The sequence below is a fragment of the Salmo salar genome, chromosome 06 (genome assembly GCF_965601325.2).
Source record: "Salmo salar chromosome 06, fSalSal1, whole genome shotgun sequence".
Classification (NCBI taxonomy): Eukaryota; Metazoa; Chordata; class Actinopteri; order Salmoniformes; family Salmonidae; genus Salmo; species Salmo salar.
In genome coordinates this window covers 37,340,425-37,408,309 of record NC_138296.1, presented here as the reverse complement: position 1 = coordinate 37,408,309, position 67,885 = coordinate 37,340,425, and the positions used below count along the sequence as shown (strand labels likewise).

The window sequence follows — 67,885 nt, the reverse complement described above, 5'->3', positions numbered from 1 at the left end:
TTCAAACACAGACACAGTTCAACTGGGCTTTGTTTGCTAGCTAGGCAACATTTAGCTACTTACAATAAGTATCACACAAAGCAGCAACATCAAATATTGCATCCATGTGTACAGTTTGTCATGTCTAGCCATTTTGCAAATTCAACCTTCTATAATCAAAGGAGAAAAGATATGACAAAATTATACAGAACAGTATAGGCTTATAATAATACTGGCTAATGAGACACATTTTTGGTAAACAGCTGAGAGATGGTGCTGAAGAAATTCATAGATGGAGCTATGGATGCCAGGACTGATCATCCATTAGATCCAAATGTTAACCATGTTTTGAAGCTATACAGAGTTTGTTTAAAATTACATTGTTTACAAACAATGGAATAGATATGCTTATACAATTTGGGGTTAGAATGTGGTAAAGCAGTTTAACTAACGTTAAGCTCATGATACATGTATGAGTTATATTCTTCAAGAGTAAATAGCTAGCTAATAGTATCACTAATTAAAAATATGGATACAAAAATGGATGTACCAATCCCAGATTCTCCCTTTAATAACTAACATTAACGATCAGTTCGAGCTGGCTAGTGTTAGCTAACTAACGTGGCTAGCTAACTATTAGCCTAGCTAGACTAGCTATTGTAGCTAGCTAACGTTAGTGACCTGACTATGGTAGGTAGCTAACTTAGAGGGTTGACTAGCTATGTTTAGACGTTATAGTTAAATTAGCTAGCACCATTTTAGCTAGATAGCTAACGTTAGCATTAGCTAGCATAGGCAAAATTGTCACATAAAAAATAAGGACCATCTGTCCTTACTTTTAATAGGTCCAAACGATTTAGGCCTACTGCTATTAAGGCCTACTTGCTGGCAACTGTCTGTGTCTGCCTGGCCAACAGGTGTCATATTCTCGGTCCAGTCACAACACTGCGGTCAAACCCAGTACAGTATGAAGAAAGGCTAAAACTGCTTCTCCAATAGAAATCCCCGATCACACTCGTAGGCGATGTCATGGCGACGTTGCTAGCTAAACTCAAGCATAGAAAACGTCATCGGGTCTAACGGTCGTCTCGCGCCAAAATGCGCATGTGCAGGCCGTCAAAATCAATTGCACTCTTTAAAGTTTGACGAAAATGAAAACGTGTCAGTTTGTCACTTTCACGAGGTTGGAGTAATAACATGTTCAACTACTTAACACCTCTCTTGGGCATGTGGGACGGTTCACACTATTCAACAGCCAGTGAAAAGTCAGAGCGCCAAATTCAAAACCACAAAATGTCATAATTCAAAGTTCTCAAACAAAGGACTATTTTACACCATTTTAAAGGTACACGTCTCCTTAATGTAACCACATTGTCCGATTTCAAAAAGGCTTTATGGCGAAAGCATAAAGTTAGATTATATTAGGACAGTTCCAACACAAGAAAAAGCACACAGCCATTTTCATAGCAAGGACATGCGTCACAAAAACCAGAAAACCAGCTACAATTATGCACTAACCTTTGACGATCTTCATCAGATGACACTCCTAGGACATCATGTTACACAATACATGCATTTTTTGTTCGATAAAGTTCATATTTATATCCATAAACCCCATTTTACATTGGCGCGTGATGTTCAACATTCGCAGAGTACGACCCTGCCTCACACAGGAAGCGGCGCAGGTCCTAATCCAGGCACTTGTCATCTCCCGTCTGGATTACTGCAACTCGCTGTTGGCTGGGCTCCCTGCCTGTGCCATTAAACCCCTACAACTCATCCAGAACGCCGCAGCCCGTCTGGTGTTCAACCTTCCCAAGTTCTCTCACGTCACCCCGCTCCTCCGCTCTCTCCACTGGCTTCCAGTTGAAGCTCGCATCCGCTACAAGACCATGGTGCTTGCCTACGGAGCCGTGAGGGGAACGGCACCTCCGTACCTTCAGGCTCTGATCAGTCCCTACACCCAAACGAGGGCACTGCGTTCATCCACCTCTGGCCTGCTGGCCCCCCTACCTCTGAGGAAGCACAGTTCCCGCTCAGCCCAGTCAAAACTGTTCGCTGCTCTGGCACCCCTATGGTGGAACAAGCTCCCTCACGACGCCAGGACAGCGGAGTCAATCACCACCTTCCGGAGACACCTGAAACCCCACCTCTTTAAGGAATACCTGGGATAGGATAAAGTAATCCTTCTAACCCCCCCCCCCCCCCCCAAAAGATAAAAGATTTAGATGCACTATTGTAAAGTGGTTGTTCCACTGGATATCATAAGGTGAATGCACCAATTTGTAAGTTGCTCTGGATAAGAGCGTCTGCTAAATGACTTAAATGTTCAGAAAATATTTTGCCTCCAATACTGCCGGTGAATCAGCACAACAATTTACAAAAATACTCACCATAAACGTTGATAAAATATTAAACTGTTATTCAAAGAATTATAGATGAACATCTCCTTTATGCAAACGCTGTGACAGATTTAAAAAAAAGCTTCACGAGGAAAGCACACTTTGCAATAATCTGAGTACTGTGCTCAGAAAAATACACTAGGCAATACAGATACCCGCCATTTTGGAGTCATCTAAAATCATAAATAGCATTAGAAATATTCACTTACCTTTGATGATCTTCATCAGAAGGCACTTCCAGGAATCCCAGTGTAATATTCATATGTGTAAACATACTGAATTATAATTGGATGCATTTTACCGCGTATCATACTGTGCTATGATTGGTTAAGACCACCCAGATGGTTAGGTCATGGTCAGTTGATCATGGTTGGAGATAGGTGAACATGCCAGTTGTAGCTAGCTAATAAAGAGCTACGTTAAGAAATATCCTGTAGTACTACGTTTTATTATTTTGTACAACGCGTACAAAACAAGACATGGTGTCAGAGTAAAAGGTCTTAAAAGATGGATTTTTCTGGAGTTCCTTCACCTCGAATGGACTGGGAGTATACAAACTTACCCGATGCATGGCATAAGTACAAACAGCATGTGGAGCTAATGTTCATGGGTCCTCTGAAGGAAAGAGGAGAAGAGGAAAAGTGCAGCTACCTGCTCCTCTGGATCGGTGAAAAAGGTAGAGATATTTATAACACATGGACACTTACCGAGGCTGAATCAAAGGTACTGAAAACATACTACGAACGTTTTGAAGCATATGTTGTGCCAAAGACTAATGCAATTTTCGCTAGTTACAAATTCCATGAGAAAGTACAGGGAGCTAGCGAGTCTTTTGAACAGTTTGTGACTGAGTTGCGTCTGCTTGTGAAAGACTGTGATTATGCAAACAAGGATGAGATGGTCAGGGACCGTATTATATTTGGAATACACTCACCGCGAGTGAGAGAGAAACTTTTGAATGTTGGGTCTGAGCTAACGCTGGACAAAGCTATCGACATAGCCAGATCCCACGAGCTAGCACAGGCTCGGATGAAAACCATTTCGCGCGGTAGCACAAGCGCATCACGTGAACAAGCAGTGCACGCAGTCAGGCAGACATCAAAGCACACCTCCGGTGCCCAGAGAGCGCGATTTAGAACTGAGAGAGACATAACTCCAAAACAGAGCGACACAGACTCAAAACGCCCCAAAACATGTGGATATTGTGGATACAAAGTGCATGGCGAACAAGGAAATTGCCCAGCTAAAGGCAAAACTGTACTAAATGTGGTAAATGGAATCACTTTGCAAAAGTGTGCAGAGCTTACTGTGGAAAAACAGTACACACAGTGAGCGAAGATGAAATGTCAATCAATGAGTCAAATGATGAACTGTTTATTGATTCAGTGACACAGAAAAGTCACATATCAGAGACAGAATAAGCCTTTGCTGACATTGAGATAGGAACACAAGGCACAAAGCTAAAGTTCAAACTAGACACTGGTGCACAAGTAAACATTATTCCTCTGAATAAGTACCGCAGCTTGACATCTGAGTGCGAGCTACAGCCCACCATGTGCAGACTGACTGGTTATGGTGGTGAACAGCTCCCAGTAAAAGGCACATGCACTTTCAAATGTAAATACAAGGAAAGTGACATGATGTTGGACTTTCACGTTGTTGACACTAGAGCACCTGCAGTGCTAGGTCTTAAAGCATGTTTAGATATGGACCTCATCAAGCTAGTTTTATCAGTGACAGCACCAGTAGAGACAGAAAATGTACTGGAGGAGTTTGCTGATGTTTTTACAGGAATAGGATTATTCCCAGGAGAATGTACCATTCACCTTGACCCAGACGCAACCCCTGTGGTCTCCCCACCGAGAAAGATTCCCCTTGCTCTCCGTGCCCGTCTGAAGAAAGAGTTGGAGAGCATGGAGCAATCTGACATAGTCACCAAGGTTACAGAACCAACTGATTGGGTAAACGCGTTAGTGGTGGTGGAGAAACCACGCACAGGCAAGCTCCGAGTAAGCCTTGTTCAAGTCTCTTGGGTCAAGGCAATCAAACGCCCCCATTATCCTTTACCGACGCTAGATGGTATCACACACAAGCTAGCGGGAGCACACTACTTCAGTGTCATGGACGCTAGATCAGGCTACTGGGCTATCAAGCTCACAGAAGAGTCATCTAAGCTCACAACATTCAACACACGTTTGGACGCTACAGGTTCCGTCGCCTGCCTTTTGGGATTATCTCAGCCAAAGACAAGTTTCAGCGAAAGATCGACGAAGTGTACGAAGGCCTTGACGGAGTTGTGGCAATTGTGGACGACATCCTTGTCTATGGTCGAACCAAAGAGGAGCATGACAGAAACCTCCGCGCGATGCTGCAAAGGTCCCGCGAGAGAGGAGTCCGGCTCAACCCCGAGAAGAGCACAGTCGGCGCTACAGAGGTCAGCTACTTCGGACATCTTCTCACAGCAAATGGAATCAAGCCAGATCCACAGAAGATCTCAGCCATAAAAGAAATGGAGCCACCAAAGAACCGTGCAGAGCTGGAAACAGTGCTTGGCATGGTCAACTACTTATCCAAATTCACACCCAGCCTCTCTAATGCTAATGCACCCCTGCGTGAACTGCTAAAGCAGTTCAGTGAGTTTCTCTGGGACAAGCAACACGACATTGCTTTCCAGAATGTGAAAGACTTGATCACGAGAGAACCAGGACCAATCCTTGCCTACTACGACCCCAACAAAGAGCTCAGACTCCAAGTGGAAGCATCGAAGTATGGACTAGGTGCAGTGCTACTACAAGAAGGAAAGCCCATCGGCTACGCTTCCAAATCTCTCACAGACTGTGAAATCAACTACGCTCAAATCGAAAAGGAGCTCTATGCCATTCTGTTCTGATGTAAACGTTTCCATCAGTACATATATGGACGACAAGTCATTGTGGAATCCGACCACAAGCCCCTCGAGTCAATTATGAGGAAACCACTAGCCGCAGCCCCGCCAAGGCTACAGAGAATGATCCTTCAAATACAAAAATACGACTTCACAATCACTCACCGTCCAGGCAAAGACATCCCTGTCGCAGACACACTCTCCAGGAAGTTTCTTACCTACAAGGACAGCAGCCTCAGTGAAGGCATGGACATGCAAGTACACAGTGTACAGCAACTTACCATGTAGTGACACAAAATTGAAGGAGATCCAAGCAGAAACAGAAAAGGACTCTCAACTCACACAACTGAGGAAAGTCATACAGGATGGATGGCCTGAGGAGAGGAGAAAATGCCCTCAGAGCGTCTCAGAATTCTGGAACCATCGTGATGAACTATCACAGATCAACGGAATCATTTTCAAAGGAGAGAAAATCATTATTCCTACCAGTCTCAGAGAAGAGATTTTGACAAAGATCCATGCTGGACACATGGGCATGGAAAAGTGCAAACAGAGAGCACGGGACATTATGTTTTGGCCTGGAATGTGCAAACAAATAGAGGACATTGTTGGTAGATGCGCCATCTGTCTTGAACGACGCCCCTCAAACACCAAATGTTACCTCACTGTATCCCAGACCGACCCTGGCAGGTCGTGGCAACCGATCTGTTCACCTGGAACAACGAGGACTACATCGTAACAGTGGACTACTACAGCAGATACTTCGAACTCGACAAGCTTCACAGCACCACATCTGCAGCTGTGATACACAAGCTGAAAGCAGCCTTTGCCAGGCATGGCATTGTAGAGACTTAAATATCTGACAATGGGCCCTGTTACAAATCAAATGAGTTTGAATCCTTCACAAAAGCATGGGAGTTTACACATGTCACCACAAGCCCACATTACCCTCAAAGTAATGGCCTTGCTGAAAAATCTGTGCAGATTGCTAAATCACTCATGGACAAAGCAAAAGCAGACAAGAGAGACCCCTACCTCAGTCTCCTTGAATACCGCAACACTCCAGTTGACAACTTCAAATCACCAGCCCAGCTGTTGATGAGCCGCAGACTTCGCTCAATCCTTCCCAGCACCAACCAGCAGCTGCAACCTGAGGTCGTCAGCTACAAGGAAATGCATGAAAAACGTGCACAGAGACAACAACAACAAAAGCGATACTACGACAGGTCAGCTGGACCACTGCCACCACTGATCGACGGAGAGTCAGTTAGAATCCAGGAGCATGGCCTCTGGAAGCCAGCAGTCGTCATCCAGCCAGCTGACACTGAACGCTCATATCATGTCCGCACCGCAGAAGGAGCGGTGTACCGCCGCAATCGTCATCACTTACTGAACACAAAAGAACAACACACTGATGAGATGAACTGTTCCCCTGAAAGAGAACGTGATGGACTAAACACACACACAGCACAACATACACCATACTTACCTGCAACACCACAAGAGCTGTTGACTGACACAGAAGCATGCTCAGCATCATATCACACAAGGTCAGGAAGAGAGGTCAAGCACAGAGCTATCCTAGACCTGTGAAATGTCAAAGGGTGTAGGCGAATCGCTGCCCTGAAAGAGTTCGACTGTAAACTTGTTATTGAAAGTTCACTTGAAATGCTTTGGTATTGTATTTGTTGAAATGTTAAAATGTAATTTCTACTGTGAAAGCTGAGTTGCTGAGAATCCCTTGTTCGGAAAGTAACAGTATGTTGGATCATTGGTTCAGAGTCTGTTGATTCAGTTGGTGTAGTATGCAATATAAATGGTTACTTACCTTGAGTTCAAACTGCAGAGCATGTTTTCAAAAGAAACGCTTAGAATATGTAAACATTTTATTTTGTTTAAAAGAAGGGGGATGTAATATTCATATGTGTAAACATACTGAATTATAATTGGATGCATTTTACCGCGTATCATACTGTGCTATGATTGGTTAAGACCACCCAGATGGTTAGGTCATGGTCAGTTGATCATGGTTGGAGATAGGTGAACATGCCAGTTGTAGCTAGCTAATAAAGAGTTATGTTAAGAAATATCCGGTAGTACTGCGTTTTATTATTTTGTACAAAACAAGACACCCAGGTCCACAATAAATGTTGCTTTGTTCTATAAAGTCCATAATTTATGTCCAAATAGCTCCTTGTTGTTAGCGCGTTCAGTAAACTACTCCAAGTGTAGGAAGCGTGTGGAAAATGTCACGACGAAAAGTAAAAAAAGTTATATTTACCTTCGTTCAAACATGTCAAACGTTGTATAGCATCAATCTTTAGGGCCTTTATCACTTAGAACTTCAATAATATTCCAACCGGACGATTGCAATGTCTTGAAAAACGTTTTGGAACACAGCTAACTCTCACGTGAATGCGCGCCACTGAACGCCAGTACCTTCCTGAGTCATCAACTTCCAACTTCCTCTGTTCGCTCTCTGTTCATCATAGACGCCTCAAACAACTTTCTAAAGACTGTTGACATCTAGTGGAAGCCTTAGGAAGTGCAAAATGAACCCTAAGTCACTGTGTGTTCGATAGGCAATGACTTGAAAGGACTACAAGCACCAGAATTCTCACTTCCTGGTTAGATTCTTCTCAGGTTTTTGCCTGCCATATGAGTTATATTATACTCACAGACATCATTCAAACAGTTTTAGAAACATCAGAGGGTTTTCTATCCAAATCTACTAATAATATGCATATTCTAGTTCCTGGGCCCGAGTAGTAGGCCGTTTAATTTGGGTACGTTTTTCATCTGGCTGTGAAAATACTGCCCCCTACCCTAGAGAGGTTAAGACATTGCCTCGAATCTACGTTGTGCCCTTATATTTCACTTCTCTCATTAACTTTTTAAACCACAAACCCCGGCCTGGTCGGTTGTCTGTTTTGCAAGCAATTCCCGGAAGTCTCGCGATGTTGCGCCTCTGGGTTTAGTAACTCTGTTGTGGTGAATCTCCGTTTTGCATCCTTTCTGAAGACACTAAAGAAAGAATTTTCAACAGCAGATGGACACCACACAGATTGAACTATTTTAGAGAGAACTTGGACTAGGAAAGATGTGTGCCTTTGATACCAAAATGTGAGTTAAACGTATTTTAAAAACATTGCCTTTATACAATAGTTACAATGCAATAAATCAATTAAACTTATTTTCAGAGCGTTGCAAGTTGCAAACTTTTTATTCATTCTCCAGAGCATGTAGCATCTGTAGAAAATCAATTAATAAAATTATAAAAAGTGGCACATATTTCCTGACAGTGAACTGATAATGTTATTTTAATATAAACCCTGATGATACTGTGCAAAGTGGAATGGACATAGGACGCAATGTATTGCTTCAATCTAAATGTAAGACAGCATCATTTTCAGGTGAAACATGTATACAATAAAAGATTTCAATACAAATAGACATTTTCACATATCCAATAATCTCGTACAGGATTTAATTTAAACTGGCTCAGTGGTGGGGCGCCTCTCCTTATCACAAAGCTTCCTTAGATTTCTCTTCAGCCTTGGTGATTTCAGAGATTCTTATGCGTCCATCCCTAGAGTTGTCCTAAGGAGGGTCCAGAGATGCCATCTAGGCAGATGTCTCTATGACCCTCTCTCCATTGGTTTTCAGTCAGTCACTCTTTGAGCCTATTATGCAGTACAAAGTCATGGAGACAACCATCGCCAATATCTAGGGAAACAGGAACAGTAAATAAATGCTTTGGTTATGCTAAACTTTTGAACAAAGCCCACTGTACACAACATCACATTATTTCTGATGAATTTGCATCAAAGCGTCTACATTTACATTTGTGGTATTTCAAAACAAAAGAGAATGTGACCTTGAAATATACAGAGGGAGGGAAGGAGTCAACAGTACCTCAAGGGCAGCGATTCCCAATGCCACTGCCACAATGACAATAGTGTTTTCATCAATCAGTTTCATAAGCTTTGGGAAGCAGCCGGTGATTGTCTGTGGGGACACACAAATGTAATACAGTTATTTAGACAGGTGAAACCACTGGGTGTCCAACTGTAAAGTGTGTTACATTCTCAAATGGGCATTCCATTGATGAGTTTGAGTATGGATGGAGTGTGATTAACTTGTTGAGGTGATGAGTTCAGAGCTCGTACCAAGTTTGGACCCGCACTGACTACAGTGTTAACTCAAAATGACACATGACTAGGTTCCAGTTTAACAACGTTTACTTCACCGTACATCGTCACCATTACACTCAGGCCAGTTCCATCAACAGTTATACTACTGCGCAGGAGTACTAATAACAGTGATATCACCGTAATAAAATAAATATAGGGATCCTTAAAACATGAACTTAACATACAGCACTTGTATCATCACAAGAGCTGAAAACAGCACTGTGGCAGCACTGTTGAGGATAGAGATGGGTGTATTTTTCAAATGGAGAGTCAGTGAAGTCTGTATAATTGTAGAATCCACAGCACTTTAGCTAGAGTGGACACAGAGACGATCTTATTAGAACAATTCTGTTGACAAAACTGAATAAGATTTCTAATACACAAGCGCATATAAATGACAATGTTATTTGAGACATTATTTGTAGGCCTAACATCTTATTTCCAAGGTATTAAAACAGGCCGGCAGGATATTGTAAACTACCGTATCCATAGTAGCATTCCAGAGAGCGGTGACGTCTGAATTTTCTCCATAGTCCTTCTTAATGTTCTGAATCACTTTGGTGCCCAGTTTCTCAATCAACTGACCTACCTGAAAGACATAACACAAATCACACACTCTTAGAAAAAAGGGTTCCAAAAGGGTTCTTCAGCTGTCCCCATAGGAGAACCCTTTTGGGTTCTATGTTGAACCCTCTGTGGAAAGGGTTCTCATGGAACCCAAAAGAGTTCTACCTGGAACTAAAAGGGTTTTACCGCGAACCAAAAGGGGTTCTTCAAAGGGTTCTCCTATAGGGACAGCCAAAGAACCCTTTAGATAGCACCTTTTTTTCTAAGATTGTAGTCTTTTCATCAAATTCTCCACAGACAGTCTTTAACCCACTTTAGCAATATGAGGAGAGTGAATGGGCTCTATGTACGCTTACCAAGGGTTTAAACACCAGGATAACCACTGCTCCAGCCACCTCTGCAATGAACAACACCAACACAATCAGAAAGAACTAGAAAGAGAGGAAAAGGAGACAATAAGAAAGAGAGATTGAGTGGTTGGACTGAGAAAACCGATTACAGTGCATTTACACACATTTCAATTATACTGAACAAAACTATAAAACACAACATGTAAAGTTTTGGTCCCATGTTTCATGAGGTGAAATAAAAAAGATCCCAGAAATGTTCCATATGTCAAAAAGCTTATTTCGCTCAAATTTTGTGCAAATTTGTTTACATCCCTGTTAGTAAGCATTTCTCCTTTGCCAAGAGAATCCATCCACCTGACAGGTGTGGCATATCAAGAAGCTGATTAAACAGCATGATCATTACACAGGTGCACCTTGTGCTGTGGACAATAAAAAGCCACTCTAAAAATGTACAGTTGTCACACAACACAATGCCACAGATGTCTCAAGTTGAGGGAACATGAAATTGGCATGCTGACTGCAGGAATGTCCACCAGAACTGTTGCCAGAGATTGTAATGTTCATTTCTCTACCATAAGCCGCCTCCATCGTCGTTTTAGAGGATTTGGGAGTAGGTCCAAACGGCCTCACAACCGTAGACCACGTGTAACCACTCCAGTCCAGGACCTCCACATCTGTCTTCTTTACCTGCGGGATTGTCTAAGACCAGCCACCCAGACAGCTGATGAAACTGTGGGTTTGCACAACCAAAGGATTTCTTCACAAACTGTCTCAGGGAAGCTCGTCTGCATGCTCGTCGTCCTCACCAGGGTCTTGACCCGACTGCAGTTTGGAATCATAACCAATTTCAGTCGTTATGAAGTTGCTCCTCTTTAATGGCGGATTTTTATTTGATTTTTTTCAGGATTTTTTTGTTGGAATTCTATCTCTCACTGTTCAAATAAACCTACTATTAAAATTATAGACTGATCATTTCTTTGTAAGTGGGCAAACGTACAAAATCAGCAGGGGATCAAATACTTTTTCCCCCCACTGTATACTGAATAGCTCATGTTTGAGGTGACCTACCATGAGTAGCATACACCTGCTCTCCTTCATGGCGCCACAGCAGCCCAGGAAACCTACGATCAGCAGCACTGCCCCCACAGCAATCAACAGGTATCCCACGTTTAGGATCTGTTTCATCTCCGCCGGAGCGTCTTTTATACCCTTGAGGAACCCCAGGATCGAGCCGCTGTCCACCTTCACCCAGATCCCCACGCCCAGGATGGCAGCGCCCGCCAACTGGGGGAAGAGAGCATAGCATTGTTGGGTGGTTTCCATTAATTCAATGAAGACCACATCAACTGCTGCCCTTTGTGTCTTACCTAACATGCACATACAGTGCCTTCTGAAAGTATTCATGGCCCTTGACTTATTCCACATTTGGTTTTGTTACAGCCGGAATTCAAAATGGATTAAATTGATTTTTCCCCTCACCCATCTACATACAGAAATCCCATTTACTGTACATAAGTATTCACACACTTGAGTCAATACTTTGGCTGGGCCACTTTAGGACTTTCATATATTCTATTCTTCATATTCAACGCAGCGTTGCTTTGGATGTATGCTTGGGGTCATGGTACTGTTGGAAGGTAAATCTTCACCCCAGTCTAAGGTCGTTTGTACATCTGAAGCAGCAGGTTCTCATTAAGGATTTGCCTGTATTAGGCTCCTTTCATTGTTCCCTCTATCCTTACCAGTCTCCCAGTTCCTGCCGCAGAAAATAATCCCCATAGCATAATGCTTCCACCACCATGCTTCACGGTAGAGATGGTGTTAGATGGGTGATGAGCTGTGCCTGGCTTTCTCCAGACATAGCGCTTTGCATTCAGGCCAAATAAATACATTTTTGTCTCATCAGAACACAGAATCTTTTGCCTTATGATCTCAGGGTCTTTCACTCCAGGCGTGCTGTCATGTGCCTTTTTCTCAGGAGTGGCTTCTGTTTGGCCACTCTCCCATAAAGCCCAGATTGGTGAAGTGCTGTAGAGACTTATCCCTCTGGTAGGTTCTCAGCCAAGGAACACTGTAGTTCTGTCAGAGTGGTCATTGGATTCTTGGTCACCTCCCTGACCAAGGTCCTTACCCGGTTGTTCATTTTGGTCGGACAGACAGCTCTAGGCAGAGTCTGAGTAGTCCCATATTTATGGAGACCACTGTGCTCTTGGAAACTTTCAACAGTCTTGAAATTGTTTTATACCCTTCCCCAGATAGACTTTTGTGATGATGCATCTATCTCGGAGAGTTCCTTGGACTTCATGGTAAGGTTAATGCTCTGACATATACTGTTAACTGGGGGACCTTATATAGACAACTGTGTTTCTTCCTACAGTCATGGCCAAAAGTTTTGAGAATGACACAAATATTAATTTTCACAAAGTTTGCTGCTTCAGTGTCTTTTTAGATATTTTTGTCAGATGTTACTATGGAATACTGAAGTATAATTACAAGCATTTCATAAGTGTCAAAGGCTTTTGACAATTACATGAAGTTAATGCAGAGTCAATATTTGCAGTGTTGACCCTTCTTTTTCAAGACCTCTGCATTCCACCCTGGCATGCTGTCAATTAACTTCTGTGTCACATCCTGACTGATGGCAGCCCATTCTTGCATAATCAATGCTTGGAGTTTGTCAGAATTTGTGGGTTTTTGTTTGTCCACCCGCCTCTTGAGGATTGACCACAAGTTCTCAATGGGATTAAGGTCTGGGGAGTTTCCTGGCCATGGACCCAAAATATCGAATTTTTGTTCCACGAGCCACTTAGTTATTACTTTTGCCTTATGGCAAGGTGCTCCATCATGCTGGAAAATGCATTGTTCGTCACCAAACTGTTCCTGGATGGGTGGGAGAAGTTGCTCTCGGAGGATGTGTTGGTACCATTCTTTATTCATGGCTGTGTTCTTAGGCAAAATTGTGAGTGAGCCCACTCCCTTGGCTGAGAAGCAACTCCACACATGAATGGTCTCAGGATGCTTCACTGTTGGCATGACACTTTACTGTTGGCATGGTAGCGCTCACCTTGTCTTCTCCGGATAAGCTTTTTTCCGGATGCCCCAAACAATCGGAATGGGTATTCACCTGAGAAAATGACTTTAACCCAGTCCTCAGCAGTGCAATCCCTGTACCTTTTGCAAAATATCAGTCTGTCCCTGATGTTTTTCCTGGAGAGAAGTGGCTTCTTTGCTGCACTTCTTGACACCAGGCTATCCTCCAAAAGTCTTCGCCTCACTGTGCGTTCAAATGCACTCACACCTGCCTGCTGCCATTCCTGAGCAAGCTCTGCACTGGTGTTGCCCAGATCCCACAGCTGAATCAACTTTAGGAGACGGTCCTAGCGCTTGCCCCTTCACAACAATTGAACTGCTCTCCTTGAAGTTCTTGATGATCCGATAAATGGTTGATTTAGGTGCAATCTTACTGGCAGCAATATCCTTGCCTATGAAGCCCTTTTTGTGCAAAGCAATGATGACGGCACGTGTTTCCTTGCAGGTAACCATGATTGATAGAGGAAGAACAATGATTCCAAGCACCACCCTCCTTTTGAAGCTTCCAGTCTGTTATTCAAACTCCATCAGCATGACAGAGTGATCTCCAGCCTTGTCCTTGTCAACACTCACACCTGTGTTAACGAGAGAATCACTGACATGATGTCAGCTGGTCCTTTTGTGGCAGGGCTGAAATGCAGTGGAAATGTTTTTGGGGGATTCAGTTCATTTGCATGGCAAAGAGGGACTTTGCAATTAATTGCAATTCATCTGATCACTCTTCATAACATTCTGGAGTATATGCAAATTGCCATCATACAAACTCAGGCAGCAGACTTTGTGAAAATTAATATTTGTGCCATTCCCAAAACTTTTGGCCACGACTGTACATCTTGTCCAAACAATTTAATTTGTCACAGGTGGACTCCAATCAAATTGTAGCGACCTCTCAAGGATGATCAATGGAAATTGGATGCACCTGGGTTCAATTTGGAGTCTCATAGCAAAGGGGTGTGAATACTTACACTACCGTTCAAACGTTTGGGGTCACTTAGAAATGTCCTTGTTTTTTAAATTAAAGCACATTTTTTGTCCATTAAAATAACATCAAATTGATCAGAAATGCAGTGTATACGTTAATGTTATAAATGACTATTGTAGCTGGAAACGGCAGATTTTTTATGGAATATCTACATAGGTGTACAAAGGCCAATTATCAGCAACCATCACTCCTGTGCTCCAATGGCACATTGTGTTAGCTACTCCAAGTTTATCATTTTAAAAGGCTAATTGATCATTAGAAAACCCTTTGGCAATTATGTTAGCACAGCTGAAAACTGTTGTGCTGATTAAAGAAGCTATCAAACTGGCCTTCTTTAGACTAGTTGAGTATCTGGAGCATCAGCATTTGTGGGTTTGATTACAGGCTCAAAATGGCCAGGAACAAAGCGCTTTCTTCTGTGAAGGGAGTAGTACACAGCGTTGTACAAGATCTTCAGATTCTTGGCAATTTCTCACACGAAATAGCCTTCATTTCCCAGAACAAGAAAAAACTGGCAACTTTCAGAAGAAAGTTATTTGTTTCTGGCCATTTTGAGCCTGTAATCGAACCCATAAATGCTGATGCTCCAGATACTCAAATAGTCTAAAGAAAGCCAGTTGATTGCTTCTTTAAATTAGAACAGTTTTCAGCTGTGCTGAAATAATTGCAAAAAGGGGTTTCTAATGATCAATTAGCCTTTTAAAATGATAAACTTGGATTAGCTAACACAACGTGCCATTGGAACACAGGCGGGATGGTTGCTGATAATGGGCCTCTGCATGCCTATGTAGATATACCATTAAAAACCAGCCGTTTCCAGCTACAATAGTAATTTACAACATCTACACAGTATTTCTGATCAATTTGATGTTATTTTAATGGACAAAAAAGTGCTTTTCTTTCAAATACAAGGACATTTCTAAGTGATCCCAAACTTTTGAAAGGTAGTGTATGTAAATTAGATATTTCTGTATTTCATTTTCAATAAATTGTCAAATTTCTAAAAGCATGTTTTCAGTTTGTTATTATGGGGTATTGTGTGTCAATGGGTGAGATTTTTTATTTTATTTAATACATTTGGAATTCGGGCTGTAACAACAAAATGTGGAAAAAGTCAAGAGGTATGAATACGTTCTACATTTCTCTTTTCATCATTTTTTTATGTCTACATAGGTATTTTCCAGTAAAATGAAATATTTTTTTTATTTAATAGCTCCTTCAAATTCTCTGACATTCATGCTGCATTTACCTTGCAGCACATCACACTATTCTACTCTGTGCCCAATCTTATTTATCTGGTCCAAAATGACATGTCTGTGTCATAAAAAGGAGTAAAAACACAACAAACGTCTGTCCTTTTGTTCCATGTTCTCATAACTTTTTCACATTGCAATTTAGATTCAGTTTTTCTGGGACAAGGAATAAGGATAAGGAGTGGTAAGTGATAAGGATCGATAAGGAGTGTTCTGATTGCCTGCAGATACATTATTGTGAAGCCTAACTGAACTCCGTTGCTATTATCATCAATAATTTACTCAAAAAGATGAAAAAAATCTCCAACTTACAAAGATGATGCCATTAAAGACAAACATCATGATTTTGAGAAAATCGAAGCAACCCATTCTTGATGAATTATTCTGCCTGGAAGATAAAAGGTGAGAAAGGGAACATTGTTATGAATAATCATCTATGGTAATGATGAGAATGTTTAGAACTTCTATGAGACTTCTGTATCATTAAGATGAGATCAGAGGTCAAAAGTCAACTAAATCTACTGCCTATGTCTGTAGCCTACTGTCTATAGGCCTGTTTAGAGGAGAATGCATAATGACCAAAGGTTCTCTTTAATTCATTTGGGAAGTACTATCTTAACATAACAGCTAAATGATGGACTTCTTATGTTATTTATCAATGACATTTTGCAAATTGTATGTTGAGGGTTTTGGTCAATCTTATCTTGCAAACTTACACCAGGAACATTTCTACACCTGAAAAAACATTTGACTCATATTGAATGATATTGGAAGGTGACAGTTATGGTTTTGTGGACACAATCAGTCACTAAGGAAGCAAATATATATTCTGTCAAACAACAGCGACAAAACATTTCTCTACTACTTTAGCACAGAGTTGTTCCGTGTCATTTGCAATGAGTTGTTATGTCTGGCTAATTAGGTGACGGATTAACAGTTCTACACAATCCTTGATGCTGTTTGTTGTCTCTGACTTGTTAGCAGGAAACCAGCCCTTTGTCATCTACAGTAAGACGCAGGAAGGAAGGAGTGGGGAAAAACACCAGCCACTTAACTTATCCTCCCTATCACCAACAAGAGTTAAGTGAGCCTTTGCTTTAGAATTAAGGAAAGTCCAAAGGCAACGACAAGGCAGCATGTCCCACTGTATTTTCATTTAAATGGGCCCCTAAACAAATGAACTGGCCCCTAAACAGATTAAAAATTTTACAAGAGTCAGACCAGTCCCAAAGCCTAATTGTCAGAAAGAGTATACACAGTAATTCACTTGATGTCTGAAAACCCTCTTCCACCTGGGGCCACTAAATGTTCTATGCAAAAGACATCCAATTACAAGAAAACTATCAAAATGTTCAACATGGTCTGCTATTCAGATGAGAACAGTGTCCATCACCTGTCCAGACTGTACAAAGAAATTGTAAGGAACTTTATCTTCCTTGCCCTCAGTGTCAATCAGGGGCCTATTAAAACACAGGAGCCCATTACACACACACACACACACACACACACACACACACACACACACACACACACACACACACACACACACACACACACACACACACACACACACACACACACACACACACACACACACACACACACACACACACACACACACACACACACACACACACACACACACACACACACACACACACACACAGCAGGTTTATGTCCTGTCCCGTTTTGCTAGTTAAACCATCTGTGGATCATCTCATCGTGCTCTGTTTTATGACCCCATGTGGTGCCCTTTACCACTATGTGTGTTTAGGACTGTCTGTCCCTAGTGTGTCTGACTGCATATGACCCCATACGATGGGAACAGTGATTGAGTGACTAAACGACAGCTAGTTTGTACTGTACTCAAGGAGTTTCTGATTGACATACATGTAATTTTCTTTCTGATTTTATGATTAATGTATCCATAATAGTGTGTTTATCTTATACGGTCCCAGATAGAGTACTTAGAAAGTGAAACGGCATCGGCATACAGTACAAGTACTGAGAGATGGATGCTAAACGTCAGGATGTTTATCACTGTGTCAGTGTTTAGCCATGAGCATCAGGTTAGTCATATGAAGGGGCCATAGCGCGCATAGTAACATCCTGAATTGGTTTTCCCTCTTTCATTCACAGAGTTTTTCCTGCAAGTGGCCACTCATCTTCTGCCTTCACAAAGCCATAGGCAACAGCGGAGTCCATAGTTATACATCAGAAGGCTAACAACCACAGTCACATGCAAATGACTAACAAAACATCCCAGCCAGGAGCCATCAACACACAGTACAAAGACACCAACAGAAATGTTGAGGAGTGCCATTTTGAGCTAGACAGTGAATTACAACCTCAAGGCACTGTATTGTAATGAGTCGACACATAATATTGGTCCTTTCATGTTTTGAAAAAAAATGGACACTGTTATTTACCCTGTTTAAAGGCAAATGCAACACGAAGGTGAGTATAATATACAGTAGCTATGGCCCTTAGGACTTTACATGCTTTCAAAATTAAAATGCAATAAACACAAAGCAGCTAAATAACCCACAATCCCAATGTAAAGAACATAATTTAGACAAGAGTAACCTAAAAACTAACTCAATAGCTACAATGATCAGGTGAATTTCAGGAAAGTATTCTTTAAGCTGCTGAATAATATGACACAGTGAGTGGCACAGCTTTGTTGATATCATGTTAGGAGTAATGTGGTATTCAGTCATGAAGACCGGGTAATGAATTCATCCACAACGAAGCCGGTGGGGACACACCTGGTGACAAACATTTCCCGGAATGATGATCAAGATAGCAAATGTCTGTTGACAACCATGCCAATTAACGACTAGAAGAAAGAAAGTATATACATCATATTTATCAAAGCTTCATCTCCGTCAGCTGTCATCCCATGTAACAGTTTAACTAATATGGTTCAATGAAGATTCCTAACATGTAGTCTACTCCAAAATGGGAAAGTTTTAAATGTATGAAGAATTACATTGTTGAAGGTGGGTTTCCTCATGAGCCCTGAGTAATGGGGTTTTGGCTTAATGGTAATACATGAAAATATTCCATTCCATAAGGACAAATCTAAATAATTGTCAGAAAGAGCATACACAGTAATTCACTCACAGAGACAAACCCTGTCAGACTCTCTGTCTGAGCTGAGCGTGCTAAAACTCTAAACACTGGACAAATCTAAAAGCATGTCATGAGCTATGTTTCCATCCAATTGGCGACAGATTTTCATTTGAATATTCGAAAATGTGTATAAAAACTATGCGCATTTTCCCAGCAGAGATATGTTTCCATCAAATTGGTTTGCTGCAGATAAAAGGCTATGTGTGCAACATAGTGCACATAAACATATTTTGCAGTTAAATTCTCAGTTAAAAATCGGTTTCCATCCCATTTTCAACTCTACTGATGGTTTTCTCACAAAAAAAGTGCCTTGGGCTACATAAAGTACCACAGCAAGAAAAAAGTGTTTCTAAAAATCCCCTGTGGGGAAAAAAGAATGGTGGAAAAACGATTGGAACCATTTCCCTGTTTGACCGCTAGCTTTTATGGGTATTATGACGCCTCCATTGTGGGGCTCTATAGTAAGTGTGTCCACTCTGGTATTGGCACGTGCTAAAGAGTACGTATGAGATTATTATGGACAAAAGAGCGAGATTAAAAAATATACACTGCTCAAAAAAATAAAGGGAACACTTAAACAACACAATGTAACTCCAAGTCAATCACACTTCTGTGAAATCAAACTGTCCACTTAGGAAGCAACACTGATTGACAATACATTTCACATGCTGTTGTGCAAATGGAATAGACAACAGGTGTAAATTATAGGCAATTAGCAAGACACCCCCAATAAAGGAGTGGTTCTGCAGGTGGTAACCACAGACCACTTCTCAGTTCCTATGCTTCCTGGCTGATGTTTTGGTCACTTTTGAATGCTGGCGGTGCTTGCACTCTAGTGGTAGCATGAGACGGAGTCTACAACCCACACAAGTGGCTCAGGTAGTGCAGCTCATCCAGGATGGCACATCAATGCGAGCTGTGGCAAGAAGGTTTGCTGTGTCTGTCAGCGTAGTGTCCAGAGCATGGAGGCGCTACCAGGAGACAGGCCAGTACATCAGGAGACGTGGAGGAGGCCGTAGGAGGGCAACAACCTAGCAGCAGGACCGCTACCTCCACCTTTGTGCAAGGAGGAGCAGGAGAAGCACTGCCAGAGCCCTGCAAAATGACCTCCAGCAGGCCACAAATGTGCATGTGTGTGCTCAAACGGTCAGAAACAGACTCCATGAGGGTGGTATGAGGGCCCGACGTCCACAGGTGGGGGTTGTGCTTACAGCCCAACACCGTGCAGGACGTTTGGCATTTGCCAGAGAACACCAAGATTGGCAAATTCGCCACTGGCGCCCTGTGCTCTTCACAGATGAAAGCATGTTCACACTGAGCACATGTGACAGACGTGACAGAGTCTGGAGACGCCGTGGAGAACGTTCTGCTGCCTGCAACATCCTCCAGCATGACCGGTTTGGCGGTGGGTCAGTCATGGTGTGGGGTGGCATTTCTTTGGGGGGCCGCACAGCCCTCCATGTGCTCGCCAGAGGTAGCCTGACTGCCATTAGGTACCGAGATGATTCTCAGACCCCTTGTGAGACCATATGCTGGTGCAATTGGCCCTGGGTTCCTCCTAATGCAAGACAATGCTAGACCTCATGTGGCTGGAGTGTGTCAGCAGTTCCTGCAAGAGGAAGGCATTGATGCTATGGACTGGCCCGCCCGTTCCCCAGACCTGAATCCAATTGAGCACATCTGGGACATCATGTCTCGCTCCATCCACCAACGCCACATTGCACCACAGACTGTCCAGGAGTTGGCGGATGCTTTAGTCCAGGTCTGGGAGGAGATCCCTCAGGAGACCATCCACCACCTCATCAGGAGCATGCCCAGGCGTTGTAGGGAGGTCATACAGGCACGTAGAGGCCACACACACTACTGAGCCTCAATTTGACTTGTTTTAAGGACATTACATCAAAGTTGGATCAGCCTGTAGTGTGGTTTTCCACTTTAGTTTTGAGTGTGACTCCAAATCCAGACCTCCATGGGTTGATAAATTGGATTTCCATTGATTATTTTTGTGTGATTTTGTTGTCAGCACATTCAACTATGTAAAGAAAAAAGTATTTAATAAGATTATTTCTTTCATTCAGATCTAGGATGTGTTGTTTAAGTGTTCCCATTATTTTTTTGAGCAGTATATATATATTTAAACGGTAGCAAAGCATCGATTATCATGTCACCATAATAAGACCCTCGATATTTATTGGGAAGGCGCATCAACACCTTTCACTATCACCACCCTGTTAAATTAATCATAATTGATTTAATCTGTAACCTAATACAGTTCATGCTTTCCCGACAAATCGTAGTGGGGGACTACAAATCATCGCCTAACTCCCAAATTTACTTCGATAGGATGGTCATTATATCAATATTTGCGCATAAAAGCGTTTCCACCTACATTTCTCGCATCATTTATTTTACCGACACAAAAAGGTCTCACCTTGTCTAGCGTATTTTTGTTTTGTCGACATTTTGAAAGTTTACCGAAAAATGTTCTGTTGCCATTAGGCTTGTGACATTTTTTTTTATCCGACATCTACTTTACTCGCCTAAAACGGTTGGATGGAAACCTGGTCATAGAGAGGAATAATTACAGGCTTGAGTCAAGGTCTCAGGAGACGAACAAATAATTAATTGTCAGTGCACCTGACTACAGGAGAATATAAAACACAACATCAAATTACTACTCTATGGAGCATTTTCAACAACCAGATGAGTCAACCCTTGTTATTCTCATTTACAATAGTCTACCCTACAGTGAAGTGGTACAACAGGTTTCGTTGAGACTCAGAGAGGGAGTCTGGGCCTTACCTTCACTGGGGTGATGGAGAGCGAATGTGGGAGTCAGTAAACTGGCTAATTTACCTGTGTCCTCGGAGAGTGACCTGTACTGCGTTTTTCTCTCTTCTACACACAAACTCACTCGTTCTCTTCCTGTGCTTCTCGGTGACTGCAGGTTGGTTGTAAACAGTGAGGGAGGGGGCGTGCTGAGGCAAACAGGTGGGAGTGAGGCAGGTTTCAGAGGCAAGGAGCTCACTTCCCTGTGGAGTAGAAGTCCCACCTGAGGGAGTCACAGCAATGTTACAGCTACATACACACAGGCATAAGCACATTCTTCTGTCCCCATTTTTACCTGTGTCATCACTGTATATTTAAGTGGGCTTTTGGAGACATGAATGGTATGGAAGCAGAGAAAGAATATATCTATGGATTTTAAAGAAAATGTTCGATTTAATTAACCTGACTGTGAGTTCCATTGAAGTCATTGTTTTGCAGACATAGGATAATTCATCAGTCGGAATGTTTCTCTTGCTTAGAAATTTGCTCAGATGTTGACCAAAGTCTTCCTATGACAGCCTCTAATGAAAAGCAGACTTTCACAATCATGCAGGAATCTGGGTTGAGCTTTAAAAATACCCAAGAGTGACAGTGATGGAGGAATTTGGAGGAGGTAAATTGGAATAAACTATAATAACCAGATTAACTTTGATTTTTCAATTCACCGCCTTGGATGATAAGCAATCAAACAGTATCCTACCAGTTGAAACAATGCCTGTTGAAACAGAACCTTACGGATTCGCAAGCTTCTGTGAATTGACCATTTCATGGCCTATCTACTTTTCAACATTAACCTTAAATTAACTGTCCATTGAAAATCTAACTTTTGAAAGTTAATATTCTGTTAACTCATACCCAAATAACATTGTTGACTCATCCTATACTCGTGTGGCCAAAGCATAAATTGGAGAAAAAAAACACTTAAATAAAACCTACCTCAAACTTGTATCTCAAACAGACCGTTTAAAAAAATGCTTGTATTTCCTCAGAGGGTGATGTCATTCCAACACAGAAAAGCTGCTTTTGAACATACTTAAAAGAAATTGGAAGTAAAACTATTTCACTTATATTGTAATTAATTACCCTATAGGTCATATTTAATAGAAATATGGAAACACTGGACAGTTACTTGAATAGAATATTGTGGTGAGTATATGATTTTAGCTCAGGTCTAATGACCAGGTTAGAGCATTAGCATTCAAGTACCTTGACTTACTCAACAATGAAATGATTTAGAAAATTTGTCATAGCCATTGGTGACATACCTGCTGTGTCTTATATTCATCCCACCATGCACTGAAAATGTTTGCCAGTTCCTTGTGTGTGTCAGTGTGACAACACTCACATTATGCCTTTCCTTGCCACATCAGACAATCCCAAACTCCAATACAGTACTCCTTTTTTTATTTTACATTTGTCTCAAACAAATGTCTCTTCCAGAAATATGTACATAATCTATTTGGGTCATATTCACATATTTTACATTGATAATTTCAGTAATACACAAAACAGGAAAAGAACATAACTATAAATTAGCGTTTCTGCTTTGGATCATTAGAAAAAAAGGTTTTCAAAAACTACATTTGCCATTTTAGAACCACATCACTCTGTTCATAGACACACAGTTCAACAGACAGACCTGAAAGATGATGCAAGACTTTCACACAAAAAGACTACTCCTTGGTCAGGTCAAAAATGAACAACTCTCTACTTCAATGTAGGCAGCCCACTTATGTGACAACACAACTCTTCTTTCTGAATCCATTGACATGTCCTTTACATCCATGTACATTGTTACAATTACTACTCAAGATGTAATTATCATTTCCCCATGAATATGTAAGTTATGTTAGTTTTGGCATTTTACCAGCAGGCATCAGTTTATGTATTGACAAGAGAACACAAGCATTAACAACAAAAACCTTTTTTCCAACAAGTACATTACAACTGTGGATGACAAGTGTATAAAAATGAATTAAAAAAAAGAGAGAATCTATGGATATGTTAATAATATGGTATAGAGACAGTATGGTTTAGAGGCGTACAGCACATTATGTAAACAAATGTGCTGAAATGTACAATATCAACAGCTAGGCTGCCTCTGTGAGCTCTGAAAAGGCTGTGTCCAGCACAGCTTTGAGAGCAGGGTCTAAAGCCCATTATAGTGAGCGAGACTAAGCAATGTTCATTCAAAAGAGCTGCTCTTTCCCCAAAAGGGCATACCCGTCTCTATGGGCACTCTTCTTCTCTTCTTCTTCTTCTTCTTCTTTGTGTCGACAGATTCAGTCCCTTTCTGGTCTGACCCTGACCAGTTGATATTTAGTGCACATTCCAGCAGCACTGTGCCTTATGTTGCCTGTTTGTCTGGGTGGCTCTTTAACTTGTGGAACTTAACACTGTCAAGCTTTTCAAACCTCTTGCCACAGTGTTCGCAGGTGAAGTTGTAGTGGGCCTCGGGGGTGTGTTTCTTCATGTGCCAGTTGAGAGATGCTCGCTGGCGACACTGGTACCCACAGATCTCACACCTGCAGAAGAGGTACAGGGGTGGAGGAGGGAGACGAGATGAAGGGGAAAAATGTAAGATGATTCTAATCTGCAGAAAGTGTTTTTAGGAGTGCAATGTAGTCATTTCTGTTTGAGAGACAAAATTGAATATATTGTACAAAACCAAAATATAAAAATGTGTAGAGAAAATGAAAGAAACTGTCTGGGAGTAAAAACTTGAGTGATCAAAGTGTTTCACTCACTGAAGGGGCGTCTCTCCTGTGTGCGTGCGCCGGTGAACCTCCAAGTGATTCTTCCTTTTGAATGATTTCCCACATGTTTCACAGATGAAGTCTCGGACTCCTACACAAAGTTTGATGAAAAATTCTAATCAAATCAAATTTTATTTGTCACATGCGCCGAATACAACAGGTGTAGACCTTACCGTGAAATACTTACAGGCCTTTAACCAACCATGCAGTTCAAGAAATTGAGTTAAGAAAATATTTACTAAATAAACAATAACGAGGCTATATAAAGGGGGTACCGGTACCGAGTCAATGTGCGGGGGTACGGCATCTGCGACAAACTTAGTTGAAAAATGAGGGGACAAAGTTAGTTGGGCTTGGGCACGGCCTGGAGGTGCAGAATTCAGATGCTTGTAATGTTGAGTCGCCAGGACAGCTCACAACCCATATAGCCTCTCTACTGATTGGGGCTCTCATCAATTAGATTTTATTTGGAAGTGATTCAGAAACCCCATTAGACATTAATGCTGAAAGCAGTCAATGTATTTAACAGCCATTGTATTTGGTAATTCTACATGGTCTTTCTACAGACCAGTGTAAAGTCGGGTGATTTAACAACCAGGTCAGCAATCATTTCACGGGCAGCACGGTTAGATGAGAAGCGATTGTGAAGCATCACCCAGTAAAGTTCCATATGGTCAAAACCATTAGCTTTAGAGATGGGTTGACATTCAAAAGCTGCATTATATAGTACATGTCATAGCAGGATAAATATGAATACATTACTACTAGCTCATGCACCACTGTACAGTATATCAGTATAGCCCAGATTTAGAGTTGTTTGTGCCCACCTGAGTGGATGATCATGTGGCGATGCAGGTGGTTAGACAGATAGAACTTCTTGCCACAGCCGGGGTGGGGGCACACCTTGGTCCTCCCCTTCCTGTGAACCAGATTCACATGGTTCTGCAGGGAACATACAAAGAACAAAAAGTACATATTATGAATCACAGCATAAAATGGTAGTTACAGCAACATGTGTGCATTTTTATTTTATTTATTCGTAACTTGATGGCACTACAAGGTCAAGGTGTTCCAAATCAAGGCAAAAGCTGAAGTGGAGAGTGCCTAAAAGGGCCTATTTACCTGAAAGCTGCTGATGGCTACATAGACTTGACTACAGCCTTCATACGGACAGTGGAACATCTTGAGCATTCCGTCTGCCTCGATGACAGGACCTCGTCTGCTCCTCCTACATCTGAAATAGAAAAGGGAGTGATGCCCGTGGTTCGTCTACAGAAGTGCTCTGAGGAAGTCAAGATGGGAATGAAAATGGCATGTCCATCTAAGTTTGTCTCAACAGATGTGATCCACATAATTCTCCATGCTGGCCACTCACCTGCTTAGGCCCCTCTGTAGCTCCCTTTCACAGGTTGGCTCCAAGCCATGAGACTCAACACTGGGCTGGAGCAGCTCCTTGTCACTCAGGCCTGAGAGAAAAATATCTCAAACCATTGGAATAGCAAGCTATTCATCATTGATTTTTGTCAATGTCAGTATCCATTAAATCAGCATATACAACAATTACAGCATATTCTAATGCATTGTCTGTCGGTGTAAGCAAAGGCTAGAATAGTCTGTGCCAGCAGTACCTGTGATGGAGTCTTCCTCTGTCGTCCTAAAGTCTGCCACTGACTGGCACATTTGGTTGTAAGCCACGCCCTCTATGACAGTGCAGGTGACCTCCTCCACGTCTCCACCCCCCATGTTGAGCTGGATGCCCTCGGATGCCAAAGCCTCGTAGCTGGGGCCAGTGATGATGATCAGCTACGAATGACAGGGAGAGGGACATAGGATAGGCTACGTGTTAATATTACTATATAGAGGCAGTGCTTTCAGGGACGACAACTACTTGATTGTGATAAAATTCCAAGACAAATGACTAATAAGTATTTATTTTTTTACCTGAGAACCATCCAGAGTTCCTCGCTGGTCTGGTATCTCACAGGTGGTCCCCACAGTCTGTAGTGTCTGAGAATCAAACAGCTCCCCTTGCCCAGGCACCTGCATAGAGGCTGGGACTGGATGGAGGTTGGTCTGAGTGTCTACACCAACTGTGTCACCCATTGTCTGTGTGGTGTCCTGCTCATTGGCTTTGTCCAGTCTGTCAGTTAAGGATGCAGTCACTACAACACACTCATAGCCATCTTGTGATGTACCCACTCCTTCATCTCTTCTCAGGTCCTCCGCCTCCTCCTCTGGGTTGATGTCCTCCCCTACAGCATTGTAACCTGTCTCCTCGTCGTCAGACTCCTGGGCTTGCTGTCTGCCTGACTCCATCACCACCTCCATCTCCCAGACAGACTGATTCTCAGAGAGATGCTCCATTAGTGGAGTGTCCCTGGATGGGGCCTCCATCCCAGGGAGCTGGCTGAGAGCTGTGGCCTGCTCCACCTGATCCATAGTCGCCGGGGCTCCGACCACTTCCAAATCCCCTCCTGCATCTAGGAAAGAGAAGGGTACAGAATACAGATGCATTTAAATACAGGTTACCTTGTTTATGTCAAATCAGTGGTTCCCATACAATTACATGTCACCCAGAGCAATTAAAAGCCAAATTAGTATCTGAATGTACTGTATCTCTTACCAGTGAGCTGTCTGTGGGCATCTGTCTCTCTCCTCCTCCTCCTGGTCATGATTCCTCTGGTATCCTCTGTCCTTGTGTCACTATCAACCTCCTCCTCCGTCTCCATCTCAGGCTCACTGGCCCCTCTTGGTGGCGAGGAGAGGTGCTGCACAAATGAATGGTCAGCATCACACTGCCAGATAGCAGAGGTGGAGAATCCAGGTTGGGGTTCCAGAGCTCTGAGCTGCGGTTCATGTGGGCAGGTCTGGGAGTGATCCTGGTACCAGGTCACCATGCTACAAAGGCTAGACACTCTCTCCTTTTTCCCTGTAAGAAAATAAATATCAACGGTGACAGAAATGTATCAATCAATCCCTCATGTAGGGATACTTTTCTTCATGGGTAAGCGGATACAATACGTTGTTCTTTCTTACCTCTTATCACTTTTGTACATACTTCTGGGGTTGTCTTCCTAGCGGCCAGGAACATAAATATGACGTTATTGCATGAGGATACTGTGTTAACGTTAAGCACTATTGAGTTGATAGCCCGAGCTAGTTAACCCAATTGATTGAAGGAGGTGACCTGGGGGAAAGGACTCACATTTAACAGAGGACGAGAGAGGGGATAAGCTAGCTAAACAATATTAGTTACTATCTAGTTTGATATTCTGATTTTATGTATTATTCGTAAACATACCCTCCGTATTGTTGCTGGTATCTCTCCCCGTACGTGGAGTTGAGCAGGATTAGGTACTCGGCAAGTCCAGCGTCACTCAAACTCGTTCGCCGGCGAAGCTCACTCCAAACCTTGTGAGATTCTCCAAGATAAACTCGCCTAACATCATACTTCTTGCGGGACTCGAGGCGTCTTTGTGCTCGGTCAGAATCCGTGAGCCTGGGACGGCCTCTACAACGTCTCAAAATTGATTTTATTTGATCCCCGGCTTCTTCAGCGTCCAGGGGACCCTCTTCTCCGCCATGGCCATCCGCCATCTTGACAACAGCTGTCTGTTGTTGTCATTCCTAGCGGAAGTTGTCTTACAGGAAGTGACACCACTTGGCGGGAAACGAAAATGTTCTTTGCAGATCACACATTGAACAGAACGTTTTTATCAACGATAAACCAAGTTCATACATGTAGATAGATAGCCAAAGAAAGATATGGCCGACGCATGTCTTTAGGACATTTATCCAACCCAGTGGAAAAACGAAGGATTTCAAAATCATCGCACCATCAAAATGCAGTACCTTGGTGGTCGGAGACTGTAGCGTCAACCGTTCGTTGCTGATACTTGCGCCGGGACGGCTGCCTCTGAATTGGGGCTCAAAGTCTAATTTTTCACTCGGGTTCAAATTCAGAGCCTTCCAGGATCATTACAATAATCCATGTCCAACCTGAGCCCCGACAATTTGAAGGTAATTAGCTATTTATATACTACTAGGCCTTAATAATAACTACCTAACTAGCGTCCAGCATCTGTGTTATTTGGCACTACCTTGATAAACATAACATAACACACAGCACCATTGAAATCATTGGTCAGCTCACTGAACTAACAATGTCTTATGACATCAAGCATTTTTATTTTGTGCCATGTTCAATTGGAAGATGTAGCAAGTTAATTTGTATGTCCTTTATGTTTGTGAGGTAGGCCCAATGATGGATACTTATCTCTTCTCACTATTCTGCCTCCTAAGCAGATAAGAGCGCTTGCTCTAAGCATCCCCAATCAGTCACAGAGATGTGCATCACTTATCAGCACAAAACATGTCTGATGGGCCCACTGCCAAGTCCATTTTCAGGAAAATGTTTTCCTGAAAAGTCCTAAGCAAACAGTTCTGATTATTGGCATGAATTTATTGCAGAAAATCACGTTTTCATACCCCAGGTCCTTGGTGCATGAATCAGCCTCTGGATCTGCTGCCCCTTCGTCGCTGATCATCGTGGACGGACTGGAGGGCTACCTGCGCGGGCCTGGAGTGAGTGGTGGCCTTCAGCAGGCGGAGCAGTCCTCTGCTGCACACGTCTCTGCTCTGCTGTATAACACGGCTGCATTTCTCACACAGACCTTGGAAGAGAGAGCCGTAGTCTGGCCCCCTGTCGGGTCATAGCCTCGTTCCAGTCCGAGTGGGAAGGGCATGCTGGTGGGGACTCCTCAGACCCTGTCCTCTCAGTGTTAGACCACTACTTTCAGGTTAGGTGTAACTTGGACCGGGACTGGAACTCTGCCCCTGCTGTAGCAGGACCACAGGACACGTGGCATGTTTACCTCTCTGGTGTTGGGATCACAGAAGACCCTATTGCTAAGGATGAGGAGGACTCAAGTCTGGCTCAAGAATGGCGACTGGTCATTTGCCCCAATCGCTCAATGGAGTTTACAATGGTTTGAAATCTATTAAATGACTTACTAGTGGACGAGGAAGAAATAAAAGACATGCAAAAAATGTATATACTTATATCAAACAATTGCGTTCCCAAAGACAGATGCAAGGGGAACAGTTTTTTTCCAATGAACAAAATGGTTTTCACTAGTGTTTACAAAAGGTTTTCAGCAAGGTTTTTGTGTGAATTAAACCACTCCTCCGACTGAATCGTACTGTTCCTGACTGCTCTGGCGCAATATAATTTGAGTCTGTTCTCCTCCCTTGCCCTGTTGTCTTCTCTCGTACACAATGTGACTTGACATTCAACCATTCAACTCTCATTTACATTACTTTTCTGTTTAACCGTTGTGCCTGTGGCGCTTTCTAAGATTATTTGTAGAGGGAAGATTAGGCTGATGCTATAGCCGGGACAGCAGAGAACATCACGAAAAGGATGCACGCGCTTCAATGGGGCAGAAGGCTGTGTGTTGTTGTCATTCTGGATGGCCAGATAGCTAACAACAATGACAAGAAACTGCCATGTAGGGAATCTTAAGTGGCTCGTTTCAGCTAGTTTTATCTTGTTCTTGATACCATGTCTTGTTTTGACTGATGTCACGTCTACGCTAATATGGCAAACATTTGCTAGCTAGCTAACCACCAACTGTAACTGTATTTGAGACAACAAGTGCTCATTGTACAACCTTTTTATTTATGTTTTCAATAAACATTGGAGACGAAATATAGTGTACATGTTGTCAACAATCTAAGCCAACCCCGTCGATTTTGCCACATAGTTGTGCACCCGTTGGTTTTATTGCTAAACAACCAACCCATCTATAGATATTAGCTGTCGGGGGCAATTAGAATGTCTCCCCACGTTTTTCTCAACTAAAGGACAACAAGAACATCATGGTACACAGTTTACAAGCGTTTCGATACACCCATATTTAGCAGATGCTTATTGTGGGTGTATGTGACCAATAACATTTGATTTGCTTTAATGCCATACATTTTAAAATCATATCAGTACAACAAAAAAACATTGTGAAGATATCTAATATGGAAGCGCATCAGAATTGATTAACATTTGTTATATTTCAGGCATTATATTGACATTTTTGTTGACCATAAAGAGATACTGAGTTACAGAAATGATAGATTGTTAGAAGTTCCGTATAGGTAATCATCACAGTATTATCATAACATGTAATGAAAAAGTCAGGAAACATTCACCAATTTGTTTAGAAATGAACACTGAAAATAACTGAAAAGCAAAGGGTTTAAAGATAGACAAATTAGGAACTAGTTAATATTCTAAATGTTAGTAAACAAAAAATAAACAACATGTTTGATTGGAGCCTTTATTCTAAACAGATGTTCACGTTGGTTGTTTTTAAAAGATTTTCCTTTATTTATTATTTATTTACTAGGCTATGTTCTATACCTGTGTTCTGTGAGGGGATTGTGCTCCTTATCTTCTCTGGACAGATCAGAACCTCAGCTCATTATGCTAAGATCTAGGTCACTCATATAAGGAAATTGTTGTGAACTTCACTTGTTATGACGTCAAATACCCTTTTCCCCAATGCCTAGGCTATTCAACTACTGTCCACATTCTAAGGAACGGGACGATATCCCTATCTTGGCAAAGAAACAAAACATGAAACAGATTTATCTTCTTTAGGAAAACAGCCTTAATGTTGGAAGCAAATCATTTTGTTGTCATCCAGAGTCACGTTTATTTATTTCCAAACGTTTATTTATTTTCCAAGCTATAGCGCACAATATTTTACATACAGCAGGTTTATAAAGGACGAAAGAGTTTCATCTGCTTTGTGTTTTCATTTTGCCATGGAAAGAATATTGCGATACTCTACCACCCTCAAACTAAACTCTGGACCTCGAAGCCAGTTCAACTGCATGTTTTCATTGTTCCCCTCTAGTCAGGGACTGATTTAGACCTGTGATTCCAGGTGTGTGCAATTAATTATCAGGTAGAACAGAAAACCAGCAGGCTCCAGACCTTGTAGGGTTGAGTATGCTTGCCCTACCACATTGAATTGCCATATTCACATGTGCCTATGTAAACAACTGTATTTTTACCAATGGAACAACTTACAATGTGACAACGTTTTTTCAATCTGCTCATACATTTAGCCAAATCTCAATTTTTGTTTGTTGGGTGGGAGAAATTACCTACATTTTCAACAAACTGGTGTTTATTTAAACCCCCAAAAATGTCATTTTAATTATTTACAGTTTCAACAATTATGGCCTCTCAAAATGTATGATAATATGTAAGATTCAATGAGGCGACAATTAGACAAATATACAAACATTCATACACTAGAACCATCATGACTTTTACAACCTTTGTTGATCTATGCATTGCAAGCAAGAGGTGTACAATAGCATCATACTGAAATGTGACACATTGCCTAAACACATTCCTGCACATCCTACAGTACCTCTTCATTCTCGCAGGAAATTCATGTTAAGACCATGGTTACATCTTAGTGATACTCTTGTACAATACACAATAGACAAACACAATATTTACAATTTAAGTGTCAACTTTATCTAGTTATTCCAATAAAAATATAGAAAATAACCTTATAAATTGACCTACAAGAGCCAATGATCTTAGAATATACACATTACATGTGTTTTATAATATCAGCTTTAGAGTGTTTCAGTTGTTCATGTATTTCTCAAACAGCTGCCTTCCGATTGAAGGGATATTGTGAGAATGAGCTTGTGACATCCAAAGAATTATGATATCCTTATCAGGGATACTTTTGACTTTTCCTCACCAAAGCCTTTGAGCTTAAATGTTGGTTTGTCTGTTATCACATAGTTATGAGAGTAGCCTACATCCTGGCTTTTTACATTCCACTGACAAGAAGATGGAGTCAATGTAGAAGCCTTGGACAAACATCCCAACTGTTTTTCAGCTTCATTGGACCTTTTAAGCCTCAGTTCATAGCCTGTTACATAGCTTAGCCTTAATTCAGAATGCAAAGTGGATGGGCGTACCTATGGGTCTTCTGTGTGCAGGGATCTCGTTCTTATACTCATTGGTATAGATAACTCCCTTCCCAATGTCATCGATCTTACTCGAGCTCATCGGACTGTAATCCATGGAGACGCCTGAGTCGGCCACTGCCATGTAGGTGTACCCGGGGCCCTTGGGCGGCCAGGTGTGGTTTGGGTACTCAAAACTGGACTGGGACGAGAGGCGGCCCGATCCTGAGCTCTGTTGGAGGGAGCCCAAATCTGATCGAGATTCAGAGGATGTCCTTCCAGAGGCAAAGAGAACCTGCAGGGGCAAGGTTTCCTCCAATATGTCGTCCAGAGGCTCCTCCCCACTGTGGTTCTGAGCATTGAGGGTGACGTAGGCATCATGGGACTCCAGTAGAGAAGACTGGGTCCAGGGTGCAGGGTGCTGATGAATAGCCCGGAGCTGGTCCATCGGCCAGTGCTCCTGGGGGGTTTCTCTCCACCCCTCCATCAATGCAGAATCCACCCTCTTTAGCTTCTTGTCTTCATCCTCCTCCTCACCAAGTGCCTCTGAGGCCTTGGGCGGCAAAGCAGAGCTGGGTAAGGCGGGACCAAGGCTAACCTCTGAGAGCACCTCAAGTGGCGCAGGGAATTCCTCAGAGTAGAAGTAGGCTGGCCTCAACCATAAGCCTCCAGTGCTGTGGCCCAACCACTCCTATTGACAAACCAAATGAGAGAGGTTCAGGAGTCTGCACTAATATTGAGTCAAGATGAACAGACTACGATACACACAAAGGATATAAATAAACACTGCACAAGGTACTTCATACCGAGTTTCAGATTCCAAGGATGCGAAGACTAATACTGGATTTATTTGTCTCACCTGAAAGTCACCGCCATAAACCTTAAAGAGGCCTTGGAACTTGCTTTCAGGGGTGGGAATGGTTGGCCAGATCTTCTTCAACAGGAACCTGAGGACAATATTGTACAGCCTTATTCCATAAATACATCACTGAGGATGTCTCTACAAAGGTGATCACTAAAGAGTGTAGTTACAGTGGTAGACTAAGAACATTGGAAAGTTGTTGTTTATGGTAACTGACCTGCGATGAGACATGAGCACAATGAGAGACAGCAGGGTGAGGACGAGAGAGATGATGAGACTCAGGGACACGATGAGAGGGTCCAAGTCTGCAAATAAGATGGCACAGCAACAAGGTTACACCAGGGATGAAATCCAAGGGAGGGATCCCTCACAAATAGATCAAAGATGTTTAGCTCACGAGACAAGCACATTATTTTGGTGACCGTGTGAATGTTGCTGCAGGAGAAAGAAGCTTACCACCAGGCATTGTTTCCATCAGTACCGGGTCAGTCCAGGCGCTCCAGAAGCCGCTGTAGCTGATGCCGTCCAGTTTGACACGAATGCGCACCTTGTACTTAGTGCCTGACTGCAGACCTCGCAAGATGAGCTCAGAGCTGGCTTGGACCACCTCCACCTGAAGACGAGATGATAATGCATTGTCATTGACACATCTCTGCCGAAGGCCAAGGAAGGAACGGCACCATTATTCACAAGGACACAAGAAACAAACGTTTCTCTTGTCTGGTAACAAACTTCTACCTCTGATATGAGTGTGTGTTGTTCATACCTTTCCAATGTGGCTCCCTGCCAAGGCGTAGCTGACCTCGTACATCATGCTGTCACCCATGTACTTGAGGGAGGGAGGCAGCCAGCTGGCCTTCAGCTGCCCCTGCATCCCTGTACTCGTCAATGTCAGATTGGCAGGCGGGTCTAACAGGACTGACACACAGACATGAGAAGAAAATGTCATTCCTAAATCCTGAGAAAAAACTAATGGAATAGTTCCCAAAAGTTACCCACAACCAAAACTCTATAACTCACAGACAAGTTCAATGAAGAGACTGCGGTTGTGGATCAGCAGGTCGTCCCGAAACACCCGGATGTCAAGGGGCACAAATAATTGAGTCTGGGACAACCTGCAAAAATACAGCCTCTTGCCGCCTGCTGCTGGTAGGGCAGTTACGGCACACTCACTGCTGTTCTCATTCCTGCAGAGGAGGAGAGACATTTGGATTGCTTACACTTTGTATAAAGTTTCTAGGCTAAATGGAAAATTGAGGTGATCGATCTTCAAAACACATTCATAGCCGGTAGCAACCCTCTACCAAGACAAGGTGAGAAGATATGGTACACATAGCAGCAATTATTAACTGAGCGCTTTGCCTGATCATGACTTACTGGTATGTGTATATGAATGAGTATTGTTCAGCAGAGCCAGCCCTTTCCTCATCCTCCTCCCAGAAGCAGGTGAGGTCCGACATCCCTTCAGCAAAGCACTTTGGATTCTCTGGCTCAGCGTGGCGCAGCAGAGCCACTGTGTGGACAAGGGAGGGAAGTCTTAGTCCACAAGGAAAATGTGTGTTGGGGCATTATTGGTTTTGACAATTTAGTAAACACAGGTGAAGACTTAAAGTAAGTCTCCAAACAGCTCCAGAGGAATGACTATTGCTGATTAGTGATTATTATAACTATTTTTAACAGCTATTAAATTCACCAAATTGTGCGAGGAAACACAAACTTTTGACAACTGATAACCTGTCTCTATCTTAACCCAAATCTAAAACAAACATATTATGTTGAAATACAAAATATAACATGATTGAAAATAAGCGTTGTAATTGTAAACACTTGTGATACAGAAGGTGACGAAAACAAGTAGGCTATTTGGGAAAATGTGTCCTACCTTTAGTTTCCAAAGCTTGTGCACCATGCACGATGGATGTTTTCTGAGCGCAAAACAATACACAAAATACCAACAGCTTATTCAGGTTATCATTTGTCATCTTTTTGTCTCCTCTGAGAACAAAGCGGCCAACGCGTTCTGTTGTACTGCATAACTGGTAGGCAACCAGCTCCAAACGTCTGTTTTCTCCTTCTCGCTTCGTGAGTCTGTCTCTGAGATACCATGGATAGTGCAACACCGTTGTGCGTGCATCACAGGAGATAAGGTGTGAGCGAGTGTCCAAGCCAAGCTGTTTACTTTTTACACAAACCCAACTGTAGAGGTGGAGCATAAAAAGTATTTTCACTCATGTCTGTGGGCGGGACTAGAGGAAGGTTACAACATGCTTCCAACAGGACAATATGTCCCACCAAACCACAGGGACCATTGGAGAAAGCGGAGGGCCACAACACAACTCTAAGTGACAACTGCATTTAGTTGTAGTGGGCTATTTTTTTCACCATGTATAATTGAGGTTCCTTATTGTGAGGAATAAAGGAGGCACGTGGCAGACATACACAGGTAATAGGGAAGGCCTAATAACTGAAAACCCACATGGAGCCAGTGAACTCACAACTCAGCGTAAACGGTCTCTTATCTCTGACCTACACCCATGTTTTTGAGCTCGACCTGCGTTATCTGTATTGCAAGGGGTAGCGTCCCGTGATAAGCATGGGGGCGTTTAGGCTCATCCCAACCCTACATCATTTGAATGTAATTTAGCTTGGCATCACTTGACTTTAGTGGGCTCAGGCTGAGGATTTCTCATTTGGCACTAAGGAAGATCACTGATAGGCACCAGTATGATGTAAGACTACACCATGATGTAAAAATATACAAAGGTTACAAAACATTGCAAGAAGATTAACTGCAAAGGACACAAAGGCTGTGGATAACTGGTAGGTGACAGGAAAGGGCACCAGGAAACCTCTTATTGTTGAGGAGGACCACAGCAGTGTGGTTTTCTGTGTCGTTAGATAAAAAAAACCCACCACAAACCCCCCTTTATCCAAATGGGGAGGGAGGTAGGACGTAAGGCCATAAATTATAGATGGTATCACCATAAAGACTAACCTAACCACATAGAACATGGGTCTCAAGCCTTTTTCCTCTTGAATGCATAGATGTTGTGCTTTCACAAGTTCTAATCATCTAAACGATTTAGCATCAGGATTGCACAATAAAACGACAACTCAATTTACATTTTGTAATGAAGTCTTTATTTTCATAAACACATTCAATGTATATGCCTTTTCTAATAACATTTTCCATCAAACAGAGAGTCTTAAATAGGAACAAAACAAATATACATTAAGACACAACAGTATAGTTCCCCCTTAATAATAGTATAACAAACCTCCTATATAACCTATGGAATGCCAGACTACACAAAAACTAACCAATAAACACAGAAAAAAATTAAAAGGATAAAATGATTCACTTACAACTTCAGATGAACATAATTATCAAAAAATATGTTATGGGACCTTTTAATCAACTGACATTGAAGTATTTAGATAAACTGGGTATCAGTGCATCAGCATGTGACTTAGAGAAGTCCTCCTCAGGACTTTCAGTAAAACCTCACCACTTTCAATCCAGTTACCTTCAGCAGCAGAAAGAAAAACACTATTTAAATACACTGACAAACACCACCCAGGAGAAAGCTTTACAACTTGGGCATAATGCAGATGTAATGTGGGTATAGTGTTTTTACACAGCTATAAAAGGTTAACGGTTAAGTCTCCAGTAAAATGTTTCACACCACAACGAGACCACTTGGTCGTGGTAGGAGATGAACAGGGGAGATCACTTGATACAAATCAGCCAGCTAATATCAAACAGCGAGTCAGCATCAGCTGTGCATCCAGGTGGATAGGTGTCTTTGTGATAAGTAATGGGAGAGAGTAGGTGCTCATGAATACTTTTGGCGGGCTTTGACCCACCCCTCAGCTTTAGCAGTGCTTTGGCGTGAAAACATAAGGCTGCTATCATGCAGAGACAGTGCCTGTCCCTAACTGATGGCCAGTGAACAGTGTGGGGCTAGTGATAGGGAAATGGCAGTGTCTGTGAGTAACAGAGGGCCGGAGAACGGGGAGATGCATGTCTCTTCAGTCCAGTTGGAGAGAGATGCATATTTTTTTCTACTGAAGCCATCCAAGCAGTACAATGGAATGTACTGTACATGCTTTAGGTGCACCATTTGTCTTTCTGTTTAAGCATATGATTTAGCATGGGTGTCATGCTTGGCCAATCACCACGCTTTAATTGGGCTACTTCATAGACAGTAACTTAGATGTAAGAACAGTACAGTAACATCATGCAAGTAATGCAGGCAGTTTACACTGGCACATCCAGATTACAGGACACTGTTCGAAGCCTTCTGCAATCGGGTTGGAAAGTGTAAGAACAATGAGTAGGAAGGGGTGGCACAGAGGGGTGAACGGGGACATGCCAGAGCAGGCCACGTGACGCGTGTCAGTGTCACTAGTGTTATACGACTTCCTCCCAGACAAACATCCTGGAGCACAACATTGCTCTAACATTGTTTGGAACAGAATCTCATACTTTTTCACCTTCTCTTTCCCATAAGCCGTAGTGGTTAAAGTCTCAAGAATAGTAGTGCACAATTATTCTGAGGACATGGCAAAATGGCATCTTCAGTGTCACAGAGTAAAGCATGGAGGTCAGGTAAATAAGGAAGCAAAAGGCCAAAGCAGCAGAATAACTCCGTTTTGTGATTGTCTGGATGATGTCATCTTCATTAATAACAGTTCCATCTAGATTTTGATCAAGGATATGACAGCAAAACATAGATTTTGGTTGTATTTTTTTTAAATCCGGTTTTGGGGTGCTGTTTTCTGTCCGGTTTTGGATTATGAGAAGTTTAGTCCAATGAATACATTCAAAGCAGAGCACCTAGCCAGGTGGCATCCAAAACAAAAGCACCTTCTGCTCTGTTTGAGTCTTAAACTATTATATTTTCATTAATTCAACTCTGAACACCATAATGACTACTGGAAACTATTTCATTATGACAAATCTTCTTCACATTGGCACTTCTTTAAGCTGATTTGAACTAGCTTTGCTTTAAAAATAAAGCCATTAAAAAGGTTTCTCACAATAAATACAGTACTTACATTTTTTTGTGTGCCAGAAGAGCAGAGGGGATGCCATGTGGTAGGGGGGTGAAGGCCACAGTACACAAGAGAGATGGGGCCTTTTCAGGGAATACAGAAACTAGAGCAGGGGATATGTGGGATAACACTGGATGGACCGAGGGGAAGGGACCAATGGTTATCTCAGCTAGCTGCTTTATGGCTTTCATTGTAGTGGCTGTGTTAGGGGGTGTGAGATTGGGCTGTAGTTTGAGAGGTGTACTCTCTATACTTCAGGCACAGTGAAGGGGTTTGGTGTGAGGCGAGATTTAGCAGCCACAGCCCCCATGGTTCTCTGGAGGCGAGTCCTGTAGACTGGTGCTCCTGTGATTGGACAACAGGTTGGCATCTCCGCCCATGCTCTCGTTCATCTTCTCACAGATGACGTCTACCAGCCGCTCAAACACCTGCTTCACGTTGATGTTATCCTTGGCGCTGGCCTCGAAGAACTGGAACCCTGTCAGACAGAGACGGGGAAATTTAGTAGAGTAATTACTTACTGTGGAGAGATTAAGAAAAGCAGATGAGATATTTAGGCTTAAGTGTTCGGTGTCCCCTGCTATATCTGTGTGTAAGTGTGTTCTCATGAGGTCAGTATGCTGTGGTAGTGTGACCTCTTGCTGTATAGCCTTTGCAAAGACTGCATGCTGTTGTGGATGGTACTCACCAAGATCTTTGGCCAGTCTCTGGCTATCCTCTGTGGGGACTAGCCTGTCATCCTCCAGTTCACACTTGTTTCCCACCAGGATCACCTGTGCGTTGTCCCAAGAGTATGTCTTAATCTGAGTTGCCCTGTATGACCGAGGTGAGAGTAGACGAATGCAGTCTGAGAAGGCAGCAGGGTCAATATGGAAATGATGGAACCTTTCACCTTTCACTCACCAGTCCTGAACTGCGTTGAAGGAGTCCTGGTTGGTGATGTCATACATGAGCAGGAAGCCCATGGCTCCTCTGTAGTAGGCTGTGGTGATGGTACGGTAGCGTTCCTGTCCTGCTGTGTCCTGTGGGGAATATGATGGATGGTCATTCTTTACAGGTTGGGTTTGGGAACATGTTTGGGAACATGTTAAATTGTGTGGTATTTTGTGAGACCAGAAGGGGGCGATATTGACTAAGACCTACAGACTTGAGATGCAAGAGGTGAATATGTGTGTGTGTGTACACTTGTAAATATTCAGGAGGTTTAGAAAAGACTACAATTATTATTATTTTAACATACAAAATGGATATTTGACATAAATAAACATACTTCTGTGATAGTGCTTTGTCCTTTAAATTGTCCTATCAGCCTAAACCTTTCCACCCAAAGCCACTGTCAACTTCAGACTATTACAAATTAAAGTGTCAGATACATGATTAAACAGAGTAACATCTACATTTGCCATGTCCATCAACATAACTTCTTGTCAAACAACAAACCCTGGCCCACTATGAAAAACCCAGTAAGAACAAAAAGAACATGGAGAGCGTCAGACGTCGATAACAGCTCTCTGGTGCCGCAGAGCTGTAGAGACCTGTTTATCAGAAACATCTTTCAATTAAGTAGAGGATGAGTGTGATGTCAGAGCTGTAGAGACCTGTTTATCAGAAACATCTTTCAATTAAGTAGAGGATGAGTGTGATGTCAGAGCTGTAGAGACCTGTTTATCAGAAACATCTTTCAATTAAGTAGAGGATGAGTGTGATGTCAGAGCTGTAGAGACCTGTTTATCAGAAACATCTTTCAATTAAGTAGAGGATGAGTGTGATGTCAGAGCTGTAGAGACCTGTTTATCAGAAACATCTTTCAATTAAGTAGAGGATGAGTGTGATGTCAGAGCTGTAGAGACCTGTTTATCAGAAACATCTTTCAATTAAGTAGAGGATGAGTGTGATGTCAGAGCTGTAGAGACCTGTTTATCAGAAACATCTTTCAATTAAGTAGAGGATGAGTGTGATGTCAGAGCTGTAGAGACCTGTTTATCAGAAACATCTTTCAATTAAGTAGAGGATGAGTGTGATGTCAGAGCTGTAGAGACCTGTTTATCAGAAACATCTTTCAATTAAGTAGAGGATGAGTGTGATGTCAGAGCTGTAGAGACCTGTTTATCAGAAACATCTTTCAATTAAGTAGAGGATGAGTGTGATGTCAGAGCTGTAGAGACCTGTTTATCAGAAACATCTTTCAATTAAGTAGAGGATGAGTGTGATGTCAGAGCTGTAGAGACCTGTTTATCAGAAACATCTTTCAATTAAGTAGAGGATGAGTGTGATGTCAGAGCTGTAGAGACCTGTTTATCAGAAACATCTTTCAATTAAGTAGAGGATGAGTGTGATGTCAGAGTTTGCTTCCCTAGAAAAGGTTAACATGAAAAAAAATAGTCAAGCAGGTGAGGGGATTAAATTGGCATGGCAACTATCCTTGGCCGTCGCTTGGTAACCTGGCCTCGGTCCCTCATTTGCATTGGAGGACTTTACATCACTGAATAGTGTGTGGGTGGGGGGGGGGGGGGGGGGGGGGTTATGAATGTTTCATTAGGGCTAATAGTGTGCAGGGTAGTCAGCCTGAACAAACTGCCACCGATTTAGAGATTGCAAGAAATAGAGCTGTTCTTAACTAAGAACAGGTGCCGGGCTAGAGAGACAAGTGAGTGTGTGAGACGGTTATCCGCAGCAGTGTACTTCTGTTAAATGACCTTACCCAGAAGCAGTGGCAGTTCTAGACCATTTCAACTGGGGGGGCCAAGCTGGGGCCAGTTGTACTGTTAGAGGGGCCAGTTACATTAGACGTTTATTGTTGTCATATCGTTTTCTTCACTGCATTGCAGGCATTAGCAGGCAAAAGACCATGTTCATAATCATCCTCGTTGCCACTGTCTAATAACGGATGTAAAAAAAGAACGATAGCAAAAATGAGTTATGTAAAAATGATTTCATACTCCACATTTAGGGGGGCCACAAGGGGGTCCAAAATTGTTGTCACAGGGGCAATGGCCCCCCATCAGAACCGCTAGTGCCCAGAAGGAGAGTATGCATCATCTCAGGGTCATTTTTGTGTAATTTATGAATGAAAGATACCAGATGCATATCTTAGCTGATATGTGCAGACATGATCAAATATTTGGCAGGGTAATGGATCTTACAGTAGCACTAACCAAATACACTGTCCCCATGGCTCACGCTGTCTCCACTATACACCAAGTAAAGAAAATACTGTCAAAAAGCATATGCATGATGACAATGAGTGTAAAATGGTTGGGGGTCAGAGCCATTGATGTCACTAGGACCCTTCTCAGCATGCATCACCTGGTCCTGCCGCCCACACAAAGCAGGGACACACACTAAGCCCTGGGCTTTGTGGTTCCGACACCAGGTGTGTCATTGTGCAGTTAACATATTGCCATGTGGTGTATCCTAGAATAAACAGTATGGTTCAGGTTGAGAAATATAGAAGGCTTCAAATTAAACTCATTTGTAAAACCACAAAAATATTTTCAAGCCTTTCTCATGCCACACACGAGGAGGAAAGCTTGCAGCAGTGTGGACAGGGCACCACCTGTACACTCTTCATAGAGTGGCGAGGCTCAGAGGGTTTGAGTGAAAACAGGACACTGCGGATTAAACGCCCCTGGCCATTCCACATAGGGTTGTTCATTAACTGTGCACTTGCTCTCGAAGCCAGGTCTCATTTATTGGACATGGTTGCTACTTCCACACCTCCAGTGTATGAGGCAAACTGAGGAGGGTTTTATTCTTCTCCGATTTGAAACTCACTGGATGCTCATCGGATGGCATTCAGTGATCCCAGCCACCACTGACGACATTAAACCAGATCACGTGTCCTCGGTGGAAACAGGGTCGGTGCGTCAGTCAGCTTGGTTTTGGTGTGGACACGGTTGCTGCTGATTCATCTTGATTGAATACAATACCATATAGGATGTTTGTCTTGTTTAAACAGCATTCACTGTAAGTGAAAATAGTTTCAAGGCAAACACTTTCAGGCGTCAGGGGACTAGGCTACATATAAATAAATTGTACAAATCTGGTAGCCCTGTAATTCAAGTATTTCCACAGAACCAGCTTTTTTTCCAATCAGTTCTTTTGACCAATCAGTTCAGTTCTGAAAAAGATCTGATGTGGTTGGTCAAAAGACCAATAAGTGGAAAATGGATGAGAATTGGTCTGTCTGTCCAAACACAGCCTTAGTCTCTAGAGCATGTGGTGCAAGCAGCAGCAACACATTGCAGTAGCTTGAGATGAGAAACCAAGTTTTCAGCAAAACATACGAGAAACAGAGGGTAAAATCATTGGTGGAAAAAGTACTAAATGGTCATACTTGAGTAAAAGCAAAGGTACCTTAATAGAAAATGACTCCAGTGAAAGTCACCCAGTAAAATACTACTTAAGTTAAAGCGTCTGGTTTTAAATGTACTTAATTAAAATGACTAAATTGTCATACTTGAGTAAAGGTAAAAAATGACATGCTATACATCTAATTCCTTATATTAAGCAAACCCGATGGCATGATTTACAGAAAACCAGGGGCACACTCCAACACTCAGACATCTTTTAAAAATGCAGTATTTGTATTTAGTGAGTTCGCCAGAGGCATTATATTGATAGGTGTGTGAATTGGACCATATTGATGTCCTGACTGAGCATTTCAAATGTAATGGATACTTTTGGGTGTCAAGGAAAGTGTATGGGAGTAAAAAGAACATATTGTCTTTGGAATAAAATGGAGTAAAATTTGTCAAATATTCATTGTAAAGTACCCCAAACAATGACTTAAGTAGTACTTCAAAGTGCTTTTATACCACTGTTTAAAATGCAAGGGCCTTGCAGATGAAAGTTGGTGATTGACCCACTATAGAATTATCAGCCTTCTGTCACAAAAACTAAATTCAATAGCGAAGGATTTGGCCTATGGATTTATATTCTGGTTTAATACAGAAGACAACTTTCCTCTTTTGATGGGATGTGTATGAGAGTCCACTATGATGGGAAAAAAATGTGGCACAAAGGTGGCAATCATGTTGTAGAGACCATAGCTGGCATGTGGGACAAAATGCATAAGGCTAACTCACCCATATCTGTAGCTTTATCCTTTTCTCATTGCGGAAGACGGTCTTGACCTTGAAGTCTATGCCCACGGTGGAGACAAAGGCTGAGGTGAAGGAGTCATCAGCATAGCGGAACAGGAAGCTGGTCTTCCCCACACTGCTGTTGCCAATGATCAGCAGCTTGAACATGTAGTCAAAGTTCTGGTCAGCCGCATCCTTCTGGGCAGGCTGCTGCTGAAGGCGAGAGTCATTCACTGACGCCATCTAGAGGGGAAGGCAGAGGTGAGAGGTGATACTACAGCTCAGGGTGAATTAAACACCAAATCATCAGGTTAGGGGCTCGTAAGTAAGCATTTCACTGTAAGGTCTACACCTGTTGTAGTCGGTGCATGTGACTAATAACATTTGATATGAGTCTTTGAATTTCATACCAATACAACTCAACAGTTGGTAGGTAAAATCAACAGGCCAGGCTCAGTCCCCTAAATTGTTATGATCCAGTAATGAAAGGTTGCGGGGAGTTTTCAAAACCTGCTCGTCATAGCTATTATGACTCAGTCACTTGCAGACTGCAGCATCTGCCACTGGGTATCAAATTGCACACCATAAAGACCTTTTAGTGCCTGTCACTCGTTCCTAAAAGTGGGTGTAATGACTGCAAGGAATGGGTGTGAAAGGAGAGTCCATGGCCTTCCCCCTCATCCTCAGCTGAACAATCAGGGCTGCACACCACAGCTTCCCTCTGATGAGGACTGTCTCCTTGGAAACCGGTCCAGAACATAGCCACCAGGCCCATTAGTGGGCCAGGCCAGCTAGCTCAGCCATCTTAAGAAGTAGTGATATTTAACAACAAAGGGGAATGTAGAGGATGGTCCACAGACACTGTTGTGGGGCAAAGAAAATCTCTTGTTGAAGCTGTATCTCTACGATTCCATGTTTGTGCCCACCGAGATTATAGGGGTGCGAGAGTGAGTCACTGCCCCTTACTTTTAACATGGGGGATGAGCGTTGCGGTAAATGTGTTAAATAAGGCAAATGCATGATGTAAAGGCCAAAAGGATTTTGTAAAGATTCTGTGCAAAAGGCAGGTCTGTACTATAATCCCCTATCACATGGCACCAATCAAACTTTCATCTGACCATTGCTTTGTGGGTCTAAAGTCATTGGATCATAGGTCCCACACTGTGTGTACAAAGAATATGTGGGAAACCCATTGAATCAAATGTTTTCCTCTCAGAATGTAAGCCTGTTAAATCCTGGTCACGTCATGCACATTTACACTGTGGCTCAAGAAGTCTTAAGGCAAAATAATATTTGGGGAAACTGTTTTTCTACCCTAAATCTGTGGCAACTGTTGTGCTGCTGAGGCAATGAGTAGCCTACAATACCCAATATCACTCAATTCAATATCCAATTGTACAATAATCATATTATATAATCCATCCCAACGCTACAGTCATACTGTCCAAATTATTATAAGATATTAGAGACCAAAGTTACTGAATGATGAAGTGTTGAGAAACACATGGCCAAAACTGTTTGTGGACAAGTAGCATTAGATGACTTTGACCAGGGGGTGATGAATTTAATACTGGCATGCCACCATCTGCCACAATAATCGGGTACATCTCTGACGGGACAGATTTTACATCACTGTCATCACAGAACAGGCCTCCACTTAGTAGAGTTGAAATGGGAGTCGTTTTTTTATGCACTGGAGAAGCATTAGTTCTGTAAAACAAATAAGAGGCCATTATGGTGAATAGGCCTATTGTGGTCTCTCAGCTGGCACTGTTTGCTGAGTAAGGTCCCTGGCTGTTATAGGAAATTAACTCTTGATTGGTTGGCAGCTGTCTGTTCCCTATAAAAGAATGGTCGTAAACACAGGTGGTGAAGGAAGTAGGCTAGTAAAATGTAGTGGTTTCAGTATACCTGGACAAGCTCATATTAATAGCACAATAAGTAGGCCTATACTAGTCAACTCACTCCCTACCCATCATATTGAAAGTTGTCAAGTGTCCATTCTCCATAAGCCCTTGATCATGACTCTCAGTTTCATTACATTACACATAAGTTATTGGACAAAGGAATCTTCTGTATGGGGGGAGTTCTGTTAAGAGCCCCGATGCTCAATCTGAACATTAACAAATGTCTGTTTTGGAAGCATAAGGACCTTATCTTTCATATCAGTGAGAAATCATTTAAAAAGGTTGAATTGATACACCTTGATAGGGTTAGTGTCAGTGGAGGAAGACTCATAATAATGGCTAGAAAGGAGTGAATGGCATCAAACACATGGAACCTATGTGTTTGATGCATGTTAACCATTCCACTCCAGCCATTAGCACGAGCCTGTCCTCCCCAATTAAGGTGCCACCAACCTCCTGTGGTTAGTGTTCCCACAAGGCCATATCTCCATGTTACAGAGCTTGTTTATTGAAGATAAGAGGCGACCACCTGTGCTAATTAGCTATGGAGCGTGCTCTGAACACATGTATGTAAGCGTAACTCGGGAGGTGTAGTTTTGTCAGATGGAGGCACCCATAGCTGTATAGATCTGTGACCAAACATGTTTTTATTTGAAGGATTCTTTCTCACTAATGCAAAGGCCACAGCAAGCGATGATTTTGACGTTTCAAAACGTTGAAACACAGCGTCGGGATTTTAGTTCACATGAGAGTCGTGGATGAAGCTAATGGCTGAAAACTGTAGGGATAAGGCAAATGCCGCCTAGAGTTTGACAGCTATATCTCTATATGATATAGAACTGCCAAAGTAGACCTTATACAGAGAATGGGGGTGAAGAAAATCCATAGCTGACCATTTGTCCTTTCGGTACTTCAAATCGCACCAGGTGCTCGAAAACCTGTTGTCACATTATAGAAACATGTAAAACTAAGTCCAGTGTACATTAAATTGAGTTAAGTAAACGAGAATACAATGCCCAGCAAACTATTTTCGTTTGGACATGAAAGAAGCTGGACAAAGGCGCAGAAAATATTGACCAAACTTTTTCCAACCACTTACCTAATCTATGGAAACGGAATTTCTTTGACTTTAACCTTCAATGTTATTTCCTTTCAAGTGAAGAGTGAAAGTTCCCTCGGGTCTTCAACAACCGGAATTCTCTTTCCGCCCACCGCTTTCTGCCTCACCGTTTTCCTCTGAGCGTTTGCGGAATAGAACAGGCAGCTCCCGGATCTCGTTTGTGTACAGGAGCACCCTTCGAGAGCGCAGCAGTCAGTGTAGTGATCACCTCACACGCCAGTATTCACACAGCTATAATCTCTCACACACTTCCAGATAGCAAATTTCCTGTACTTTATGATCCCTCACTCAGCTCTAGCCTGTTTCGAAATAAGAGCTTTCACAAATCAAGGCAGCATATACAGTATGTTTGTGTTTGACTGATGTTAATGTGTATTAAATTGTTGAATAAAATAGAGAATATTCTGAGCTGGGTCAGTCTTCTGATCTGAACTTCAGAGATGCTCTGCAGTCTGCCAACCTCATAATTTATTAAGTATAACTCAACATTTGATAATGCAGAGTTGCAGATCATTAGAAATACACTAATGAGATCACTGGTCTCAGATTCTAAAATGTTGTGTAAGTTAATATTTCTGTGCAGATATGGTAGGCCAACTTTGGAAAAGCATCCACCAGTTAATAAATCAGAAGTATTTCCATGAGTGAATAAGTGCACATCCTTGACACTTCCTGGTGTTTTAGACCAGGGTTTCCCAAACTCGGTCCTGGGGCCCCCTTTAGGTGCACATTTTGTTTTTTGCCCAAGCACTACACAGCTGATTCAAATAATCAAAGCCACCAACCTCCTGTGGTTAGTGATAGGGAAAAAACTAAACATGCACCCAGTTTTGGAAATACTGTTTTAGACACTTGCTCATAGTCACTACTTAGGAATTCCAGAAATCAGCAATGTGTGAAATGTTTTTTCTACTAATGCACATGAAGGGTACTTTGTTTTCTAGTTCACACGGCTTACTTCCAGCAGCACCAGTTTGTGGCTCATTGACCTGCTATGGTATCTGGGTAATGTAACATGGGAAGTGAATGAGTTTGGTTGTGGTGTACCTGTATATCTGTAAATAATTTGGTCTTTTTCCCTTTTTTTGAAAAGTAAACAAAGTGTTAGTTCACTCCAAGAGAAACTCCAGAATTGGTGGCCTGGTTTACCTCTAATTACATAGGGAGAGATTTCTCTTGAAATCTCACATAATCAGAGAGTAGATGAACTTTTGCTGCTGGAGTTAAAAGAATGCTATTTCCTGTTGCCACTTAAGCCTGTCTGACAAGGCTCATCTCAAGAGGAAGTCTTTCCTTCTGATCCAAGAGGAGTGGCCCAGACTGCTGAGAGACATACAGTATAGACATGATAAGGAATCTAAACAAGATTTCCTGAGACACTGTCACTCTCCCTGTACTTTCCATACCAAACGGTTTCATCATGATGATCTACCACTGTAAAATAACTATTCAAAATCTCAACGTTGTAGTTTGACATTAACACTAATAAAGATACATACATGCATACAGCTAAAACAACCAGACTAAAACATCACAATATGTAGGATGTAGAAGCCTTTTCACTCACTCTGAAACACCATTACAGTTTTGAGTTCTGTCCAGTTATCCATTAGTGATATTTTAACTTTATTAAGACATCCTCCCTCTCCTCCCAGGTTTGCCAGCAAAGCACTGGTCGGTCCATTTATTCAAAGCTGGGGTTTTTATTTTTACATGATGTCCATCACAATAATGAAGTTAGAACCAGTCTGTTCAAGAGGTGGGCACAAACTGCGTGGTCTGGTCTCAATATGTTGCATGTTATTGACCCTGTATTGCACCTTATTTTCTAAAGAAAATGCTCAAACTGTAGGAGTGCATTTCCTGCTTCCATCAAGGGTAACAACGAAAGCTGATCTTTTTTTTCTTGTTTCAACATCAAAGATGACTTAACAATATTATTGGTGCTATTGCATTCATTATTTGTAGGAATTTCCATAATTGTAATTTATTCACAGTACATAATTCTGTGCAACAACCCTGCGCTAAATGTTGTTGTTATAAAATATCCGCCTAGTGATTGTAAAAAGTTTTTTTTTGTAGACATTACCCTCTAGTGGAAGTCACAAGCAATACAATGTCCCATTTCATTACAGTCCAGAATATTGTGCTTTTCAACAACAACAAAAATGTATCTACAAGTTCTGTGTAAGTGTTAAACCTCAGTTTTGAAACATTATCAGGATCACTGCACATTCTACTTCAGCTCTACCCTTAAGTACATCAATGTAAAATGAACAATAACTGTAGGGAAATCAAAAAGAGGATCACTAACATTAACTTTTTTTTTTTTAAATCATGTACTTCTGAAAAATATAAATCGATCTTTATTACATTCATCTTTTCCTGGTTTGACAAGGGAAAGACCAAAAATACTTTGAAATCTTTTGACATTGTGTGCTATGTTTTCTATTGACAGGTAAAACAATTAGATTAAAAAGGCACATTTAAAAAAATATGGTTAAGCGTTATGTTTGGGGGCCGTATACATCAAGCGTCTCATTAGGAGTGCTGAACTAAGATCAGGCCCATATGTAATATGCCTAAAGCTGTGTTTACACAGGCAGCCAATTGTGATATTTTTTTCCACTAATTGGTCTTTTGACCAATCACATCTGATTTTTTCTGATTTTTTCCAGAGCTGATCTGATTGTTCAGCAACCTATGTAATCTTATTTATTGTGATTTAAAAGGCAAAAATCCTACATCAGCATTCCTACTCTGAGACACTTGATACATACATTCCCTCACTGAAAGACAATATGAAAACCTGTCACCAAACACTACATATACACAATCTCTAAATGGTGTGTAAATTGAGAGCTGTGTACACTATGTTGGTGGTTGTGCAGATAAACCCAATCAGGTTGCATAGGTTGGACAGGCCATGATAGTGGCCAAAGGTGCTCTTGTAGGCCTTGTACTTGGGGTCCTGCTCCCTGAGTTTGGCGTAGGCTTCCCTCTGGCTCCCTATCCCTATTTGGTTCCCCAGACCATGCTCCTGCTCCACCTCCCGCAGCTTGAACATGACCTCTGTGGCAGACGGGCCAAACCACTGTGCGTTTAGACCTGCCATGATGACTGCCACAAAGTACAGAGCCATCTATAGGGGAAGAACAATTTTTATTCAGAATTGTCGATGACATAGGTGACGTCTATAATGTAGATACAACCATTATCTTAATCGGAAATAATCTTTACATGTTGATTGCGCAATCTGTATCGCTTCAGCGGTACAGATTGAATCCTGCCCTAAATTACAAAATAGAATGTGATATGACCTGAAGGCTTTCGTGCCAATCCAGCAGCTCTCTGGGGTGGTAGACTGCATACACAGCAAGGCTGACAAAGTTGCTGCCCAGTAGGCAATAGAAATAGACAGGGAACAGCTTGCTTTGCACCAGCCCAAAGGTGTGCAGTGTTACCTGCTTCACCAGTGCAACACCTGTGGGTGGGAAAAGGGATAATGCAAGTGAGAGAAATGGGGAGACAAATACTGTGCCTCAAGTTCTTAATCTTGGCTTCTTTTGATATGCCACTTCGAGTGTTAGCAAAACCCTACAATCTAACAGATTTCCTCTGCTCATCCCCTATCGATCCCAATATCATCACCTGCTATAAAGGAGACCCACAACTGCATTCCCCATGCAAATGACAGCACCAGCAGGTGCAGCACTTTCACCAAATCTGTTGGCTCCCCTTCTGTGACCATGGTATTAATCTGGGGGACAAAAAGAGAAAAAGTCCCAGATAAATGTTAGCAAGCAACCCAGATAAATGATTAAGTTCCATTACAGCATTGGGGACATAAAACCAAAAAACACATCCCCACTCAAAAGCACTCTAATTCAACAAAGACCTTTGGAAGCCCCTTCAAACAGCATAATTTGAGGACTGGAAAGTGGTCCGTCTACACGTTCAAGCTTGATTAACATGCAAGTGATAGTGGCTTCGAGAGATAAGAGTTCTGACCTGTTTACTAAGACTTCAAAGTTGGATAGCTAGCTATCTAGCAAACAAAAATTCTAAAAATGATATACTGTTAATTGAGGGTTAAATACTTAATTCAATATCACATTTTGGGAATTGGAAACCATAAGTGGAATGGCATTTGTCAGATAAACTACAAATGTCGCTAGCACAACTCATCTAACGTTAGCCAGCTAATATAGTAATTCGTAGCTAGGTGAGTTAAACAAACGCGCGCATATAGTGTTGTAGCGCATTCCAAAGAAAGGAAAATGGCTTCTTACTTGTTTGTCTTATTTTTTCCTTAAAAACTCAACTGAAAAATAACTACCTGGATGTGGTATGTTGACTGAAGGGAAACACTCTTCGCAACTCCCGTTGATCGAACACTAGAACAACACTTCCTCTCTCAAACGTAAATTTCCATTAACCACGCCCACCAAGCAATATCTACAAATCACATTATAAAAAAATGAATATTACGTTAATTATAACAAACCAATCATCAATAAGATAGAACGTATCCCCGCCTTGTCATTGTGACACCGTTTTTATCCACCCACTTACAATTTACTTAGCTCAGGTCAGTTGACATGGACGACAAGAGGGCCTTGGTGAGTTGAAAACACATTTGGCACTCAATGTCATACAGTACCAAAATAGTTTGTTATAATGATTTTTAATACAATGTCGATTGTTGTTTCAGTGTGAACCACCGCCACTTCCTGCTGAAGGTGTGTAAGTGTTTTTGTGTCAATGTGATCATCAGAAACTAACATAATTTGACAATGCCAGGTGTAATACTGCATGGTCATTGTTCACTAACTTTCTTGAGTTGTCATCTAGTAGCAGTAGGTGCATCTCAAGAGTCTCTCCGAGATGTTGTGGAAAGAATTAGGTCAGAGGTTGAAACACAAGCCAAGGTGACTAACTGCTTCCTGTAGAATGTAGTATTTTCCCCATATTCACGATTGTCTACTGTTTTCTTTGGTGGCTTGTTTTGGTTACTGTTTTATTCAGGGGATATTGTTTCAATTAATATTTGCTGTTTTGTAGACTATTGATTCCCTGTGCAAAACTCTAATCATGCACGAGGCAGAGAGAACCCAGAATCTCAATACCATGGCAGTCCTTCAATGTAAGGGAGGACACAACACAATCACGCCTGAAACACACCTGACTCTTGAGTCCCTGATTATTATTATTACTGTTTACTTGAGTTGAACCCTCTGTCATAAGGGCTAAATAGCACTGTCATAACAATGACTTAAAGATGACATAAACTGTCCTTCTGTCCTTGTTCCTCCAGCCGAGGTGCACCATTTGGCTGCACATGTTGCCGCCCAGCACCTTGAGGAGCGTTTTGAGGGTCTACGCTGTGAGGTCTCCACTGAGCTCCACTACCTGCGCAGTCTCCTGTCCCACTCTCCCTGCTCCTGTCCTACTCTCCAAGCCTCCTGCTCCAGCACTCACCCCTCAGACATCCAGAGGCAGGCTGCCATCAACCACATCTCTCAGGAACTCTACCACAGGTAGATCTGGATAAGGCAGTCTGAAGTGTGGTGTGGTGGGGATACTTTAGTGAACTACACTTACATGATGATAAGTAGACTTTAGCTCAGTGGGATAATGCAGTAATAACATGTAATTCCCTCTCCATTTCTGTGTATGTTGTCTGTTTCTTCAGTCGAAGAGTCCTGTGGGAGCAGATTGCTGAGCTAAGGGAGGAAGTCCACAACATTCATGGCCTGCTTAGCAAGTTTTTGATTTTATGTTTTTCAGAACAAGACCCTCTTCCATGATGTTGTTCTAATGGAGGGTTTTTTAAAACCTTACTCAAGTTTTCCTTTCCTTTTTAGAAAAATTAAGAGATGAAACTATGCGCAGATTGACAGAGAAATACTGCAAAGATATGGTATTTCAGAGCTCACATTTCTCTCCCCCAAATCACTTTGACCTGAATGATTTCACTCATCAAACAAATTATACAAACTTTACACTTGAAACAATCTTCTGAACTGTACTTGGGCTATAATGATTTGGACTGCTGAAGCTTATCTAATGTTATGTGACATGTTCTGGAATATGTGTCTATCTGTCTCCATTTTCAGTGCTTGGAGAGGATGATTGACAGCTATCAGATGAAGGACGACGCTCTCAAAATACAGAGGCCTCAGGACATGCTCAGGTCAAATGCAAGGTGAAAGCTCTGGGGTGAGGTTAGAGTAGACGAGCATGGCAAGCAATCTGACAGACTGCTATTGCTAAAGGAATTATGATGATGCATCCCTATAACAAGTGTTCTCCCCTAGGTCAGATGTTTCTGAGTTACAGAATAAGTTTCAGACTATAACAATATCGAAAGGCAAGGCTCCCAATAAAACAGGTAAGGTATATGGTAATTAACTTGCTGTTGATCTACAAAAGATGCAGCATTTGCATTGAAATACAAAGTGTATTTTTCTGTTTGCTGAGATCAGTTTTTATTGATAGATCAGTTTTTATTGCTGTGTGCATGGTCTCTTGCATCGCATACTAGGCCGAACTGAACGAATAGGACAGAGGGTTATGCCAGCCAATTCAGATTCAGATGAAGGGCAAAGTGGAACATGTGCCAAAGGAATGACACCAAAGATCAAAGAGGAAATCAATGTGTCTGCCAGGTAAATGAAAGCACACTAATATCCTGCTTTGCTGTTTCTCACCTATTACTGACAACAGTAATTCATGTTATCATCTAATTAATAAGCACACTTAATTTTATGTATATGTTATAAGGGTAACCACATTAGAAGTGAATTCTTCATTTTGTCTCTGTTGCAGAAGGAAATAAAGTTCATAGCTGGAATCCTCTATCAACCTTTTGCCCTACCTTGTCTCACACTGTCTTCTTTATGACAGCCAAATAAAATAACATTTGGTCTACTCTGACAATTATTTTCTGTTTGAGCTTTGTGCATTCAACACATTTCTTTATCAATAATTCACGTAAAAGGCTGTTATTTTTTTTATCAATAATTATGTACTGTAGACTATTAAACACATGAGGTTGGTGGCACCTTCATTGGGGGGGGACGGCTCATCCTAATGGCTGGAACAGAATAAATTAAATGGTAATCAAACTCATCAATACATTATTTCCATGTGTTTGATACCATTCAATTTATTCAAATCCAGACATTATTATGAGTCGTCCTCCCCTCAGCAGCCTCCTGTGGTAGACTACATAATCAATGTATATATTTTGGGATTGTATCAAAGAGGTTTATAAATTCTGAGAGGCGGGTTGATAATTTGTTTGACCAATGACAACCCTAAAAAGCGCCTTAATCTTCCAATCAGATGAAAGAGTTCAGAATAATTTCCGGATACAATTTCTATTTGTTAGCGTCATTACTTGGGTCATTTATCTGGTAAGAAAATGCTTAATCCAGCGTGTTTTATCATATGCTAACATGCAAACAACTAAATTATACATCCAGCACGATTTTAAATTACATGTGTGATTCTCCTATTTTTTTGTAAAATTGTGCATAGCTAGCATATTACAAAGCCAGCGTTAGTTAGCTAGCTAACACAAGCTAACTTTGTTTTCCTCGCGCTCTAACGTTACTAGCTAATACTATCTAGCTGCCTCTTCAGAAATCATCCCAAAATAAACGGTTCATGCAATTAACAATATTGTTGGAAATGTACTTGTAGAATTTGCAGGACGTTTTGTATAAAATGAAGTATTGTTGAGCTCCAATATTATAGCTGCAAGCTAAAAAAATGCGCGATGGCGGGGAACTAGTTACTACATATTTGTGTAGTGTGAACATGGCTCCAACAAGAGAATAGTAACATTAATCATCGACATCTGACTTTTTTAAATGAGCGAAAATAAAATATAATTTGAATTTATGTGGAAAATACGGTCCAAAAATGTGTTTGTTTACACAAGAGTAACGTATTAGCTCGCACATGCGTACTAGCAGATGGTCTATAGCGGCAGAATATTGATGCATTTATAACATCTCGTAAATTTGCAAATAGGGGCATAGGACTAGGGAAAATCTATTTCAACGCACCTCCAACTCGTAATTACTCATGGGAAACGTGTCTGTCATCCCTGTGCTCCAATTTGCTGGACTGCCCATATGATTAACTCTGTCTCTGACATCAACTACTAAGGCCAATACCTCGATAACAGCAATGTCAGCTGTTAAATTCAACAACAAAACATGATTTATAAAAGTGTTATTTTAACACTAATATGTCTATGAGCATGAAAGCTGTAGTTTTTCGTCCATGGTTGACACAGTTTGTTTGCCATTAACCAGCAATCGGCATTCTCAACGAGTTCAAAGCACATGAACCCACACATCTCGTTGTTCCCAGTTTACAAGTAGTATTTTCCGAGATTTCGAGATGACCGCAGCATATGACTTTTTGCCCAAAATCATATATCAGCACCATACAGTAGATATAATATATGCTAGCTAACACGATTGACCTAATTATTTATTGAATTTGACCGTCAACAGAACTTGTTTTGTAAAATTTAGCTATTGTATTTTACAGATTGTAGATCGAGAATGGGACGCCGAAAATCAAAGAGGAAGCCACCTCCCAAAAAGAAACTGACTGGTAACTTGGACACCCAATTCACCTGTCCCTTTTGTAACCACGAGAAGTCCTGTGATGTCAAAATGTAAGTTCACTTGGTTGTGTTGGAACAGTATATGGTTTGGCTGTAAAATATGATTAGTGATTACATGTTGATACATATCCTAACACCCTATTCAAATGCACATTTTCTTTTCTCTTTTCAGGGAACGCACTCGAAACACAGGAATAATATCGTGCACGGTCTGCTTGGAAGAATTCCAGACTCCCATTACTTGTATCCTTTCGATTCATTGATTGGATCATTATATTCAGTTATCTATACACCATATAGCTCACAGAATGGCTTGTGTATTTGTAAAAAAATAAATAATAATATTAATAATCTTTTAAATGCTGTCTTTACAACGGTACCTCCCAAATTAACTTTTCCTTGACATTTGTCTCCAGATCTTTCAGAACCAGTGGATGTTTATAGTGATTGGATAGATGCTTGCGAAGCAGCCAATCAGTAGCTGTGGTCCCCCTGACTCTATTCCTGTCTGACCTCACCCCTCATTCCCTATGATGGGTCACATATCTCTGGCTGGGCCAGGGCTTTGTCAAGTAGTGAATGTGGAGAACAAACGAAGACAGATAACACATCTGTGAAATCTTCATTGTCTACACAGTAATGGATCTGATATGAAGAAAGATACACTTCCTGTCCTCCCTCTCTGTGGCAGGGTGGGATGGGGGTAGGGCAATGAAATGTCCCAATGGTCCTGATCTTTGAGAATCCCACTAAGTTTCAAACCAGCTCATCATTTCTTATGTTTTATAGGCAAGCCTGTTGGTGGATATGTCTTTAGAGTTTCCCAAGCTGCCATGTCCCCCTTTACTGGAGAAAGTAGATTTCATTTGTAAAAATGTAAAAAAGGGGTAATCCTGTAGTTTTTATTTTGTTTTATGTCATGATTTTTATTTCAATAAAGTTTATTTTGTACGGGAATGACTTGATCAATAAACACATCAATGTAATTCACACCTAACTGCATCTGTCACATACTGCTGAAATGGTTAAAATATCTAGAACAAATATGAATGAAAATTAATCTGATATGGCCTGGTGGCAAGTTTTTCACTCACAACCCAAATTAAATAATTGTAATTTTGATGTGTTTTATTGTATTGCAGCTAATTTCATTGTATGTGAAAGCCAAATAAATACAAGATTTTCAGAATACAGAACAATTGATAGTCTGAACAACATGTTTTAGACCAGAGGGTAATATTGCCAATTGTATTTTGGCTAGGCACTGTTGGCTCTCATTCTAAACTAAAAACATTTTCTTAATGCACAACTGACTTCGTATATAGCTATTAGACATGTGACTATACAGAATAAGTTAGGAGCTTTAATAAAAGACACCTCTTGTGGTACATATGACTTTTACCTCAAGTCTGTGGAATGTAGTCTGTTTTTTTCCAAATGTTAAAGGGATTTCAAAACACTAGATGGCACACTAATGTAGGGGGAAAAAATGCAACATGGCCTTCAGATTATTACGGGCTCAGCATCAAACGACGTTCCCTTTAAAGTATTAAGCCTTCAAAAGTTTGACAAATCATCATTATAAATTCCAAAGGTCAGAACCTCAGGAGGGACTCAATATTTTATGTAGCTTTATCTCCAATACCTCCTATTTAAAAACATATTACAATACTGCCCAGTAACTGATATCAAGACCTTTCAAATTTAGCTTAAATGCATAGTTCACCCAAATTAAAAAATCACATTGTTTTCCTTTCTGTAAGCAGTCTGTGGACAAGGCATAACCAATCCATGCTTTGTACATGAGCATGCAAGGCATAGAGATGTGTTCTGTGGAACGTTCCAGGTGCAACACATGATCTTGAACAAACCTCTTAGCAAGCAAACAAGCCTGCTTTTCAAAGGTTTGGTCAAGCATGCACAGTTTAATGTTTAAACCATTAGCAGCTGTGTTAGGCTACATTATCCCGAGCATAAATATGTTGCAGACTTATGTTATTCATTTGCGACTGCTGGTACAAGGTGATTACTTAATGAATCCACAGAATGACTGTCACATCTTGCAGTGCTCAAAATCACATTACATTCAAGATCTGCAGTGGGTACCCCATATCATGTAGTAGTTAGTGATACAGGGTCTGCTGTATTGAGCTATGACTAAGTGGACGTTAATTAGACCGTTATCTTGTGTATAACAGCGTGCAGATGTTATGGCTCTCAACGACCTGGCTTTTCCGCCTTCTAGTCATAAGCAATTCTATCCATGTGCATATTCAACAAGGTGATGCAAAGTGCAAATAGCGCAGTAATATATTAAAGCTGTGTGCCATGGAGACTATATGGGGATTATAACTTGTCTCATGCAAACTGGCCTATATGACATCCACATTAACATAGCTGGCACAATGGCTAAAATTGAATCTGCATTGTTTACCACTAATGAAGTATGCGAGATGTGTTGAATACTGCTTATAATACTAAAAATATTCAAATCTATTGGCTTTTCACGATGCCTTTAGGGGCTCACATTAATTCAAGTATCAGGTTTGAGAACCCTACTACTGATCTTCTAATGATTTAAAGAATACTAGAAAAAATATTCCATCTGTGGTATAGAATGGCTGGTTGGCAGTCCTGTGAGCTAGAGCAGGGATGTCAGCGCAGTGCAGAGGTGCATACACAGACAAAGTCATAAGGAATACATCTGATCAAAGCTTTTAGTCCATGTCCCTGTGTCCTGGAAGACTCAGTCTGATTCTGTGGGCCCCGAGTCATCCAGAGGGATTGAATCCCAGAGCGAACTCCTGTTCCTCAGGGGTTAAAGGTTAACAGCAACATGTCGGTCACTTCTTTCCATTCAAGGGACTTTTTCCTTTATTCTCAATGTTTAAGCTGGATGGGGGATCTACAACTGAAAATCTATAAATAAAAAATGACATAACATTAAAGATTGATTAAGGAATGGGTCTCTTGACATTATTAGTATTTCTTAGTATTTATTTTCACCGTATTTGAATAGAAAAATCTCCATTGCAAAGGGAGAGAGGGGTGTGGGCCACTACATTCAATTGATTTAAAATAACAAGGTCAAAGAGATTGAACCAGGCATAAATCCCCTCAAAGGACAATTTTTTTTTGAATGGTTGATCACAAAAAAAACAGCAAGGGATGAGAATAATGAAAACAGTAAATAACAATTTGGGTGGTCTTGCTGGTGGAGAGGGGTTCTTGAGAGGAGGGGACTGGGGTTTTTCTGTTCTCTTTAGTCATAGTACATAGTACCGTCAAACTCAGCCCTCTCCCCGTTGTTGACGAATTCATCAGGGTTGGAGCAGTACTTGTTGTCGTAGACCTGCCGGGGGAGGCCGTATGTGGTCATGCCCTGTTGGGACGCCATCTTGTTGGTACCCATCTGCAGTGAGACGGTGGAGGTGTCGCATTCCTCCAAGCCCAGACTCTTGTCATAGATGTGTCTCCTGGTGCCAGGGGCCGTCATGCCAGACTGAGAGAGGGAGAGAGGAAGAAAAGCAGGGGAGGATTAGATATAGGCTACAAAGTGTGATATTTTATATCATATTAATTGCTTCCATGATAGGCAGAGAGGTAAAACTTCCAAGATGTGCAGAATGTTAGTCAATTCTATCTCTACCAGAGCATATCTATTTGTGAAATCAAATGGCGCCCCACCTGGTTGGCACCCTTATTGGTGCCCATCTGGAGGCTGATGGTGGACTGGTCCAGAGGGTTCTCCATTCCCCCCCTCGGGTCGTACAGGTGACGCCGCGTGCCATAAGATGTCATGCCCTTCTGGCTGGCAAGTTTGTTGGTACCCATCTGGACAGACAGGCAAAGGTAGTGCACTGGTTATGCCTGAACTATAATACCATTAAACCAATCCTATCGGCCAAACTAAAAACAAATGAAGTTATGTTATAACATGCTGCTACTACTACTTATATTACACCTGTAATAACAGTGATATCTTAGTGTATAAGGTGTATATGATACAAAGACTGTTCTGACCTGCAGGCCGATGACATTGCGCCCTTCCTTCAGCATGTCTGGGGCGAAACGGCGCTGGTGTGCTGTTGCATACTTCACTCCCATGTCATGCTTGGAGTGGAAACCTTTGGACTGGGCCTGGTGAAAGAGGGGAAGGTTAGAAAAAGTTATGGATCCTCACGTGAAGTAGAAGTAGGTTTCTTACAAGCCACTGACAATACTTTCTACATACAGTACTGTACAATGTACTGAGATTCCTCTATGGGTTTCCACTCACAATTCCAGCCAGGGTGATGAGCGTGCTCTGGACCTGGGTGTAGTTGGTATTCTCAAACAGGTCGTTGGCCTCAAACAGATCGTATGGCTTCATACCATAAACTGTGATGGCTCGGACAAAATTGCCAATGTTTTCCAGCTGGGCAATGAAAAGGAAAAAGAATTAGCCAAGAGCAAATGGTCCACTGAGGTAAAAGCAAGGGTCCAAACAAAGAGGACACCAGTTACTGAGTTATTTGTTATTTTGATATTGTCATGTTTCTTTAAATAGTCATTGTATTTGAGACTCAGGACTTCAGAATGATCAGCTGTGTGGGGTTTTCTTCAAAGCCCTACTCACCAGTTGGATAATATTTTTCTCTTTTATTCCTGACAAAGGGACCACCACATGTGAGTGCATTGATTCTTAGTAACATTGTATGTCATGGATGATTCTTGGAAGTGCCTCAACAAACACTTAAAAGTGCCGTTTTCTTTTTGAGTCTCATATAAAGAGATCTGAAGACGCACACTGAGATGTGCCTCATTAAACAACGTAGCTGCAGCTTGGAATGTAAATAAATAAACACTATGCCAAGCAAAAGACTACCTATCTGGTTACATATTTTAGTGAGTTCAGTGGATGAAAGGTATGGAGTGGAAAAAACGACTGACTCTTGGCATGCTTATGCTGCTCAATACTAAGCAAAGTATCTATAATAACTATAGCCTACTGCATGTCATGATGGGCATGATGTTATATAATAATACAAAAACAATAATTCTGTCTCAGAACAAGCTTACCTGATGCCAGTTTTGAGGGGAAGTGTTAATCTTTTTCACAGATCCTGGCTGAAGTGTGTTGATAAGTCTACACACAAGGAAAGAGAAAGCACAGAACAACAGTCAAAATACTGTTCTGACTTTGAGTGGACCAGTCATCATTAACAGTGGGGAAATGAATGAGACTGAACGATATTGGAAGCCACAGAAAGTAATATGGTGATATGACACACAATACGCTATGCCATTCTGCATGACATTCTGCACGGCCACAGTACTGAGGAGAGTATTGCACACTCACTCGCACAAGATGACCCCATCCTTTAGGTTCTCCATGAAAGGATCAGCAATCTTCTTGCCTGTTACGTCCTGGATCCACAGCCTCAGCTCCTCCTCCTTCTGGGGGTCATACTTATGGGCCAACTGAAGAGGCAGAGGTCAAAGGTTATACAGTGCATTCGGAAAGTATTCAGACCCCTTCACCTTTTCCACATTTTGTTACATTTCAGCCTTATTCTAAAATGGATTAAGTTATTATTTTTAAGCTACACACAATACCCCATAATGACAAAGCGAAAACAACGCAGTGAAGCGGTCTGAATACTCTCTGAATGCATTGTAAATGTGTTGGATTTGACTGCATCCTAACATCTGCAGACACTCAGGTTAATGTCTTGTAACTGTCAGTTCTGCGTGATGAATGATCTTGTGACAGGTGCTTGGCTACCTGAAAAATACAAATGATCTTACAACAAACTGTAACTATAGTAAACGAGTCATTGAACTATGATATTCATCAGAGCTATTATCCCTCCATCTCCCTTTTCCTTTCTCATCTTGTAACAGAGGGATAACATTCCTCTCCACTTTCCCTTGAAGGCCTACCCTTTGTAATAAAACCTAACTATGAAGATTAGAGTTAAAAAACAACAGGAAGAAATTTTAAAATGGCCATGGGACATTCCTGCATGGAGAAACACTGATTCTCCGCTTCCTTGTATTTCCCTATTGGCACAAACACATCCCCCTAATACCAGAAATTCTATGGTGGGTCTGTAGCCCCCCTCTCACTCTGCACTTTCTCCTTTTCTGAATTTTCTGCTCACTCACAGTCTGGGAGAGAGCTTGTGAGACCAGGAGCCAACACAAACAGGTATTTCAAAGCAGCAGGGTTTGCGTAGCTTCCAGTCCATCACACCAAACTTGGGAGAAACAGCTCTCCCTATTACTCCTCCCTGTGCTCCCTCTCTCCCTCTGGGTTTTCCGGAATCTGTCCTTTTACAGTGAGGCGCTCTACTCAGGCAAACCACATCTGATAATGAGATGCCAAGACCTGAAGACAGCACTTGCATCCAGCCAAGGTATTTTGGTCTGAGTTTCATTTAACTGTGTCAGGAGGTCAGGAATGTAATCAGAACTGGTTCATTTATTTCAAAATGTATAAGCCTTTGATGCCAAAATTGGCACCTATCCATTGATTCTATCAGTGTTTTTCATGTATGAACTCAGTGGAGAGAATATAAATTAAATCAGTGTAGGCCATGGCATAAGGAATAAAATGGTTTAAGTTGATACAAACAGGGGTGAAAGTAAGACAGAACTGTCCGGTATGGAGTACCGGAAAAATACAGAGTGGGTGTACGTCATACCGGTAAAACATGAACCTATCACGATTATTAAAATAGATTTCAAGAAAACTGTAGGCTATCACACTATTTATCATACCGCATGTCATTCGCATGAAAAATGAGCGAATAGACTTGAAAACTTGTGGAATACGCTCCAAAATGCAGTGTGGTTCAACAACAACACTGACACTTTGATAAGGCAGAGATGAGTGGCCAAGACCGAGATGCGCGCGGACAGCAGTGTACACATCAATTCAGGTTACAAGACTTGTGTAGGCCCAATGAAGGACAATCACCGAATGTCATTCAGAACACTTTGGTGTTTTGTAAGTGATGTCTCTTTGCATTTATCAAAAGGCACTGCTGTCTGGATGCCGGAATTATTTTAGCGTGGAGTAGCCTAATAGTTGGAATAGTAACTGAAGTCTGGACACTGACTGTAGGCCTCACATGTCGCCTATTATAATGTTAACTCCTGCAGAATTAAGTGTTCCTCGCAGTAAAATTATAGACCAAATGTTAATTTTGTCTCGGGAACAGGAGTAGAGAAATACGATGTATTTATTTCAGCATCTTGACAGAATGAGATTGAGGCTTTTAGGGACCTTTTGTGTAGCCTTAAAGTGCAATTTTCATCAGCTACATAAAAACTGACAGTATTTCATTTTCAGCCACATTAAATATGCATCCAAGCAGTGGCGGTTCTAGACCATTTCAACTGGGGGGCCAAGCTGGGGCCAGTTGTACTGTTAGAGGGGCCAGTTACATTAGATATTATTGTTGCCATATCGTTTTCTTCACTGCATTGCAGGCATTAGCAGGCAAAAGACCATGTTCATAATCATCGTTGCCACTGTCTAATAACGGATGTAAAAAAAGAACGATAGGAAAAATTTGTTACGCAAATTTTTTTTCATACTCCACATTTAGGGGGGCCACAAGGTGGTCCAAAATTGTTGTCACAGGGGCACTGGCCCCCCCTGCCCCCCCCCCCCCCCCCAAAAAAAAACTGCTAGTGCATCCAAGACGAACTGAAATACTATCAGAAACATGTTGGATCGTTTTCACAGCTTTTCATTTCCTTTAAACCGGTCAAACAGATGTCATTTGGAAATCTCCCTGGTCTCTAAACGTCCTCGCTCCGTGAGAGAAGCAGAAATGAAAGAGAAACTTTAACTATGTCACCTATACTGAACAAAGATTTAAACGCAACATGCAACAATCAAGATTTTACTGAGTTACAGTTCATAGAAAGAAATCAGTCAATTGAAATAAAATCATTCACATGACTAGGAAGGGGCGCTGGAGGGCAGGCCTGGGATGGCATAGGTCCACCAACTTGAGAGACAGGTCCACCCACTGGTGAGTCAGGCCCAGCCAATCAGAATGAGTTTTCCCCACAAAAGTGCTTTATTACAGACAGAAATACTCCTCAGCACCCCCACTCCCCCTCCTCAGACGATCATGCAGGTGAAGAAGGCAGATGTGGAGGTCCTGGGCTGGCATGGTTACACGTGGTCTGCGGTTGTGAGGCCAGTTGGACGTACTGCCAAATTCTCTAAAACAACATGGTAGGCAGCTTATAGTAAAAAAAATGTACACTAAATTGTCTGGCAACTGCTCTGTTGGACATTCCTGCAGTCGGCATGCCAATTACATGCTCCCTCAAGACATCTGTGACATTCTGTTATATGACAAAACTGCTAGTGGCCTTTTATTGTCCCCAGCACAAGGTGCACCTGTGTAATGATCATGTGGTTTAATCAGCTTCTTGATATGCCACACCTGGCAAAGGGGAAATGCTCACTAACAGGGATGCAAACAAAATAAGCTTTTAGTGCATATGGAACATTTCAGGGATCTTTTATTTCAGCTCATGGAAAATGGGACCAACACTTTACATGTTGCATTTATATTTTTGTTCAGTATAGATTGTAGATGATGCACTGATCATTCTATCGATTTATGCCATCATTAGCAAGGCATTATCTAGTATTCTAGATGATCATCAAGTAATGACAGAAGAGGAGCTGTAAGGATCTAATTATAGACAAGTTGACTAACAAATGTTACATAATAAAAAGCAGAAAAATATCTAAATATAGCTTAAAAACTATTCCCGCACCTCCTGTTGTTCAGACGTACCTGAGTAACTTGCGCAGGTAGCCTACATTAGCCTTTTGAAGTAATTGATTGACAATCAGATGAAAACTCATGACAGGTCATGTTTATGCCACATTAAAAGGTAGGCTAATACATTTGAAAAGTTAAAGGACAAATCTTTACTATTAGGCCTGTAGAGATCCTATTACATTAATAGGGATTCTATATGTAATTCTATGATTAGGCCCATATAGATTTTCTTTAAGTGTGTACACACATAGGAGGTCCCTGTACCGGGAATACATTACATTTACTTTCACCCCTGGATACAAACAATCATGTTGAAGGTTGACATTCCAGTGAATCCACAAGGCCTTGTTCTGTCTGCCTCTCCTCTGCCTCAACAGTGTTTTGTCATTCCCCACTGGAGTGTAAATTGTTTACAGAGACACTTGCTCAGGTTGTAAGACAGAGCTCAGGGACACCTTAAAAGGAGGTTTAGGTTGCTGACGTACCTATCTGTCAGTCTCTGGAGCATATCCACTGTCATCGGATGTCATGCCACTGGCGCTTACCATCCACAATCTGGCATTAGCATTATGATGAACTTCCATGGCCTCACAACCACCATATATATATATATATATATATACATACACACATATATATACATATATATACATACATGTATATATACATATATACACACATATATATACACACATATATACATACATATATATATATATACATACATATACACATTATATACATATACATATACATACATATACATATACATACATATACATATACATATACATACATATATATATTATATATATATATATACACACATATATATACACACACACACATATATATACATACATGTATATTTACATATATACACACATATATATACACACATATATACATACATATATATATATATATACATATACATATACACATTATATACATATACATATACATATACATACATATACATACACATATACATACATATACATACATATATATATTATATATATATATATATACACACATATATATACACACACACACATATATATATATATATATATATATACACACACACACACACACACATATATATATATTACATTCACTGACTGATACACTATTGAATATGACCTATTTCTATACTACAGCACTAATGATGGCACTAACCATGGTGGCCAAGTATAAGGAAATGTTTGTTTGAAGAGTGCCCCTATGAAAGTAGGGATAGGAAACCACTATGTATGCAGGAACCACGGCTCTTCCAACACGATAAGGTTGATGATAGGGACAGCAAATTCAGTTGTCAATGACAGACATGGAGTTGGGAGTTCTGGAATAGTTATTTGATCCCATTGGCAGAGTCATGCTGTGTCCAAGCTGAACATTGGTTGTCAGCAGTTATGTTACACACACACATTTTGTGCATCAGTCATTGCACTGTCACTGAAAATACAATCTCTCCCAAACATCAGTGGATGTTGACAACAATAACAAAGCGGACAAACTGCCACTTATTTTGTAAAATAGCTTAGGGATGGGTCTGTAGAAATGTAACCACCGATGGGTTCTGATGATGGGGTAAGAACAAGGAACTAAGCTAATGAAGGATTTCTAAGTCATATTCTTCAATAATCAATGGGTATCATGAATTTAAAAGTCCAAAATGAATGTAGCGATCACAGATTGCCTCTTTAAAAAATATGTACATACTGGTAGCCTTCTAGAGACACCTTGAAATCAGGCCTTCTGGGCTCATCTGGGAGTAATTCTGTCATTGTGCTCTGTGACAGACAGGTGAGGTGATATCACTTGTAATCTAAACGACCCAGTTCAAAGTTATGAATCAGAGACAATTGGTTTGGATGCCCTCACATATTAAACGATAAAGTAAACTGTCAGAATGGTAGGCTGCCATTTATCAGTATAGGCCTAGGCCCTAGGCCTAATGATTAATCCATGATCACCATTGACAGTCCAATTTGACGGTCCAAAAAGCCTATTCGACAAAATCTCCTAACAGAAAGCAAAAATATATTATTGGCCCTCGATATACCATTGGTTCCCCTACAACTAATACATCTGAGAAGATGCACGTACTGACAACAAGACATGTGAGCTTCAAGTGCGCACCTTCCTGAGCGCGAGCATTCTCTTGGCCCACTGATGCAAATTACGCAAAGACCCCATTCTTTTCATTTCAATTAAAAGGAAAGCTACATGACATGCGAGATACATACCTTACTTTTGACCTCGGCAGAAAGTCCGAAGGATGGTCCACCTTTGAAATTCTTTGACATAGTTTTATCTTTGATTATTCACAGAGATTTAAAAATGGTGAAATACACCCCTCTATCCTGGCACGAGAAAACCCACAGCAAAGTCCTCTTTCTCCCTGGACTCCAATTATATGACAGACCCGCGGATGTTGCAGGAGTATTCAGATTCTGTAACGTTCTTGCTCGCTGTGGTGAGGCTGTGGACCACTTTGCAACACTTTTCTCAATCTTTTTTAAACTCTTCCCATCTGTGGATTCCTGGAGTGCGGCGCGATTGGCTAGGGCCACCATCCAATCCCGACGTTGCCTCTTCCTCTGGGTGATGTCACCAGTATGGCATTAGACTCGCTCAGTGTCACTTTTTCCACCTTAGGGGGAATTAGATGTTGGATGGATGATCCTTTTCAATTGCCTAATTTTACTGCATCCAATTTCACTTTCATTACCAAATGAAATAAATATCAATCACGTCACAAATTCATAGACCTATAGCTATTATTACATAGTTGAGGGTCTCCATCACAATCACAGGTCAAGGCAGACCTTTAGAGTTTTAAATTACACATTTAACTTTATATTTATACAAATATTATAAAGTAATATTTATACATGCTGCAAGGTGTTTCATTACTGTATATGTAGATCCTATATGACAGAATTATTTGTCAGGCCTGAAAGTATTGACCCATCCATCATAAACCTGAAGAAGCTTGGTTTATATTGTTGGGCAAAGAGGTTCAAGACCAGCGTAACCCTAATTATGGTCATGGTCATGGTCAAGGATGGTTAAGAAAGCAGATATTGAAAAGGCTAAATGGATACTTTCTCACTTGAGCATATTTAATTGATCACTTTCTTATGTAAAATGATTTCAGTATGAATAGAAATATGATTAATCCTGATAATAATACATTAAATGTATCCCAAATGTATTTACGTAGTGATTCACATTTAATATGTATTCATCCTTTACCATTTTCAACCCTGATGCTCTACAATTCCTGTCTTGGTTTTTCCATAACAAACGTGGAACTAAATACTACAATCGCCTTTAAAAAAATAACGTTGATATCTCTTCGAAAAGAAGCCAAGAAAAAGTTATAAACACCTTGTTGGCAAGTATTTTTCTACCATCTTGTCAATACCTCTACAACACCTCCATACACCCCCTATACCCACACATATAGTATAGTGTGTTCCATAGAGTTTCATTTGAGGTCATTGCCCTGACCTATATGGTTTGGGGGCCTGACGTCACTTGGAACAATGAGCCGGTTTTCCTCTTATACCCCAGTGTTTCACTCCTCTGCTCTGCTCGTCCACAGGCAGATGACAAGGGAATGGAATGCAAAGCCAGCGGGCTGTAGAGTGTCAAAGGGGAACAGGCAGCACTTCTCCCCAGAGAGCAGCATGATGATTCACCCTACTGCTGTTTGTCCTGTCCCACACATATGGTGGTAATGCGTTACCAGACAGGGCATGAAGAGAAGGTTCTGGAAAGAGCACTATGAGGGGATGGAGGATGGGGAAAGGGGTTATGGTGGAGGGCTGTGGGAATGCTGGAATAGTGGAGTTCAAACACCCTGACCCAGTAACAATACAGGCAGGATTACTGTAAACCAATCAAGTTGATGATAACATGACAAGAGTAGTATGGTAGAGCAGCAGTGAAACTGTCTGCAAAGCTCACATGA

The 67,885-nt window shown here is 41.5% G+C and overlaps 8 protein-coding genes and 1 long non-coding RNA gene across 15 annotated transcripts; 3 read left to right on the top strand and 6 right to left on the bottom strand.

The window, feature by feature from the left end:
• Window positions 1-8,481: 8,481 nt before the first annotated feature.
• LOC106601289 (tetraspanin-1) lies at window positions 8,482-21,938 on the bottom strand. The gene is made up of 8 exons (XM_014193390.3): window positions 21,692-21,938; window positions 16,013-16,088; window positions 11,444-11,659; window positions 10,382-10,456; window positions 9,940-10,047; window positions 9,644-9,769; window positions 9,181-9,273; window positions 8,482-8,991 (listed from the first exon to the last, which is right to left on the bottom strand). Exons 2-8 carry the CDS (start codon window positions 16,067-16,069, stop codon window positions 8,932-8,934), a joined length of 735 nt encoding a protein of 244 aa, XP_014048865.1. The 5' UTR covers window positions 16,070-16,088; window positions 21,692-21,938; the 3' UTR covers window positions 8,482-8,931.
• Window positions 21,939-23,051: 1,113 nt separating this feature from the next.
• Window positions 23,052-28,706, bottom strand: LOC106601191 (zinc finger protein 653). 3 transcript variants are annotated; one of them, XM_014193173.3, is made up of 10 exons: window positions 27,722-28,706; window positions 27,457-27,494; window positions 27,044-27,349; window positions 26,362-26,900; window positions 26,049-26,223; window positions 25,796-25,886; window positions 25,543-25,654; window positions 25,248-25,362; window positions 24,412-24,511; window positions 23,052-24,189 (listed from the first exon to the last, which is right to left on the bottom strand). In XM_014193173.3, the coding sequence occupies exons 1-10, from the start codon at window positions 28,015-28,017 to the stop codon at window positions 24,012-24,014; spliced, it is 1,950 nt and encodes a 649-aa protein (XP_014048648.1). In that variant the 5' UTR covers window positions 28,018-28,706; the 3' UTR covers window positions 23,052-24,011. The 3 variants fall into 3 exon arrangements, with proteins under 3 accessions (XP_014048648.1, XP_014048647.1, XP_014048650.2); XM_014193172.3 differs by having other exon boundaries at window positions 25,796-25,901; window positions 27,722-28,099; XM_014193175.3 differs by having other exon boundaries at window positions 25,796-25,901; window positions 27,457-27,607; window positions 27,722-27,985.
• LOC123743429 (uncharacterized) lies at window positions 28,242-30,130 on the top strand. Its single transcript, XR_006770200.2, has 2 exons — window positions 28,242-28,440; window positions 28,914-30,130. It is a non-coding gene; the product is annotated as an uncharacterized LOC123743429 (long non-coding RNA).
• Window positions 30,081-35,426, bottom strand: epor (erythropoietin receptor). Its single transcript, NM_001140235.1, is given in 8 exon segments — window positions 30,081-33,106; window positions 33,275-33,362; window positions 33,495-33,582; window positions 33,734-33,890; window positions 34,044-34,195; window positions 34,298-34,464; window positions 34,655-34,790; window positions 35,160-35,426. Coding segments are annotated over 8 exon segments (1,593 nt in total). The 5' UTR covers window positions 35,260-35,426; the 3' UTR covers window positions 30,081-32,401.
• Window positions 35,427-38,343: 2,917 nt separating this feature from the next.
• LOC106601190 (ras-related protein Rab-3D) lies at window positions 38,344-46,666 on the bottom strand. The gene is made up of 5 exons (XM_045720360.2): window positions 46,426-46,666; window positions 43,423-43,662; window positions 39,239-39,357; window positions 39,024-39,148; window positions 38,344-38,813 (listed from the first exon to the last, which is right to left on the bottom strand). Exons 2-5 carry the CDS (start codon window positions 43,660-43,662, stop codon window positions 38,626-38,628), a joined length of 672 nt encoding a protein of 223 aa, XP_045576316.1. The 5' UTR covers window positions 46,426-46,666; the 3' UTR covers window positions 38,344-38,625.
• A 1,463-nt stretch (window positions 46,667-48,129) lies between these two features.
• On the bottom strand, window positions 48,130-50,904 carry LOC106596625 (transmembrane protein 205). 2 transcript variants are annotated; one of them, XM_045720357.2, is made up of 4 exons: window positions 50,786-50,904; window positions 50,098-50,206; window positions 49,767-49,930; window positions 48,130-49,588 (listed from the first exon to the last, which is right to left on the bottom strand). In XM_045720357.2, the coding sequence occupies exons 2-4, from the start codon at window positions 50,195-50,197 to the stop codon at window positions 49,286-49,288; spliced, it is 567 nt and encodes a 188-aa protein (XP_045576313.2). In that variant the 5' UTR covers window positions 50,198-50,206; window positions 50,786-50,904; the 3' UTR covers window positions 48,130-49,285. The 2 variants fall into 2 exon arrangements, with proteins under 2 accessions (XP_045576313.2, XP_045576314.2); XM_045720358.2 differs by having other exon boundaries at window positions 50,739-50,857.
• A 54-nt stretch (window positions 50,905-50,958) lies between these two features.
• Window positions 50,959-53,388, top strand: LOC106606964 (uncharacterized). 3 transcript variants are annotated; one of them, XM_082976524.1, is made up of 10 exons: window positions 50,959-51,068; window positions 51,161-51,188; window positions 51,304-51,377; window positions 51,511-51,592; window positions 51,764-51,986; window positions 52,142-52,369; window positions 52,566-52,654; window positions 52,767-52,840; window positions 52,994-53,117; window positions 53,278-53,388. In XM_082976524.1, the coding sequence occupies exons 1-6, from the start codon at window positions 51,048-51,050 to the stop codon at window positions 52,254-52,256; spliced, it is 543 nt and encodes a 180-aa protein (XP_082832650.1). In that variant the 5' UTR covers window positions 50,959-51,047; the 3' UTR covers window positions 52,257-52,369; window positions 52,566-52,654; window positions 52,767-52,840; window positions 52,994-53,117; window positions 53,278-53,388. The 3 variants fall into 3 exon arrangements, with proteins under 3 accessions (XP_082832650.1, XP_082832649.1, XP_082832648.1); XM_082976523.1 differs by having other exon boundaries at window positions 50,960-51,068; window positions 51,301-51,377; XM_082976522.1 differs by lacking the exons at window positions 50,959-51,068; window positions 51,161-51,188 and having other exon boundaries at window positions 51,227-51,377.
• Window positions 53,389-53,791: 403 nt separating this feature from the next.
• LOC106601365 (elongation factor 1) lies at window positions 53,792-56,053 on the top strand. Its single transcript, XM_014193542.3, has 4 exons — window positions 53,792-53,867; window positions 55,018-55,147; window positions 55,269-55,339; window positions 55,513-56,053. The coding sequence occupies exons 2-4, from the start codon at window positions 55,032-55,034 to the stop codon at window positions 55,575-55,577; spliced, it is 252 nt and encodes an 83-aa protein (XP_014049017.1). The 5' UTR covers window positions 53,792-53,867; window positions 55,018-55,031; the 3' UTR covers window positions 55,578-56,053.
• LOC123743428 (calponin-1) lies at window positions 55,985-66,461 on the bottom strand. Of its 2 annotated transcripts, XM_045720353.2 has the most exons (8): window positions 66,153-66,461; window positions 60,438-60,559; window positions 60,158-60,224; window positions 59,376-59,513; window positions 59,120-59,236; window positions 58,784-58,930; window positions 58,379-58,598; window positions 55,985-58,015 (listed from the first exon to the last, which is right to left on the bottom strand). In XM_045720353.2, the coding sequence occupies exons 1-8, from the start codon at window positions 66,210-66,212 to the stop codon at window positions 58,002-58,004; spliced, it is 885 nt and encodes a 294-aa protein (XP_045576309.1). In that variant the 5' UTR covers window positions 66,213-66,461; the 3' UTR covers window positions 55,985-58,001. The 2 variants fall into 2 exon arrangements, with proteins under 2 accessions (XP_045576309.1, XP_045576308.1); XM_045720352.2 differs by having other exon boundaries at window positions 55,985-58,598.
• Window positions 66,462-67,885: the final 1,424 nt, after the last annotated feature.

Bases quoted from the DNA above. Each gene is read 5' to 3' on its own strand.
- LOC106601289 (XM_014193390.3), bottom strand. From the start codon at position 16,069: ATGGGTTGCTTCGATTTTCTCAAAATCATGATGTTTGTCTTTAATGGC. The intron at 10,457-11,443 runs GTAGGTCACCTC...CTCTCTTTCTAG, and splicing joins GCAGGTGTATGCTACTCATG to TTCTTTCTGATTGTGTTGGT. The intron at 9,770-9,939 runs GTAGTTTACAAT...TGTCCACTCTAG, and splicing joins GGAATGCTACTATGGATACG to CTAAAGTGCTGTGGATTCTA.
- LOC106601191 (XM_014193172.3), bottom strand. From the start codon at position 28,017: ATGGCGGATGGCCATGGCGGAGAAGAGGGTCCCCTGGACGCTGAAGAA. The intron at 25,902-26,048 runs GTACTGCTGGCA...CAATGGTTTGAG, and splicing joins AGAGGAAGACTCCATCACAG to ATATTTTTCTCTCAGGCCTG. The intron at 25,363-25,542 runs GTAAATAGGCCC...TGTTCCCTGCAG, and splicing joins TAGCCATCAGCAGCTTTCAG to AACCATGTGAATCTGGTTCA.
- LOC106601190 (XM_045720360.2), bottom strand. From the start codon at position 43,662: ATGGCGTCAGTGAATGACTCTCGCCTTCAGCAGCAGCCTGCCCAGAAG. The intron at 39,358-43,422 runs GTGAGTTAGCCT...TATTCCCCACAG, and splicing joins GGATAAAGCTACAGATATGG to GACACAGCAGGACAGGAACG. The intron at 38,814-39,023 runs GTGAGTACCATC...TCTGTCTGACAG, and splicing joins GAGACTGGCCAAAGATCTTG to GGTTCCAGTTCTTCGAGGCC.
- LOC106596625 (XM_045720357.2), bottom strand. From the start codon at position 50,197: ATGGTCACAGAAGGGGAGCCAACAGATTTGGTGAAAGTGCTGCACCTG. The intron at 49,931-50,097 runs GTGATGATATTG...TCCCACCCACAG, and splicing joins GTGGGTCTCCTTTATAGCAG to GTGTTGCACTGGTGAAGCAG. The intron at 49,589-49,766 runs GTCATATCACAT...CTTCCCCTATAG, and splicing joins ATTGGCACGAAAGCCTTCAG to ATGGCTCTGTACTTTGTGGC.
- LOC106606964 (XM_082976522.1), top strand. From the start codon at position 51,243: ATGCCAGGTGTAATACTGCATGGTCATTGTTCACTAACTTTCTTGAGT. The intron at 51,378-51,510 runs GTGACTAACTGC...GCTGTTTTGTAG, and splicing joins AGGTTGAAACACAAGCCAAG to ACTATTGATTCCCTGTGCAA. The intron at 51,593-51,763 runs GTAAGGGAGGAC...TTGTTCCTCCAG, and splicing joins TACCATGGCAGTCCTTCAAT to CCGAGGTGCACCATTTGGCT.
- LOC106601365 (XM_014193542.3), top strand. From the start codon at position 55,032: ATGGGACGCCGAAAATCAAAGAGGAAGCCACCTCCCAAAAAGAAACTG. The intron at 55,148-55,268 runs GTAAGTTCACTT...TTCTCTTTTCAG, and splicing joins AAGTCCTGTGATGTCAAAAT to GGAACGCACTCGAAACACAG. The intron at 55,340-55,512 runs GTATCCTTTCGA...ATTTGTCTCCAG, and splicing joins ATTCCAGACTCCCATTACTT to ATCTTTCAGAACCAGTGGAT.
- LOC123743428 (XM_045720352.2), bottom strand. From the start codon at position 66,212: ATGTCAAAGAATTTCAAAGGTGGACCATCCTTCGGACTTTCTGCCGAG. The intron at 59,514-60,157 runs GTAAGCTTGTTC...TTCATTGCCCAG, and splicing joins CCCCTCAAAACTGGCATCAG to CTGGAAAACATTGGCAATTT. The intron at 58,599-58,783 runs GTGGGGCGCCAT...TCCCTCTCTCAG, and splicing joins CCAATAAGGGTGCCAACCAG to TCTGGCATGACGGCCCCTGG.